Source organism: Chelonoidis abingdonii, chromosome 1 (assembly GCF_003597395.2).
Source record: "Chelonoidis abingdonii isolate Lonesome George chromosome 1, CheloAbing_2.0, whole genome shotgun sequence".
Classification (NCBI taxonomy): domain Eukaryota; kingdom Metazoa; phylum Chordata; order Testudines; family Testudinidae; genus Chelonoidis; species Chelonoidis abingdonii.
In genome coordinates this window covers 128,778,466-128,850,554 of record NC_133769.1, presented here as the reverse complement: position 1 = coordinate 128,850,554, position 72,089 = coordinate 128,778,466, and the positions used below count along the sequence as shown (strand labels likewise).

General features: G+C 41.6%; 1 protein-coding gene across 1 annotated transcript; it reads right to left on the bottom strand.

The window, feature by feature from the left end:
• Positions 1 to 31,271: 31,271 nt before the first annotated feature.
• Positions 31,272 to 52,336, bottom strand: SSPN (sarcospan). The gene is made up of 3 exons (XM_032767269.2): positions 51,876 to 52,336; positions 36,116 to 36,202; positions 31,272 to 32,254 (listed from the first exon to the last, which is right to left on the bottom strand). The coding sequence occupies exons 1-3, from the start codon at positions 52,188 to 52,190 to the stop codon at positions 31,889 to 31,891; spliced, it is 768 nt and encodes a 255-aa protein (XP_032623160.1). The 5' UTR covers positions 52,191 to 52,336; the 3' UTR covers positions 31,272 to 31,888.
• Positions 52,337 to 72,089: the final 19,753 nt, after the last annotated feature.

Here is a 72,089-nt window from a genome sequence, read left to right as displayed (position 1 = left end):
CAGGGGCTGATGGAGAATGTGAGCAACTCAATCACGTGAGCTAACAGGGATTCTTCCAGCCTCCAGTCACACTGCCACACCCAGTCTCTTTTAAGTAGGTTTGTTGCCATAAATAAGCAAACAGACAAAAATTAAGAGACAGTCCCTCAGCTCACCCTTAGTCCTAGGGTTTCACAGCCTCCCCTCCCAAGAGTCTCTGGTGATCCCGCTTCCGTCAGCCTCGCAATTCCAGCCAATCCTTATTCAGCCATCTCTGTTACTCTTCTGAAACAGCTTCTCCAGGGCAAACTTCCTAAGCATCTTGTCCCTTGCTCCAGGGACCTGTCACATGTCTTAGTTCCATTCTTCAATGGTCTCAGGCAGAGCCTGTCCCAATAATTCCCTTTCTTCCTGTCCTCTGACAGGCTTTTGCAGTTCCATCACCTTTGATTAGCTTCACTGGCCACAACTGCTCTGACACAGCAGAACTGGACCATCTCTCCTTGCAGGGATTAGCTACCCCAGGGTAGGGACAATATTGCTTCTTGCAAAGGGCTTAATTGATGAATATTTGTCAAACGCTTTGAGAGCTTTAGATGCAAGGTGCTATACAAGTGCAAAATAATGTTAAGAACGAGGAAATACTGCAAGGAGGGAAAGAAGAAATGGACAGTGGGATTCTTATCTTTAGGGCAAAGCCCACCTTCTCCTCCCCACCCCCCGGAGTTGGAAGATGGTGAGATGAGCAACTCAGATAGTGGTTGCGTTGGTGGAGTTTAATACATTTTTATGTAGTGTTATCAGTAGTTGGACTGTTTATGGATGTCTTTCTAGAAAAGAGGGTCTACATCAACCAGAAGCTTGGGCTTTGTGCAAAAGTTACTGGGTGAAGTTCTATGGCCTGCATTATGCAGGAGGTCAAACTAGATGGTTATAATGGTCTCAAAATCTATTAACTGTATTTTTAAGAGTTTATCCAGGATGCCCCTTTGGGATGAGTGCTCTTTTATGTAGTAAAAGCAGCAGGGAATCCTGTGGCACCTTATAGACTAACAGAGGTTTTGGAGCATGAGCTTTCGTGGGTGAATACCCACTTTGTCTGATGCATGTCATGCATCTGACAAAGTGGGTATTCACCCACGAAAGCTCATGCTCCAAAACCTGTTAGTCCATAAGGTGCCACAGGATTCCCTGCTGCTTTTACAGACCCAGACTAACACGGCTACCCCTCTGATACTTCTATGTAGTGACAGCCAGCCAATGTAAATAAGGAAAACTACAAACTGATCTGGAAATTTACTAAGTACAAGCAATCTTGCAAAATTGTCTGTGGTTCCTGGCTCAGAATGGGTTGGAAATATGACAAGACTAGCCTCTCATGTTAATATGATACTTCTGCTTCCAGGCTTAGCTCAAAGCAGGAGGTGAAGGAGTGCATGAGAATGGGAAAAGAGAAACTAAAGCAAAACCTAATCAAACTTGTTTTAAACTTGAAACAAAAATAGATTCAACAAAGACCATTATGATTATTTAGTCTGATCTCCTGTATATCAGAGGTCAAAGAACCTCACCTGGTCATTTCTGCATCAAGCCCATAACTTTTGTTTGAGCTATAGCTTAGGTTTCCAAAGACATCCTGAGTGGATTTAAAGACTGAGTGACAAAGAATCCACCACAGCCCTAGGTAAATTCAGGTTTGGTTCAAACAATTGCAGTTCTAGTCTAGGTGTCGTACCTATTTAAAGCATTATGGTGTGCCAAGCCACAACATATCATAAGGAGATCCCTGGCATTCTGCACATTCTTAGCTGACTGAGAACTCCCTTTCAACTAAAGGTTCAAAACCAGAGCCTCTCAATTCAACAGATCACCTGACAGAGCTCCTGTGTCCTTTCCAATGAGCTTGATTTTGGAGACTTATCTCCAAGTTACATAAATTGTGATGGAGAGGAATAAAATGTCTTCCATATTTCCAATATCTGACCTACACAATCAGATATTGCAGTAATTTGGCTCATAAGGATCTAGATACATAGACATTTCCTTTTTAGGGCAGGGCACAAGTCCCATTCCCTACTCAGCTACTGGCTGCATGACCTTGAGACAGTCACTTCACCTCTTCTCCCCCACCCCAATCTATGGAACAGGAAAAATTATATTGTGCCGCCTTTGTCACTGCATGGAGAATCTCAGATGATGGTGTTATTGCAAGAGGCGGCAACCAGGACTGGATTATAAGTAATGGTGCCACAATGAAAGGAAAAAAAAAAAAGGACTAGTGTGCTTATTCAGAACTTGAAGCAGCTGGCTAGCACAGTTTACAGCTCTTACCTGGAGAGTCTGTTCCTTGAATAAAGATATTATGGTCTTCAAGGAGGCAGAGATTTGTTGCACTCTCCAATGGGATGCACTAAACCAGAGTATCCCAGCTATCAAGGCAGCAGCAGCTGAGTTGCAGCTCGTAACACAGCTATTAATCAAGGTTCAGAGTCTTCTCTCTGGAACACAGGCACAGCTCCCATTGAAGCCAGTGATAGCTGCCTGCGCACACACCCCTCTGAAGGGAGAAATTATCCCCAAAAAATCAGGGTAGCTTTTCAGGATATAGCCTCATACTGCAAACGTGGTGGTGAGGGACGCAAGCATCTTTTGATGATAATTGGATTCTCTGGATCAAAGTATGCCAGCCAGCATGTGTTTAATACAAGAGCCAAGTTTAAGTCCCAGTGAGGAAGCTGCAGCCCCTGCAGTCCTGATGGGGATGAGTGTGCAAGCATCCTAGATTTTACCTAGCTGAGGTAAAATCCATTCAATAGTGTCTGACCACCACCCCCTCGTCCATCTTAATACTCTTGCTTCTAAAAGGTTTATCTCCAAGAACATAAAAGACAGACTGAAACAAAAGGAGAGTCCAAGTGAACATACAGCTACAATTACCTGAGGTCAGGCCTTCTTCAAAGTACGTTTAGCAAAAAGCAGCACTCTGTACCTATACCCTTCTTCCACACATAGCAGCGGTGTTGAGACTTCAGACATGTGATTAATATCTCCTGCCACCCATCCTTATATAATGAAGGCCCCAGGCTTTGTCCATGTCTCAACCTTAACCTACAGGGACTATCTTCAGGGAACAGAGCTACTCTCTCACCCCCAAGCTGAAGCAGGACATGGGTCTCTGCTGAAACTGCCAACAAAGTTGTTAAGTATCAGAGGGGTACCGTGTTAGTCTGGATCTGTAAAGCAGCAAAGAGTCCTGTGGCACCTTATAGACTAACAAACATATTGGAGCATGAGCTTTCGTGGGTGAATACCACTTCGTCAGATGAAATGCATCTGAAAGCTCATGCTCCAACACGTCTGTTAGTCCTGTGGAACCTTATAGACTCTTTGCAACAAAGTTGTTATTTGTGGGGGGCTTTAGCAATGCCTTCTGAGAACTGGACTGAGACCATCAAAATCAGTTCAGGCAGGTCATCAGATAGCAATTAGATGCCAAGAGCTTTCAGATACTATTAACCTGGGCTGGTGACCTGGATGTAAAAGGTGTGTTATATATTTTTCAACATTTCCCTGAATCGTCTGGTCCCTTGTTATTTGTATGTATTAGTGAGTTCCCCCCACCTCCACCCATGAAATGTTCAAAATCTGGAGGTAAGCAAAAAAAGGCCTGCTCTAAAGCCTATGGAAGTCTTTCCATTGACTTTGATGAGCTCTGGAATGGCACCATAATGAGCTAAGCATTTAGCAGCGAGAGTTCTGCAAGATTCCTGCCACGGAACTCGTAAGATGCGACACTCACCCGGGTAACAGCTTCATGCCTCTTTTGTGGATGGTGTTTGCAGATCTAAGAGTTCTGAATGTAATTTACTCTTGACCCAAGGAAGCTCAGTGCAGAATGCAGCCTTTGGACTTTTCACTGAAATCCCAGCTATGTTTTTATCCTGTTTGATAGTGGACTGAATGAGGCACAAGGAGGTCAAGTGATTTGCTTAGGGTCACCTGGTGAGAGTGACTCATCCTGGCTCCCAAGCCTTTTTTCAACATCCAAGGCTGCCTATTGAATAAGTAGAGCCCTTAAGGAAACATGCTGTACTTGCTAGGACTAGATCAAGTACTTTGCACGTTGCATTTGTGAACATCAAATAACGAACTGGGGGAAAGGAATCACTCACAGTGTGGTGAAACTGGCTTCAGAAGCAGCTCCTTCCCTGCCCACATCTTCCCCCTCCCCATCCCTTCCCTCTGTGACTGCCTGATAAGCAGCTCATTGCCAAGTGGTGAGTTGGGATATTAAGGGTAAGTCAACTCTTATTACAATAATAATAGCTTACACTTCAATAGCTCTTCCCTTCTAAAGATCCCCAAAGTCTTTCACAAAAGTATGATCACCATTTTACAGATGGGAAACTGAGGAAGGTACAAGTCAATAAGGCTGACTAGCCCAAGCTCATAAAAGGCCTGATTCTGCTCCCTTATCCGTGTGGAGTAGTACTTGACAACGTATGAGTCCCAGTAGACTCTGCATAAATATGGCAGATCAGATAGGATAGAAATGAGGGCCTCAGCAACCTGTGCCGTGCTCCAACCACTAGACAACATGGCCTCCCAGCTCAATCTGGAGCTGGGATATCACAGCAGACAACTGAATGCTTAAACACTTACAGCATGCTATGTGGAGGGAAGAGCCATAAACACTGTGCTACATAACTATGTTTGGAAGCTGTATTTCAACATCCACATGGGTACCGAGGCAATGTGTCTTCTATTTTAAGCTTCTACAACTCAGTAAAACTGTACATTTGATTCTACCTATAAAGCAAATCTATAGTAGATGTGAGCTCCCTTGAAATGACACCACTCGTGTTCAGACTACATCTCAGGCAGCATGCACTGGTGAAGCCATAATCTTTGGGGGAGATTTAGCAGGACTGTCAACAAAATTTTTGTAGAAGAGCTAGAATTGCTCATTTCTCTTGCACTCTTCCACATGCAACCTATTTGAAAAGTAGCAATATTGTGATTGTTACCATATGATGACTGTTGGGGGGGGGGGGGCAGAAGTGAGTTGAGTGCAATGGTCTAGGTTTATTTCCTAGGCCAGGGCCAGATCATGATGCCCTTACACTGCCTTGTGCCTTATTCCACAAGTAGTCCCACTGACATTTGTGGGACTACTTGCAGAATAAAGTGCTACCTTTCCATTGCAAGTAAGGGTGTAAGAATCTTCCTCATGTGATTTCTACATTAATCAACACCAGCACAGCTGGCACTAATTGTTGCCATTATTAGCAGTACTGGTAGGAAGACAGAGGATTGAACAGGTCATGGAAACTCAACTACCTTCTCATGCCTGGAGAAGATCCCTTCTATTAGAGCTGAAGCACAGACAATGCAATGGGGAGAAGCTACTGCAGCCACCACCAATACTGCATTAATTTCTCTTTAAAAATATAAAACACTACTAGCACAGGCTCTAGTGCAGGAGTCTCAATGTCCCGGCCCACAGGCCATCTGTGGCCCGAGAACCTCCGCAATGCGGCCCACAGAAACTTTTAAAAAAGTTCTTTCATCCAACCCTTATGGCTGCCAGCCGAGGTGGCGGGGCGGGAGGGGAGAAGGCAGGAGAGGCCCATTCAGCCACACTGCTGGCTCTGTCTGCTGCAGGCACCGCCCTCCGCAGCTCTCATTGGCTGAGGGAGAGGGACAGAGATAACATCACTAGTTGCCTGGCAGAGTCATCCATGGAGGCACTAGTTGCGGAGAAGAGTCAGCCAGGGCAGCATGAGTGACATTATTGGCCTGCTGAGAAGATTTGAGGTCTGGCACTAAGGTAAATTGAGTTTGAGACCCCTGCTCTAGTGTCTGCATTTTACTAAAAACCCCACAGAGCACAGTAATTAGTTGTAACCCTTGACCTGGCTCTGATCTGTGAGCTGTATATTTTAAAGAATTTGAGTAAGTTACATTTTCCTGTTATCCTTAAATTAAGGATTTCAGAATTGGCAGAGTCAGGCTGTTATGCTTGTTCTTTTATGACCACCACCATGCAGACTATACTCATGATTCTGCTCTCACTTACTACAGGTTTGATCCTGCACTACTGTCAGTAGCAAGTATCCCATTGACTTCACAGCAAGAGTCAGTGGAATTATAGCCATGTAAAGCCTGTATGAGTGTTTGCAGAATCAGGTCCAACAGCTGCAGTTACAAGCATAAACTGCCATCCATGCCCATTCATTTGAGGTGTCAGGGAGCTCTCAAACTGGATAATGATAAATTCTTCCCCAATAGTATCAATGCTGTTTGGTAAAAAGATATCTCAGACAGCCTGTGAGCAATTTACAGTCAAGTTTCCTTTTCAAACTTTGAGGTGTTTTATTCCTTCTGAGTTTGTGCCCAATCTAGTAGGCAAAGCATCATGGACCACAGATACCATTTGCCTGTGATCAGTGTATAGACACCACTTAGCAGTTTCACTTTGTGCTACAGTCAAACCGTATTGCCAACCCCACGTATTCAGAATCGTGATGCAGGCCACCCAAGACTCTAGATATATTTTTAGAGTCTCAACAATATAAGCCAAATAAATGTGGGGATATTTTTAATTTACCTCCCGGGGTGTTGGAGTCAGAGTTCATGTTTTCAGTCATTACTTTGCAAGCAGGAGGGCTAGAAGTTGCCTTAAAAGGAAAAGAAAGCTGAGGATCTCAGGGTAATAGCTGATCCTACCCGCTGGCTGAAACTCGAAGAAAACATACCAAAAGCTGCAGCAGTTGGCAAAACTGGCAAATACAGATAAACTAGAGGCAAGCTCTTCATGGAAGGGAGCATCTCTTTTGGTGTGTTCAGACAGTACCTGGCGCAGTAGGGTCCTCATCTTAGTTGAGGCCTCTAGGTGCTACTGTAAAAAGTATATTTTTTCCCTTGTGGTAGTGCTCAAAGGCCCCAGTCAAGACCAAGACCCTATTGTGCTGGGCACTGGCCACGCACAGGAAGCTTGTAAGCTCTTTTGGGCAGGACTAGGTATTTTTCTCCTCTGCCATCATTTTGGATGGGAAGTGAGCACACGGGTGCCCACTCCCATCAAGACCCTCCCCAGATCCTTTGGAGGGTATAGGTGCTCCCCCTCATCATAGCACTCGTCAGGCAACAGCCCTTTGCTATAGCAGCAACCTTTTCTATCTAGATAGCCACTGCTGCTGGCCCTGCCCCAGTGAATGAACCTCCTTGAACAGAAGGTGAGACTTTCAACTATGAAGGTAAGAATGGCCATACTGGATCAGATCAATGGTCTATCTAGCCCAGTATCCAGTGCTAGATGCTTCACAGAGAATGAACGGAACAGGACAGTTATCGAGTGATCCAGCTTCTGGCAGCTGGAGACTAGGAATGCTCGAAGCATAGGTTTGCATCCTTGACCATGTGGGCTAATAGCCTTGATGCACCTATCCTCCATGAATGTCTTTTTTTTTTTCTTCTTTTTTCCGAACCCAGTTGTATTTTTGGCATTCAGAACATCTAATGGCAATGAGTTAAATGGGTTGACTGTTTTAAACCTAATGCCTGTTAATTTTATTGGGTGGCCCTTAGGTCTTGTGTTAGGTGAAGGGGTATATTACGACACTTCCTTATTCACTTTTTCCACATCAGTAATAATTTTATAAGCCTCTATCATAACCCCCTTTGTCATCTCTTTTCTAATATTACCAGCCCCAGTCTTACTACTCTCTCCTCATACAGAAGCTGTTCCATACCCCTAATCGTTTTTTGTTTCCCTTCTCTACCTTTTCCAACTCTGATAAAACTTTTTTTTTGCCACTACATAAATCCATGGTACACTCACCTGTCGGATACTATGTGCAGTTCTGGTTGCCACCTCTTTTTTGAGAGGCGGCAACCAGAACTGCACATAGTATTCGACAGGTGAGTGTACCATGGATTTATGTAGTGGCAAAAAAAAAGTTTATCCCTTTCCTAAGAGTTCTTAACATTGTTAGCTTTTTTGACTAGTGCTGCATATTAAGCAGGTATTTTCCTCAAACAAACAAACAAAACAAATCTGTCCACAATGATTTCAAGATCTTTCTTGAGTGGGCAGCTAATTTAGACCGCATCATTTTATATGTCTAGTTGGATTATTTCTTCCAATATACATTATTTTGCACTTAACACTGAATTTTATCTGCGATTTTCGTGCCCAGTCACCTACTTTAGTGACTCTTTGTAAGTCTTCACTGTCAGCTTTGGATTTACTCATCTTAATTAAAAGGAAGTGGGTCAATTAGGGACTCTTTAAATGGTCCAAAATTAATGTTAAAAATAAATGCAAGCAAGAGACCAAGATTGGTCATTTACTCACCTTGGCCCTAACTTCTTAAAATCTTCCACTTAAGTGGGACTTGGGAGTGGCCTGCAACTATCTAGGTATTTAAACACCATTCATCCCTATTTGTGGCACTGATTTCACATAGGCCACTGAGCATCTGGGAAGCCAGTCACTCCTGGAGTTGTGCACATTAAAAACAAACAAAACACAAAAATCTGTAAAAATTCATGTGAAAATTGTTGTTCTTTGCTTTGCACAGTCTCAGCTTTCGCATTGAACACATCTACATAATGAGCTGGACAAACCACCCCCTATCCAAACAGCCCCGGAGTTTGGAAGAGTTTGAACCTGGACCCAAAGGTGGTGGTTCAGGCCCACCCTTATTCACTACTAGTTTGCTTTGGTTACTTCCAATTTCCCATAATCAGATGCTTGCCTGAGGTTAGGGTCAGCAACATCAGAACTGACTTTTTTTAAAAAAATCTGTATCTAACCATTTTTGGTATCCACTTCATTATAGGTAGATATGAAGATGGAAATATATTTTTCTAATACTTGGGTCTGGAATTCGGGTTCAGCTCGTTTATTTCAATGGATCCACAAATTAATGAAAGAGTTTCCTATGTGGATCATTAAAGTCTGATACAATAGCTGCTTCCAGATTGCATTCGTGTAAAGTCAAATTTTTGTTTTCTCCTACCCTTCCCTTTTTTGTGTACCAAACTGACTTTAATTAAATTCATGCACTGCTGTCTACATGTGAAGCCTTTTCCCAGATTGCTAAAAATGTAGCCTGTTTGAGAGTAATTGTTATGAGAACACCCACTGATTTCCTTCCTATGTTCAAATATTTTAAGCTCTATACATGCAAAGCTTTCTTGGCAAATAAATAAAGAGAAAGAAACAAGCCTGATGCACAAAAGCAGGGATGGAGGTTGTCCCATTAAGGGGATTTATAAGAACTCTTAACAGAGCTTTAGAAACTGTGTGTTTATTTAGATGATGGATGTCTGTTGAATAGTAATCTTTTCCTGTGGTATATTTTAGGTTTACAAAAACTTAAGTTATTCTAAAGCATTTGCATGCAGAGGAGATATCCCCTGTAAAGTTGCAAGGGATTTTTGAGTCTTAATATCAAGGTTAGTACAATGCCAGGTTTAACTTCCTAATACATAATTGGCCATTTCTTGCTAAGGGAAATAATTCAGCTGCTCATTATAATACGCATCATTATGAAACAATTTTTATCCTTTGTTTTTATATACAATAGAGAGTCTAAACCCTTGTGAAATGCCATTAAACCTACACTTTGTCATATTGTTCTTGCTTACAAGTATTACAGTAGCACCTGCACCCCAGGCTAGACCAGGGCCCCCTTGTGCTAAGCACTGTTTACACCCTTAATGAGACAAAGCAAACAAGGGTGGGAGAAAGAAATATTTCTATCTCCATGTTAGAAATGGGGAGCTGAGGCCCAGAGAGATTATGGAACAGATCCTTAAAGATAAGCAGCTGCCTAACTCCCACTGAAATCAATAGGAGTTAGGCACCTGAATACTTTTGAGGTTCTGGACTTAAGTGACTTGCTCAAGGTCCATGGCAGAGCCAAGAATTAATCCCATAGTCCCGAGTCACAGGGCCTTGCCATAAACACAAGACCATCCTTTACCATATAAATTTTCTTGTGCCCTTGTGGGGGTCCGATCTTGCAAGATGCTGAGCAACTTCCTCTCCCATTAAAAATCACTGGCAGTTGAGAAGATCAGCCTCTCACAGGAGGCACTCAGCACTGTGCAGACCCGGTCTTTGTTCATACTTATGCAAAACTCCCATTCATTTCAATCAGTGCTTCACCAGAGTGAAGATTTAGGGCTTCATACTGCTTTCATTGATGTCAATGAGAGTTTACTCTTTGTCATCAATGGGAGTGGGACTGGGCCGCATGCTCTGTTTCACTTAGGATATTAATTTCTAATGATGTTTTTAGTTTAATTCAGATTAACTCTTTTCCACTTCAGCACCTCACACAGGTTGGCATAGGAAGTGCCGTACTGAATGGCAACATACGTCCATCTAATCCAGGGGTAGGCAACCTATTGCGTGGGTGTCGAAGGCAGCACGCGAGCTGATTTTCAGTGGCACTCACACTGCCTGGGTCCTGGCCACAGGTCTGGGGGGCTCTGCATTTTAATTTAATTTTAAATGGAGCTTTTTAAACATTTTGAAAGCTTATTTACTTTACATACAACAATAGTGGAGTTATATATTATAGACTTACAGAAAGAGACCTTCAAAACACGTTAAAATGTATTACTGGCAGGCAAAACCTCAAATTAGAGTGAGTAAATGAAGACTCAGCACACCACTTCTGAAAGGTTGCCGACCCCTGATCTAATCCGGTACCATGCCTTTGCTAGTGGCCAGCATACGCTGCTTCAGAAAAAGGTGTAGGAAGCCAGCAGCAGGCAGATGTGCGTTAATCTACTCACAGGGTAAACCTCCTAACCTCCATTAGCTAGAGCGTGGCTGGTGCCCTGAAGCATGGAGTTTAAATATTCCTTCCAAATACTTTTTGTTATAGCGAGAATTACAACAACTTTGGATGCAATAGCAATATTTGTAGGAGGCATGTGATAGTCACCAAAGGACTATCAATCGCTTCTAGGTGCTGGCACTCATCTATATATGCAAGAGACCCAGCACTTTATGAACTGCTGTGCTAGCACAGTATATGCCAAAGGCAAAACTAAAATACATCCATGTAAAGCAAAGAACCAGCGCAGGTTTAATCACATAGTTGTAAGCTTCTCTCTCACACAAACTAGTTAGTTAAAGCAAATTTATTGAATCCACCTTGTCTGTAAAGTCTCTGGTGAAACACTATGCAATGGAGAAAGCCTGGTATATTTTCCCCCCCCAAACCAGCAGCACAGTGATATTTAAACATGGAACCAAAAATCCTGGTGTAAAGGAATACTTAATTTCATCTTCAAAGCACACTGCAACTATCAATTAATCCTCAGGAACCTCTGAGAGATACTTAAGGGCCTGATTTAGGTGTCTACCGAAAATGAATGGAAGGCTTTCCACTGACTTTAACGAGTCACTCTTTGTTGCACAGATAGGGAAACTGAGGCAGGGGTTAACCCATTTGCCAAAAGCCACAGAAGAGGTTGTTTTCAGAGCTAGGATTATTGATGAAGGCTTCCTTTACTAGGTTCTGGACTCCCACTATCACTGGAATCATGTATTTTTAAATAATTTTCTCTTAAATTCTATCATGGGAAGATCACGTCTATGTTTATGCAGCATCTGCTGAATTTTAATGTGTTTGATAGAGTTTAACATGCAGGGCTTCATCCAAGTGAAGGAATAATTGATTTCTTTGGACCTTCAGATGATCTTTCAGTTTTTCCTAGCTAATTTCACCAAAAAGCCCAATCCATATGATTTTAGAGCCTAGCTCCAAACCCACGTCAATGAAACCTGTCTGTTACTTTTTAGGAATGATGGTATATTCTGAAGTATTCAGGTGGAGCTAGCTCATGCATAGAGACAGTCAAGTTATATTTTGAAATTGATTTGATTGTTATATTTGTGGCATAAATTATAAGTTAAGCATTTTCTGATTATTTGCCCAATTTATGAGGCTGGGTGGTTATTTCAAGTATATGAGCCCATTGACTGTTGAAGTCAATGGAAATCTTTTCCCTGACTCACATAAGCTTTGGATCCTGCCCCATGCACATATTTGTCATATGGTTCAAATAAACTGCTGGCAAATGATTCCATTTCATTATTTGCCCTCAGCTCTATTCATTAACTACATTTAAAACAAGTGTGTGACTAGACAAGCATGCCAGAGACAGAGTGCACCTCAAACAGCAAGCATTGCTCAAAGCTATTTCTACTTTGGAGAGGATGAGAGAGAGAGAGAGAGAACAAGCCACATGTGACAGATGTTAGTCAATCGCTTAATGAATTACTAGAAGGCACTCTGATACTATGGTGATGAGCACAGCATAAGAACCCATATTGAGTAGAACAGAAAGGGTGGCATTAGACTCTAAGAGGAAGGGGGTGGGAATAGGGAAACAGGTGAGCACTTGTAGTATTATTTTAAAGGATGTAGCAGAAATTGTTGTGACCCTTGCTACCCAGATACTCTCAGAAACACTGCACCAAGATTTCCCCATTGAGTGGGAAAGACTTTCCTCCTCACCCACAGTGCCAAGTGGTGGGCAAAGAGCCACAGTTTAGCCCATGAAATTATCCCAAATATTTCAGTCACTCATTCAAACAAATACAGGTTAGAGCCTCAGCTGCTATAAGTAAGCAGAGCTCCTTTGAAGCCAATGGAGTTATGCCAGTTGGCACCAGCTGAGAATCTGGCTTGTCTTGTCCTCCTTGAATTGCATCTGGATGTGTTTGGAAATTTGTCTCTGATGCATTTGCACAGAGAGGATAGAAACAGAAGAGGTGGAGGTTTGCAAATTGCCCTCTGCTGAAGAAGCCAAAGCACAACAGAAAATTGATGGTTTAGGTCTCATTTAGGCATTTACTTTTCCCTCCTGGATTCTGAAGGTGTTAGATTCACAGTGATGTCTGATCACAGGGTTCTTTGTTGGGTGCATGTGTGCAGTGGTTTGTTTCTAAATCCAGTCCAACTGGACACTGCCAGATGGTACAAAAGCTTACTGGAATTTCATTTTCAAATAAACCACAAACTTGGATGAGCTAATGTTGTTCCACATAAAAGCCACAAAAAACATGACAAAGTGATGGTGTTTCAAGTAGAGAACATGGAGAGAAAGAAAACCAACCACTCATCTGAAAGAGCTCTCATACAGAAGCTATACATGCCTGCCCATTGTTTTGGAAAATGCTTGCTTATAAGGGAAAACTGCACTGTAGCAAGGCTATAGTTTAAAAACAAAATTCCTCCCAAGCTGGTGTCTGCACAGCAGAACACTGGCAGGATGACACAGAAACCACATCTGGTCATAAAAACTTTGTTTTATTTTTAATGCTCATGAAAAACAGATCCCCAGAGGCAGTCAGAGTGCTCTTTAGTCCCAGAACAGCTACAGCACAGGCTGGGGGAAGAGCATGCATCCCACCATTACATTGCCACCATATGCAGTGAGGGGGGGTGGGGTGGAGGATGAGAGGATCTCTGTTCCCCTCCAGTCCTTGGCATCTTTAAGACTTCCTAGTAGGAGCTAATGATAGTAGTTTCTCTGCCAAGATGGACATCTACCCACTGGGAACAGAATTGAGACCCCGGCTCATTTCACATACCAACAGCAGTAACAAGTTTCAGATTCTGTTGCCTTAATTGGATTTAAACTAGCAGGTTAAAGGCAAAAGGGCTTTATATCCTTTGCCCAATTCCCTAAGCCACCCACTAAAATATTTTACTGCATAGTTACTATCCCCCAGAAGCACCACAGCCACCCACATGCATGTGAGAAGGGGGCTTTTCTCATGGCTGTGTTCCTGCTTGTGTGGGACAAATGAAGCCGCCAAGGAGAAAGGCAGGGGCCTCCAGGGTCTTTACCAAGGGCCTCAAAATGGATGGCTGTGTTCCTTTGGCAAATCACTGTGGAGGTTGGAGCCTCTGTTCCTTCCCTGGGAAAGGGAATGTGGTGCCTGAATTGCTGGTCTCCTGGGATGAACTGCTAGTTTGGCAGTTTCCTGTGGGACCACCTATGTCACAGCTACTGCAAGAAATTCCACTAGCCACATGTAAAACAATAAGAACATTGTTTCCATTTTAAGGAGCATCTTACTAGTGAGCGGCTGCTCTGACCTGGCCCTGAAGATACTGCCATCTGTCCGCTTTTCATACCCACATTCAGTTCTCTCCAAATGCTACACTTTATTTCAGCTTAGGCCAGCTCCAAAGGGACAGTCTTTTAAAACTAAAACCAGGAATCTCTTCCCATAAATCTGTTAAAAAAAAAAAAAAAAAAAAAAAAAAAAAAAAATCAGGTCCACCCTTAAAGAGGATCATGTCCATGACTCTTTTCTACTAAACACTGTTAATTTTACCATTATTTCAATCCCCCAAGCCAGCCCCATCCAGTTTGGGGGTTTTGTCCACCTGTTGCAATGTAGATTATAGAGGACTCTCATTTTGTATTCTATGTCTGTACAGCACCAAGCACAAATGAGGCCTGGATAAAGAACAAGCAGCAGAAAGCGTTATTAACTGAGGAAGGCAACTGTAAGGAGAACTTTGATGAGAGATTAGCATGACATTTGACAGATTCCTCCAGGAACATTTAGAAAATAATGGTGGAAGCTAAATCAACAAATACTCTTTTTAAAAGAAGATCACAACATTAAAGCCACTACCTTTATGTTGGAGATATAATACAAGCTATGGCACCAGTTCTGCAAACGCTTAACTTTACACACACAAGTAACCCCATGGAAGCCAACGAGACTACTCACATCACGCAAGTGTAGTGGTCAGAGCAGGAGCCAGGAAGCCAGTTACCAGAGCCAAGGGGTTGGAGCCAGAGCCGGAGCCAGAGCTAAGGGATCAGAGCCAGAGTCAGGAACCCAATCTAGTAGGGAAGCAGGACTAGAGCTGGAACCATTACAACTTCAGGTATAAATCTTGAGCAGCCAGCCCTCAGTTGTTGCTGTTGGGCTTCAGAACAGGCTTGCTGTGGCTCAGGTGTGCTCATAAGCTGCCTGGCGACTGGGCAGGCACAGCTGCAAGTCCTCAATCCTGACAACTCACATGAGGTACTAGCCTGAAACATGGTCTGGCCAATTGCACAGAGAATGAGATCTATCCTGGAGTACACACACTAAATGTTTTCCCTCTAGTGCAGTTTCTAAAATATGGGCAGCCAGGAGCTTAACCGGGGGCGGGGGTGTTGTAAGGGATGAGTCTGCAGGAGTAGAGACTGTAAGAACCACTGATTCTTGGACCATTTCAGCCTCTCGAATATGAGACCTTTAAAACATCTATCTTTCCAGCCCTTAAGGCAGCTGCCTGTTATCAGCAAGCATGATGATGTTGCTATTTTTTCTTTACACTTTCAAGATTTGGAGATGGATTTCAATTTCATCTTTATAAATAACTTTCTATTTCACACTTAACTGTTCATGCTCTGCCCTAGTTAGAATCAATATTGCAGATAATTATCTGTCAGAGCACTTATACATCACATGGAGGTGATTAACAAGAAAGAGTCTTTTGCTTTATTTAAAAAAAAATGTTTTCAGTGAATTAAATGACAATGAGAGGTAGTAGATTGATGGTGGCCAGAAACCAAAGAGCTATCTATCCACAGCCTGATGTCTCCACACTGCCCCACAAGTCCTGGCCTTCAGTGACCACCTTCCATAGTGATTATTTTCTTTTCCTGCTGCTCTGGTAATATATAGAGAAACACCTATCTCATAGAACTGGAAGGGACCTTGAAAGGTCATTGAGTCCAGTCCTATCCCCTACCTTCACTAGCAGGACCAAGTACTGATTTTGCTCCAGATTCCTAAATAGCCCCCTTGAGGATTGAGCTCACAATGCTGGGTTTAGCAGGCCAATGCTCAAACCACCGAGCTATCCCTCCCCTCCTGTCATCCATGCTCAAAGGTCTTCACTGGCTCACTTTAAATGTCAGCATTGAGTGCAGACTCCACGTCAGAGCTGCCACACCTTCGTCTTTGTTTCTACCTGCATCCCAGACTTTGCCAGCTCTTCTCACTTTGATGCTTCCTTTCTCTCCTAACATTTGCTCCCTTGTGTCTTCTCTTCATGCTGTCTGGAGCCCCCTCTGTCCCACAAAGCATCCTCCTTAAAATCCATTTCTGCCTGCTGGTTTGCCACACCTGACCTCTCCGTGATGTTTCCAGCCCTACAGAGATCTCTCTCTTTCTCAGCCCACATTAGCAGCCCTGGCTTTTCTCCTACACAACACTAGATCAATACTTCGTATAAGAAATGTGCTCATTTTACTGGTAACCTGTCCTATCTCCCTTCCATCTGTTCCATCCACCTGTGGCATTCTGCCATAACACTACACTTTGAGCTCTGCTTTGTTCAGGGACCACCATTTCTCACCCATTTGTACAGCATCCAGAGCAATGGGGCCAACATCCTGAACTGGGATCCCACACCTCTAATGTCACACAAGTAGTTAATAATAAAGTAGCTGAGAGGATAGTTCAGTTCACAGGGTTAATCAGGCCAATGTCTTTTGACTGAGGCCCCCCCCCCACACACAAAAAAAAAGTCAGTTTTAACAGCAGTTTTGGTAATGTAACTGCATGAACACTAGGAACAGGGCTGAGAGCAGCAATTTGTTTCAAGGGAGTCACTAAATAGCAATAGTTAATGGTTGGGAATCCCACCCTAGTTCAGTGAGTTTTTGGCAGACCCTCCTGAACAAGTCCCACTGAAGCTCTTAATGCAATGTGGAAGTAATCTGGAGGGTATTGTACCCACCCTCTGAAGAAGGATGGATTCCTTCCAGAATACGCAAGGTAAACACTGAGAAATGCACCTTGCTTGGGAGCATTCACTTCACCGGCATGGGATTCGACAAGCGTAGGGGTAATCTATTTGTGTGAAAATAACCCTCTGGAATATAGGAGAGATTTTTTTCTTTCTTTTAAAGGGAAATGCACATCTGTGTAAGGCCCTGCATATAATTTCAACCATAAATATAGGGCCTGACTGGGACTTCACTGGTGCAAAGGGACTTGTGCAGGCCTTCTGTATAGATATGAATTCCATTCTTAATGTTTCTTTTAAGCTTTCTGTTTGTCTGCAGTTACAGTATAAGCCATCATAACTGTTTTTTTCTTATCAGAGGAGTAGCCGTGTTAGTCTGGATCTGTAAAAGCAGCAAAGAATCCTGTGGCACCTTATAGACTAACAGATGTTTTGGAGCATGAGTTTTTGTGGGTGAATACTCACTTCGTCGGATGTCTCCCCATCCAACCCAGTGTAACCACTGTTTTCCTGTGGTCCCAAGCCTCCAACTGGGTTGGTATCAGTGGAACCCTCCACCCATATGGAGCCTCACTGGGGGTCTGTCTGAATAGCTCCACCTGCAGGACTGGGGTCTTTCTTTGCAGTATGTCTGATATTTCATGTGTCTGAAAGGGGATAGGCAGTTACACCAAATGAACCACAAATCATGCTCCTTTTCTTCTTGTATGTTAAACTTAAATATTGGCTAAGATGGGTAGAGCAGTTGCTCAATAGCTCTTTCCTGTGTTTTGCATGTTAGCTAACAGCTAATCATTCATAGCAACTGTATGAATAAAGTATGCGCCCTGCTTCCCTCTTTGCCAAGTTGCTTGGGGTGCTATACAACATAACTTTTTTTTTTTCAAACCCAGGTCAAATCCTCAGCTGGCATAAATCAGCAAAGCTCTTTTGAGTGGAGCTATGCCGATTTACACCAGTTGAGTTTCTGGCCCATTAAATAGATTAAAAAATACACTCTTGTTGTTGAACCAGACCAGAATATTTAGTTGTTACTATTATTTATTATTTGAATTAAAATAGTGTTCTAAAGGCCCCAGTCAGGGCTGGGGACCCATTGCACTGTGCAAACACAAAAGAGTCCCTGCTCCAAAGAGTTTACTGTCTAATTAGATAACTGATGGGAGGAGAAACAGAAGCACTCGAAGGTGAAGAACCTTGGCCAAGGCCAGCAGGTCAGAGCTGGGAACAGAGCCCTACACTGCAACAACAACAACAACAAAACTGGCATCAAGTCTCAGAGCCCAGATCAACTGATTCGAGCTTGCGTGGCTCACACTACCGGGCTAAAAACAGTAGCATAGATATTTCCACAACAGGTGGGTTTCAGAGGCTGGTCTCTTGCCTCACCAGGAATGGCCACACTGCTCTTTTTTAGCCCCATAGTGTGTGCCCCACAAGATTAAGTCAAGTGACCGAGGCTTGGAAACTTTCTGCTGTGGTTTTTTTTTTTTTTTTTTTTGCAGTGCAGATATACCCCAGGTCTACGCACTCGCAGATCACTGGTGCCTGAGATCCATGGGACCGCCCAGTCACACTTATGTGACATCAATTTTGAAAAGGCTTCACAAGCGTGATGAACCTGAGACATGAAATTCAGATCAAGAGCTGGATCCAAATCTGGGGCATTGTTTGGAGCTGAGTATTTGGTTCAGGTGTATTGCTCCTTTAGGTATGTGCAAGTAGCTATGATTCTGTTTCCTGGGCACTGAACTTTTAAATACAAGAAGGCTGTGTGTCTGTGAAGGCGTAGGGCTATCAGGCATTTCAAGGTGGAATGAGAAGTACATTACTTTGTCTCACTCATGGAGAGTTTTGTATTTGTTCTATGAGGTTTTTTTTTTGTTCCTCTAAACTAAAAGTCATCTAGGTTGAATATGCATGACATGCTCCTTGTATAGAGAAACAAAAACATTAGAAGCTGAATCTATCCATCTGTCCCTAATCCCTACCAACCTAGTTAGGCAGCTTTCATTGTTGTAGTTGATGGAGACTGTACATAGATTCATAGACTTTAAGGCCAGAAGGGACCATATTAGACCATCAGGTCTATAGAACTTCATAAAGAAGAATGGAATGTTTGCAATTGTTCCTAGGTTGGTCGGTTTCTTATATGAAACACAGTTCAGAGAAAGGTCTCAGTACTAACCTGCTGTAGTGCCAACCAGGGACTAGGGTGACCAGATGTCCTGATTTTATAGGGACAGTCCCGATTTTGGGGTCTTTTTCTTATACAGGCTCCTATCGCCCCTCCACCCCTATTCCGATTTTTCACATTTGCTGTCTGGTCACCTTACCAGCGACAACTAGAGGGAAGAGGTGTCAATTTCAATTTGGCATGTTTAGAAAAAAGATAAAGGCTAAATCATTGCACACATATAGCACAGCACTAATAAACACCCCTTTTTTCAGAAATGGGCCTGCAGTGCAAATTTGAATTTGGATTTCAAATGCCCCAAAGTTCAGGAGTGTTAGGATCCATGGGTTTCATTCAGGCCATTGCAGAAACAGAAGCTATGAAATTCAGGTCCAGGTCAAGGTCTGGATTTCAAACAATAAGGTGCTTAGATCTGGGGTTTTGTTTCTCAGGCCCTGTCTACATCAGTGAAACTTGCACTGGTGAAAACTGGAGATGTGTTGCACTATGCAAAGTAGGGCTTACACAGTTTAACTGACGCTTGCAAGTCTTGCAATATTTGGTGTTTTCTTAAAGCCCAAGCTCCTGGAGCCATGGGATTGCAGGACACTCTCACTTTCCTTGAAAATAATAATAATAAAAAGGAGCTAGCTTTCACGGTTATACAGAAAAGCTTGAAAACATGAACCCTAGCGATTAAAAAAAAAAATAACAGAAGGCAAATCCCCCAAATAATAAGTATTTTTTAAAATCTTATGATTTTGAAGCCAATTTTATGGTTTTTTGGGGAGGGCTGAGTCATGATTTTTTGAATGCTTAGGGTAGCCAATACTTCTTACCTCGGTGCAAATGTTTGTAGACAGGGCCTATTTTTGGGTATGTCTACACAGCATTTTAGAGCGAGCGGGAGAGATCCTCCCAGCCCCACTCGATAGACTTGGGCTAGTGGGGCTCACACTAGCTCTCTCAAAAAAAAAAATTGCCGTATAGACAGTGCTTTGAAGCTGGAGCTCAGGCTCTGAGGCCTAGGGAGCTGGGTGGGCTTCAGAGCCCTGGCTCTGGCCCAATCCTGAATATTTACACAGTTATGTTTAGAGGGCTAGCAGACACCTGCCAACCCCAGCTGGGAGGCTTGCTCCCAAATGCTGTGTAGACAGCCCCTTTATTTCTGCTTTCACTCACAGGGCTTCTCCAGTGAGAATCTTTGCAGGGATGAACTTGCTATTTCAATGGGCCAAGTCTGGCAATGACTAATTATTCAGCTCACCATCCAAAGGACACCACACCCCAGCGTGGGCTGCAAACCTCAGCATTACATAAGGAGGAGCTCTGCAGCTGCTGCTTCAAAAGGAGACTGAAACCTTCCCAAGTGGAATCCCCTGCTGCCAGGAATGAAGGTACTCCTCCCCCACTCCCAGCTACAAGCCCTATCAATGGGGAACAGGCACACTAGGAACTTACTAAGAGGGTGCGGTCTCTGAGGGAATCACTGCCCAGCTGGTGCTACTGAACAGCTCATTCTTCACCTCCTTGCCAGGCTCTGCTAGTAATAATAAACTCCCACATGCCTGTGATGTTATCTCTTGCTCAGCTGTGCTAGGTGGGAGCTGCTAGCTAGATGTGCCAGTTCAAGTGAAGTGTCAGCCTCCCAGCACCAAGCTGCCTGTCCAAGTAAAACCATGTAACAGTTCCAGTTGGGGGATTACAAAGAGAATGGGCCAGTCAGGGGCAGTTTTCTCATGCTGTTATATAATAGCTATGAGGAAAACCAGAGCAGCAGAATGTTAATGTCTCAGAGACCTTGTTTTCTATGTTATGCTAGTCACTTGACTGTGCTTTGATTTTAACTGGCTGATCATTCCTGTTGATTTTATTTCATTTCTTTTGTAAAATGGTTGTTCTCACAAGAGTTCCTCTGCAACCACACCAGGGCTCTGAGCCTGCAAACACTTACACATGTACACGACTTTTCTCATGTGAGTAATCCTGTTGACTCCAATGAGGCTACTCATATGAGTAAAGCAGTAAGTGATGCTGCAAGCATGCAACTGTAGGAGACAGATCTTTATTAAATGTGCCGAGAGGCCAGTGTTACATACTGAGGATCCATTGTTTGTCTAGGAGCAGCCAGTCCCACACTTGAATTTCAAGCCTTTGGTCCCTGGCCAGTCTAGGTTGCTCTTGAAACCTAATTCTCCTTCACCGGCTCTATCCGTCAGACAGTAGGATTGAGGTGCAGAGGTAGGATCTTTTGGTTTTCAATCTGAACTGGAACTAAAATGATAAGGGCTTGACTACACTTGCGAGTTACCGCTCAATAAAGGAGCCCCGGGCGCCCTAGCTCATTCCCCGTCCACACTGGCAAGGCAGGTAGAGCGCTCTGTCTCTGCAGCTACAGCACTGCTGGTAATCCACCTTGGCAAGTGGAATAACGTTTGCTGCACCCCCACTGGAGTGCCACGGTGCTAGTGTGAACGAGATGTTGGGTTACTGGGCTCTGATTGGCCTCCAGAAACATCCCATAATCCCCTTAGGTCAAGTGGCCACTCTTCTCATCATTGTGAAATCGGATGCAGGAATGTGGAAATGCCCTGTCAAAGCTCCATTTCGGAGAAGCTGGCTGCTTATCAGCTCAGAGGAAAAAGCAAATATTTACTGTTTGTTTTGAGTGAGTGGGAGAGAGGCAGGGGGTGAGGGTGGGTCTGAACTTACAAGACAGTATGCTGACACACTCTCAGACCTCCAAAACCCCACTCTATCTCCCCCCCCATACACACAACACACTCCCTGTCACACTCCACTTCCTCCCCCCATTTGAAAAGCACGTTGCAGTCACTTGCATGCTAGGATAGCTGCCCATAATGCACTGCTCCCAATGCCGCTACAAGTGCTGCCATGTGGCCATGCCAGTGTGCAAGCAGCTGTCAGTGTGGACAGACTGCAGCACTTTCCCTACTGCACTCTCCAAAGGTGGGTTTAACTCACAGCGCTCTACATCTGCAAGTGTAGCCATGCCCTAATTAGTCTATGCTTACGCTTGGAGCTGTGGGTGTAATTCCCAGCTGGCTTAGACATACTCACACTAGCTCTCTTTAAGGTAGCACACTAAAAATAGTAGCATAAGTGGGGTAGCACTGGCAGCAGCAAGTGGTGGCATGGGCTAGTCATGTGAAGTACAAACCCACCTAAGCCCCATGGGTATATACGTGAAGCGACTAGCCCCTCTCCCTGCTACACTATTATTTTTAGCATACTAGCTCAATGAGAGTTGGGAATCACACTCTTAGCTCCACGTGTAGACATGCCCTTCAATTGTTATTAATAAATGATTAAAACTAAGAATTACCACTCTGTAGTGTTATCACTTTTGAGACCCAGAAGTGAGAGGCCATAAACAAAGAGCCATGCCTTAAGCAGTATCTAGAACCACCTTGAGCAAGAAATCCCTCTTTTTATTAAACTCTCTTTACAACACATCCTGGTCCTGTCCAGTAACTGTGGAGGACCAGGAACTTTCTAACTACTCCACAAGCTCAAACTTGCATTCCCCCATCACTGATGTTTCTTACTTCTTGGGCACTGGAAATGAGCTGGCTGCCTGAACTCTCTGAGGAAGCTCTCAACTGGTTTGGAATAGTATGAGTCCATTGCTGTCAAAGGAGCTCTGCCAGTTTGCACCAGCTAAGCAGCTGGCCCTGTGTTTCTAGTCACGATGGGGTTCCTACGCAATAGGAAATATTTAAATTTCACTTTCCTCCTCCTCCTCCTCCAGGAAACCCCCTCCCCATCCTATTTCATTTATTTGCTTTTTGGAGTATGAAAACTTTTCTATACATATTCTGGCTGCTCTAATGTAAGCTGTGGCCCAGACCAGTGCCCAGAGAACTCAAGTATGGGGAGAGGAGAAGGCAGCACAAACATGGCTTAAAACCAACCTTCCCCATTACATCGCACCCCCCACCTCCTGACTTGCACTAAGTGCTTCTTGCCTAGTCCTCAAGCCACACACCATTTTCATTAACATGTTTGAAGCCTATTAAAAATGAGGCTTCTGGTTCTTGACGTCATCCCCTTCATTCCTCTTGAAATCGTTCCCTAACGTGTATTCTCTAAAACTGGCAGAGGTTAAGTAAGTTCATTTGGAACCTGCACAGCTTCCTCCTGACCAGTAGATTTTCCTTGAGCCTATTTATTTTTATTTTAAATCATGCTTATTCGCTGCAACCAAGATAGTTTATACTCAGCCCAACATGTGTTTGCTGCTGCTAATGTCATTCCTCAGAACAGTTCATTTTCCTAAAACAAATACCAGTCAGAGCAGTGTATTTAACTGAAATGTCTCTCTTGTTTAACTCATGCCATTTCCAGCGGGCCCTCACCAAAACTCCATTGAAATCACTGCAAGTCTTTCAAGTGATTTCAATTGGCTTTGGATCAGCCCCAGGCTTCTGATTCAGTTAACACATATTGATGCCAACAGGTTAGTCTGTGTTATTTAAGAATATGCGCTAGGAATCTGCTAGTTTCTAATTCCCAGTGGAGCCAAACTTCAGTGTGTGATCCTGTGCATGACACTTGCCACCGCATTTGTAATTTTTGGGGCAAGGGGTGGAACAGTAGGAGCTCAGTGAAAACTACTAATGGTACTAATGCTGAGGTATGCTGAGGGTAAATCTTTAAAAAAATAATAAGGAACTGCTTGTTATCACCTCACTAAGTCAACTTTTGGACGATTTCAGCATCAATAGTTTGGGTTTTTTTCCATTCTTATTTGCCGACACATCTTCATCATATTGCTAACATGACCAGAGAGCAAAGCAAGTATCTGTGGTTACTTTGTGTATAATGAATGCAGAAGCCATGAGGTCTTGCAGAACTTAGTCAGCCTTGATGCCATAATGATTGGTCACCAGTAACACTCATGGGACCTGGCAGTGGTGGGAGTGTGCATTTCGCATGAATTCTTATTTCCTGAACTCACTGTAACATACTTACCTAACATGGTGCCTCATGACCTTTGCCAAAGGAGTTCAATAACACCATCACTTCTGCGGCAACACCCCCTAAATATTTTAGGCTGAGGTCCACATTCCTTCTTACCCCAGGTAAAAGTTCCACTGACTTTAATGGGAGGGTTGCCTGAGTCAGGATTGCAGTTCAGGTCCTTCTTGCTCTTAAATGTGTACACACACACACACACACACACACACCCCTTCACATTCTGCTTCATTGACAATTCACTATAAACAATAGTGTAATCATGAATATAAGCAGATTCTTAGGATAGGGGATTCTCTTGGGAGATTTTACCATCCTGTACCTCATCTCTTCCAGCTATAAGTGTAGCTGCCCATACAAAGTCAATAGTCTCCTAATTTTCTTTTAAATGGATTGCAGAATTTGTTGAAATAGACCACAGGGTGTTATGCAGAAGAAAAGTCCAGTTGCCTTTGGAAACAGATAAAGAAAAAAAATGCAGAAGCCAAATTGGAGCAAATGAAAAGATTTTATTAGAAATGCAGTAAAGATAAAAGTCTTTTTAAATCAGAGGCATAGATTTTTACTATCAGAAGTCATAATTTATTTTTTTTTGCACACAAGAACCTAAATCTGGAAACAGCTATCTTAACAAATAGGATACATATGAATGTGACACAAACAACCAAAATTAGATTATAAAGCTTAATTTCAGTTAAAATATCAGAGGACATTGCTTAATAAAGTGGATCGGCCAGCTTCTCGGCTGGTGTAGCTTTATTGATGCGGCACAGAGTTACAGCAGCTCAGAATCTGGCCTGGTGGAAGTTTGTTAAAATTCCTGACCTCCTGCTATTAGTAACACTTTAGGTAAATGAAATTGAATGAGTTAGTTTAAAAACAAATTCTTTTTTTTTTACCATGTATGTTGCTTTTTAAAAAAAAAAAACAAAAACAACCAACAACTAGACTTGGATAGTGAAAGTAGACCGGACAGTTTCACTCTCCAGTCTGTTTCAGTTGCTGGTTCTTTTTTGCTGGCCCAGTGCTCCTGCGTTTGGATTCACATCACTGAGGCGGGGGCACAGAATGTTTAAATTATTTTAAAATTATTTTCATTGCAGCGTTTTTTGAAACATTTCATTCGGGCCAGATCCTCAGCTAGAGCACATTGATGTTGCTCTATTGAAGTCAATGGAGCTAGACTAAGTCACATCAGCTGAGGATCTGGCCCTTACACTATCATTGGGCCATATACCCAAGAGGTGTTAAGCATATGCAACGCTCATTGAAAGGCTCATCGAGTTTTGTAACTCTTGCCCCCATTCAACCTCCCCCACCCCCAATTGTTTAACACAGTCTAAATCTGGGGCAAAAAGTACTTGGCAATGTCCTTTTAATATTGCCTTCTGTTGATTTTAACATAACGTGCCCGAAAACACCTGGAAACCCTTTCTATACCTATGTGTAACTCCAATTTAAGTCCATACGAGTTACATACACATCTTTATGGGCTGACGCTGGCCCTGTGTCAGAATCATGGCTATTTTTCAATGAGGATTTGCAGCACAGTGCAGAGCATCATCACTTACATGACTAGGAAGGAAGAGATGGAAACTCTCTTCCCCTCAAAGCTCCCAGTGAAATCTGTGGGAGCCATGCATATACATGCCAGGCAAAACTGGATCTCAGACTGACAGGGAGAGCTTACTACTGAGCCCATTCTAGTTGTATCCACCAGAAGCAGCTGGGTATAGGGAAAATATCCAGTATAGATTTCTTTTAGGTACAGTTTTGGCAAAGGAAAAATCCCATTTTATATCCCTACTCTATTAACTTTGGAACTTTTCAGAGAAGATTCTCTTTGCACAACTGAATGAAGCTCGATTGAAAACTGGCTTGCTAAAATATTCCATTTCTAATATAACCAGGGCCCTCAATGCCGCTGAGCTTTCGCTTAATCCATGTCATTCTCCATACATCCAGTAACTTGAGGTCAGCACGGTGCCTGTCATTCATAATAGATCTGACTGAAGGATGTGTGTGTTCAAGTCATCTTCTGCAGATTATTCCCCCAGCTCACTTTCTGTTCCCATTTGTCTGCACATTAGCAACCCAACCTTCTAACATTTATGCAATGTGCTAACCCGGAGACAGTGGCAGGAATATCGGAGAGCAAATGAGCATTAACTCCTGTCAGCTAAGAATCCGGTTTTTGAAGTAGACGCTAATTTGTGAGTTTTGATGTATCTCAGCTCATGCTCTATCTGCAGTCAGTCACTTTAAGCACACTTTAATAGCTGTGCTCAAATGTAGACAGCTTCATGGAATATGGAAGCATTATGTTAACACATGAAATATGCATTATACATATCTCCTTTTTAAAAAAAAAACCCAAAATACTTTAAATGAACCTTTTAACTGTTTCTTCAGACAAAGGCATAATATTACACACACCAATACCACCCCCCCATCAATACAAACCTTTGTTTATATTTGTATAGACTGAACTTTCAAACTACAGATTTGAATTGTACAAGTGGATAAACATTAGTGATCACTGGGAATTGTAGGGGGGAAAATTGTTATGGTAATAACTATAGACTTGACATAAGAAAGCGTCACAATTAATAATTCCAGATAACTATAGCACCTGTACCAAGCTAAGTTAAGCACATATTAGTAACAGATACAGCTTTATAAAAATCTCAGCAAAAGTTAGCTAAATATATAACCTGTTATAACCAGTCAGAGATCTTTGATTAGCACATGAGTTCTCTCATGATTTATGATACAGGAAGATGCCGGGCTAGATTCTTGAGTTCACCAGAGTTATGCTGATTTACCCTAATTGATGATGTGGTCCACTCATTCTATTTCTCTCTCTCTCTCTCTCTCTCTCTAGTATAATTATTATAGAAAGCCACAATGTACATACTGGTAATAGTGTTCTGTCTCCTTAAGGAGGTTTTTAAACTTCATGCTTAAATAGCACTTTACTGTTGTTCCTCAGTGTCTCCCTTGAATACCCCCCTACCCACACACTTTACTAATATCTAAAAACATTTTCCAGACATAAGCATGTGTGGGTGTGTGGAGGGAGTGTATGAAAATTTCAAGGGGACCTGACAACCCAGGCTTAAATATAGAATATATGCATAGCGGCTTCTAACACACAAACATAACGGTTTCTGATTTTAGAAGCCCCAAGGCAACATTATACAATTTAGCAGACACAGTAGGTGAAAAAGTTAGTCCTAGTACTTAGCTACAGTTTCCAGAGCTCTTGTGTAGCTCTCTGTTTTAGGCAAAGATCCAAGAAGCTGCCCTCACAGAGCTAGATGGAGCTGGCAAGGTTCAGATGGTGATCACATGAAGGCACAGTCGGAGAGTGGGCTTGTTTACAATGTCTATATGTTTTGGCTGCTGTGTTCCTCATCTGTCACGTAAAGCCAAATCATGGCAGTTCCCCTTCCTCTAAAGTCTAGTTTCATTTTAGTACTAGTGGAGGAGGATTGTGCAAATCTCAGCGTTTTATGACTTATAAGAAACAGTCACTGCCTGGGTTCATGGTCAGTTTTAGAATGTGACATTTTGCTAAGTATTATGCTACGTATCTCAGTTCCTTTTTTGTTATCCTTATTATAACTCCAATATTTGCATAATACAACATCAAAATACCTCAAACCCAGAGCAAAGCTGATGATTTTTTATATGTTGTGCATGCAACATCCCTGCTTACATGTGTTCCGGGGACTGCTTGCATGAGTAAGGGATTAAAGAACCAGGCGCCAGCCTTTGGGAAAAGTCCAACTGAATTTCATAGAGAATGAAGATCTTAAGCTTGGCAATAGAATGCAATGGAGAATTATACCCCACCACTATAGTTCTGTAAAATGGTCTGAAACAGAATATAGAAAGATCTGATTCTCCATGAATTTTCATGTAGGATAAGGGCCCATTAGCAGTATAAAGGGGCCATAAAGTGAGCACAGATGTAATTTATGCTCTCTTTAAGGCTCGTTTATACTACCAGAACAATGGAAAGTGGAGACAGTGTAAATGAGAATCAGGTCTAAGATTTGAGGGTAGACCATATAAACCTTTCTCAATTCCTGTGCAACCATATTGGTTTAATCACTATCCAGTTTTAGTCGGCTTTTCCCGAGGATTCATTTCCAGGACTGATTTTTTTCCCTTCACGCCTCTTTAATAGTTTGCAAGAGCTTTAGGTCCCAATCCTCCTCCCATTAAAGTCCAGCTGAATTTTTGCTTTCTATTTGCTTTCACTGGAGCAGGATCTGCCACTGGCTGAAGACGCTAGATAAAGAACTTTTTAGTTTTGCTCTATCAAAGTTCTCAGGATTTCATGTTTGGAACAAAATGCGTATTGTAAAACCAGGGCCAGGAGACAGCTGATTCAAAATAGCTCCTGTGGCTGTTTCCTGGTATGACCTCTATGTTCTGGATGTATGATTGATAGTTATAATTTGCTAGTTCAAAATACCTATTAAGCAGTAAATACTTTAATTATATACATGATCAATATGGTTTTTTTTCCCCTTTTAGAGCAAAGGGTTAAGCTGCAATGTACTGTTTAATATACTGAATTCTACCATGTAGTTTAAAAATATAGGTAGGCTGCTATTAGAATACACAGAGTTCTAGGGAACAGGCATTTTTTCCAATACATTCATTGTATTTTCTGTAGCCACCCTCAGATCTTTCACAGCAAACATGTGTTGGCCCTCCTCATTCTGATGGATTCATTGATGCTGAAGGGTGCCAACCTATTTAAATCATTGGATTGTGGCTGAAGCCCTCTGTGCAGCAGATCGCCTCCCGCCCCCTCACATGAGCGAGGAGGCACAGGGTACAGGACCTAACAGATTGCAGTCAAGAGAAAATGAAAACAAGGGATTGAGATGAAGGTCAAAGGATAAAAACTGACAGATCTGGAGAATGACCATTTAGTTATATTGGAAATATGGCACAGGCAGCAGATGATCAAACTTCTCGTCCTGCCCTTCCACTCAGCCTCGTATGGAGTGAGAGGGTTGGTCAATCGCCATGTCTATTCAGTCCTTGAGTGCTACAGATACAGAAGGGTGCTGGCTTTAGTGGTAGCAACCCTCACTCTTTGAGCTATCCCCTTTAACAGTTTAACAAAACCCTTTTCACAAAACTAAAATAATTCAGTTATTCTCACCCCTACTTCTTCTTCCCTGGCCAATAAAATCCCCTGGACGTTTGGTAAGACACCAGCCTGGATAAAGGCATTCTTTGAACAATGTGAGTAAAATGTTTGTATTTCCCACCAAAAATTGTAGGTAGCATTTTCAAAAGTGTCCAAATGAACAAGACTGAGATTCCTGAGTGCCTAAGTCCCTTTTGAAAATGGGGCTTCTTAGACACTTTGAAAAATGTTACCTCACAGCTAAAACAGAGCAGCCTTGAGAGTGAGCTGTCAGGACTGCTGTGGGGCCCCATCCTCTGGATCTCCAGGGGTCCCCCATTTCGAGGGGTGAACCCTGCCCTCTTTTCTGTCTCTGGACTGTACTGGAAAGGAGGAAAAGTTACTTCCCATATGTGTCTCCTTTTGGATGCTAAATATTCCATGGGGTCACATGCAATGGCTATTCAGATGTTAGGATCAAGCAACTCCCACTGACATCAATAAGATACTTTCCACTAACATCAAAGAGAGGTGGATCAGTCCCCAAATGGTGGTGGTAGGCCCCAAATCAATCCTTTTGATTGAATTCCACTGTACCTGGCTTCTTCCCAAGGTTGGCATTACCTCAGCTTTATTTGAAGACCATTTTGGAGTCAGATTTGCTGCTTAGAGTGCACCAGTTTACCTGCGCAGTTAATACTGATGCAAAATTGTCCCCACAAGTACTTGTGCCTGCAGGCTTGTGGGCACAAAAAGGGAGGCCAAATTGAGGCTGGTCTCAAAAAAATTACACTTTGGGGGTTAACCACGTATGAAAAATGTTAAGACCCAGATGATCAAAGGCATTTAGGCACTTAATTCCCACTGACTTCAATGGGAGGTAAGTGTCCAAATACCTTTGCAGGTCTCAGCCTATGTGACTTAGGAGTCTTAGTCACATTTTCAAAAGTGACAAGCACCTAGGAAGCTGAAGTGTCATTGCAAGTCAAGGGGACTTATGCTCCTAAGTGCCTAAATCACTTTTGAAATTGGGACTGAAGCACATAAGTTATGTAGTCACTTTTGAAAATGCTACCTCTTAAGTTATTTTCCCTCCCCTTCCTACAGAAGCTGTTGCACAGTTTTGGTGATACACGATGATGGTTTTATTGCACCTAAATGGTGGAGTCACTTCAGGTGGGATGCGGGATCTCTAGACATACAGGGCAAGATACTCCACTGCCTTGGCCCTTGCCCTTTGTGCATCTGTGCAAATGAATATGTGCAAAGTACTACCAAATCAGACATTTTGTTCACTCACAGAAGTTTTGTATCTACTTTACAGAGGCACAAATGACTATACAAGGAGCAAATCAGTAGAGAATCAGGCCCGTAAGCTGTAAAGCACTTTTGGATCCTAATCGTTGGGATACAAACCACTATTCAAATGCAGTTTGCAATGAATGATTGATTATCTTCATCACCACTCATTAGGAAATCATTGTGCTCTTGTACTCATAGATTATGTTCTTAGGACATTGGCAATACCTTCTCAGGGGGGGCTTTTTATTTATGCAGTGATATATCTTTCAGAGTTTTGGGGCCAAATCCATCCCTGGTGCAACTCTATTGTCTTCACAGGAAGTACGTCACGAAGGCATTTGGCTTGCTGCACTTGGAGGAAAGTAGAACTGGGGTAATTGGGTAAACATCCTTTTTGTATGCAGAGCTATTACAATCATGTTGATGCAGGCTTTCCAAAAGCCACTAGCTATTTGGGAGTTTCAGTTTTAGGTGTCCAGCTTGAGGGACCTTACATAGGTCTGATTTTCAGAAAGTGCTGAGCACCGCCCCTGGAAAATCAGGCCCCTTTAAGGGATCTTATTAGGCCCTTTTGAAAAGCTTGACTAGAGTTTATACTGTTACTAGCAATAGAATCTCATGTATTGCTGGTCTTAGTTTGCATTTGGAAGGGTCTCAACCTTTCCTTGCTGCTCACCAGTAGCGGCGCCAGGGTTTTTGGCACCCTAGGCGGGGGTCCTTCCGCGGCCCCAATCGTTGGCGGCAATTCTGCAGCGGTGGAGTCCTTCCGCACTCCCAGTCTTCGGGGCACTTCAGCAGTGGATCCCGGAGTGAGTGAAGGACCCGCCGCAGAATTGCCACTGAAGACCCGGAGCACGGAAGGACTCCCCGCCGCCGAATTGCCGCCGAGGATGGCAAAATGCCGCCCCCCCAAATCCTGGCACCCTAGGCGACTGCCTAGGTCACCTAAATGGAAGCGCCGGCCCTGCTGCTCACACATATACAAGTTAATCCCAGTAATGACAATGTGAGATATCCAAGAGCACAACTCCGTAAGCATGACTGGAATAATTTCACTTAAACAGTCTGGACCAGATCCTCAGCATAGCTCCACTGAAATCAATGGAACAGACAGATTGACACCAACCAAGAATCTGGCCCATTGTTTGTTATCATATATAGCTCCAGCAGAGGAATCCCAGTAATTATCAAAACTGCTTTTGTCTATGGCTGTTAAAGATGCTCTTTGGAGACTATTTGTATAGCCACATCTTTAGAATTTTTGTGATACATCCAGCGTTTCCCACAAGGGCCCTTGGCAATAGTGGCCATAAAAATTGCTCTTCAAATGACTGAGAAATATAAATATATTCATTTAAAATGTGTGAATGGTTGTCTGTCAAAAATCTTTAAACACTCATCTATTTGCGGTTTCGACGGTGGTAACAGCCTGACATTTGTTATTCACTCTCTACAAAACAAACCAAAACCGCCCTCCTATACTTTCTGTTGCTGGATTTCAGTACCAGTTAATGAGTGTAACCGAACGCCCACAAAAAAGACCTGATATCTGTGTTTCCACATCACAAAGCATGCCAACAAACACACAATGGCTGTGATCAGATTAAGAACCATCTGCAGTAGCAGATACAGACTGAAAGTGCCAGTGACACTGGTACAGTCAGATACATCCTGGTAAACGAAGGTCCTACTGAGGGGATCTGAAGTTTCCAGTTTGCACTGGCAAGAGTCAAGGACAGCATCACAGGTAAACTGCATAATCTTTGAATAATGATGTGCAACAAAAGCCACTGCCAGAACACAGGTGATCAGACTCAGGGTGCTCAGTAGAAAGTACACCAGCTGAAATAAAGCAAAAAAGAAAAACATTCTTTTCCAGCTACATAGAGAACGGGGCATATAACCAACACGTGCACCGATTTTTCTAGTGAAAGCGTGCATTTGAGGGACAGTTTATACATTTCATGCTGATGAGCTGCAATAAATATGTTATTCTGGGTTGATGCAGAAGCAAAAGTACTTGCAAAGCAGTTGCAAGTACATCAGCGCTCCAAAGGCATATTTTACTTACTTTATACAACGGTTGAATATAATTTTCAGAACAGACCTGTTAAAAATAATATCAAGGAGTCTAACTTTTTACAAAGCTGCATGTTTAATGGAGCAGAGTGCGCTTTTATGGTACTGTTCATGCCACTTTGACTAGAGTTGCAACAGCCACATATTCAGGTAAGGTAACTTGGGTTGGCTCTGTTGAAGTCAATGGAGCCCCAGCGATTTACACCAGCTGAGGTGCTAGCCTCAAATATTTAATTGCAAGCGGTGGTGCTTACAAAAAGTGCTGTAATTATGCCACTGATATAAAGGGTCTCTTAAAATTACAGGAACAACTTTGTGCATACATCTACTCATGGCTATGTTTTGCACACAGAAAAGAATCAGACTCATGCAGGCATATTGGACAGCTAGGTATCTAATAACCTGAGTGGGGACTGCAAAGGCACTTTGCTTGAACTCATTTGAGGTTCCATGTGAAAAATGATGATTACTACAAAACAAGCACACAAACTTATAAGAGTAAATTTGTGCCTCACACAGAGGCCCTTTCGAAATCTGGCCCTGGAAGGTAAAAGAAGATTTCAAAGGCACAGAAGGAAGTTAAGTTCCCATTACTCTCTAAGGCTGCCACTTGCATGGCATAAAAAGGATAGAGTCCTGTTTTAGTCCCAGAGGGAAATGTAATTATTTGGGCCTGGTCCTGAAATCTGCTCCATGTGGATAGAATTCTGATATCACTGAGAGATTATTCAGAGCCCCAGTCACTTGTTGGGGGATGTTGCAGGAGAGGAACTTTGATTATTATACAGTATGGAATTTCCTGACATTTGAGTTCTGGATCCGGCAATTTTTGTATTGCACTCACACTTTTTGGGAATATATATATATATTCAAATATAACCATGCATGGTGCCAATATCATTTCTGGTTCTGCTGAGCAGGATGGAGACATTTATTTCTCTTGGCTTCTTACCTATCTGTCAGCAACATGGCATGATTGGGAATTCGTTATTTTAAATAAAGAGGCTTTATTATTACTTTTTTAACCTCTGCACCATAAGCAAACTATCAATACATAAGCATTTTTTATGACCGTGAAGCTTTAAGGATGTATGTTTTGATAAAATCCACTCTCTAGGTATATTTGTCTTTGATTGACACTGTAGATCTATCTTCCCCTACATGTGTCAGTTTGGGGGAGGGGGGGAAATAATAGGGCTATAGGAGATATCAAAGCAATATGTCCCTTCTGTCCTCAAAATAACCCAATTCAAGATATCCAGATCTTCATTTACAAGCCATGGCTTCTATTAAGTTTAATGACTCTCCCTGCAGCCTTAAACTTAGGGCAATTACTAAATGAAGGTAGCTTTTATTAAATGTAATTACATTTCCCCTGAAGCTTTCATGGTAAAAGGCCCACAGTAAAAGTGAATTTACAAAATGAGGGCAGCTCCTATTAAAAACTGCATGGTAAAGGGGACAGCTACTAATTGAGGGAAGCCTCTACACAAAGATATATGGTAATTTATGAGCATGTGATAGTATTTCAGAAGATGACAAACATTTTTAAAGGGAAAAGCATGCTGGCAACAGATAATTGCATTAATGATGATATTCATGAGGGAACCAATTTTGATCAGTTATCCTGATGTAAATCTGTGGCAACTCCACTGAATGGAATGGAGAGTAGAATATGACTCCACTACATGATCTTTTAAGCTTGTATGTACCGTGATTCTGATTCTACATTGTTTTGCACTGCATGCAGATATCAACACCTACAGAAAGTGAATGTAAAATGACATCAAATCAATAAATAATCTAGACAGTACTGCTAGTAATGGTCAAATGTATTTGCATGTTATGCACCAAAATAAATACATTGATTAAAATGATGCCATACATGAAGGAAATCTGAGGTTTCCTTTCAAATGCAAAAATCTCCAGGCAGCCCCTGTAGCTATCAGCGGAGACGCACAAAGTCATATGGGGGGATTAGGCAATTCACAAATAGCTATTATCCTCACGTGGTGTTTGCAGAGGAATTTCCTTTGCAAACAGATGAAAATGAACACATTTCTAAATATCAAAGGTGAGTCCAAAGAACTGGGAAGGAGCACAAGGCAGCGAGTGCACAGATCCCATCAACAGGCTAATCACATGACAGACCCAGAGGCAACTCCAAAACAGCAAATACAACTGCTAAGGGAGTTCTGCCAAGGAGCTGGAATTTGTCCCCGGACAAATGTTTTTCACCGCTTGAGAGATATATAGGCCCTGTGATTGCTATCTAAATAGAAGGAGAAAGGAAGGAATGAGGGAAGTGATATACCATGATTTGGTACAGTGAATGGCAGGTCACATACATTTTCCTGCATGATGAACCCAAAGGAGAAAAGGTTTTAAAATATTTACTGATAAGAAAATGGTATTTTTGTTACATGTCAGGGAAACAAACAACAACTCAGTTAAGATCCATTGTGTCCTGCATGGGAAAGTCCTGTACTATTAAGGATTAAACCAGTTAGATTCCATAGAAAGTACTCCAAAAACCTGCAGAAGTTACTAGAGAGCAGCTTGGATTATAAGCCCATGAAGAAGGGCTAAAGGATGTCAGAGCTGCCCTTTATACCAGTGTAAGTGCTATTTGGTGCTGGTGGATGGAGGTAGTTCTGCCTCCTGTGTCTTTTCAAATCTTCCCCTTGACTTTTATTCATTTTCCTTTTCCATTTAATTCTTTCCACTTATTATTCCACACCAGCACAATAACAAGAGTCTTAGAAATAAAAGTAAACTGGAGAAAAGCTGACAACACTCCCACTGGAAAAAAAATTTGGTGCGCCTCAGAATGAAATTCATCTTAATGCAGAGGGTCAATATAAGGTCAATGAACACCATAAATACCATGCAAGTGCTGTTTTGAGAAATGAAATGGGACATCAGTGGTGTGTAGTCCTTGTGTTGCTCCTGTGCACAGGGGTGGGTTTCATCCTTGGAACGCTGACTAAATGTCTGTGATACATGACACAATATGAAGCAAGGCTACATAGTTTAGATGGGTTTACTATATATCTTTGGTATGTGGGTGGGTGGGCAAGTAGTGGTCTTCCCCCAAGCCTTTTAACTTGCACATGCACATGCCGTCAGTATCTAATTTTCTGGTAAGGGGGAAACTGCATATTAGGCAGGACTTGAAATCAATCATAAAATGTGAGAAATAGGTACAGTAAAGCCCCTATTTATCTGAATCCCTTTAATATGAAATTCTTGCTTATCCTAACTGTGATGTCTCCCCTTACCCAGTAACCTCCTCAGTTTTTGAACCCTTGAGCCTATTTATCCAAATGTCTTTGATAGTCCCCAAAATGTTGCAGATAAAATGGGCTCTTACCTGAAAACAAAGTATTTATCAGCACATCCTGACCTAGAATTCCTCTTTTATACAGACTGCAGATATTCAGAGTATAGTATAACTCCTCCTAAGCATTTGTTTGATTGTTGGCATTTTCTAGACTCCCAATCTAAGGGTTACATTTTTGCAAATTTCAAGCACAATCTGGCTTTCTTTTATATGGGGAAATTATCCAGTACAGCAGCTTGTGATTTTATATATATGGCAAGATTAAAAAAATTATACTGTACCTTTATGGCAAACTGGAAACATGTCTTCTCCTCAGGCTGATATGAAACACAAAGCATCACCATTCCCACTAAGGCCACCACAGAGACCTGCACAGGAGGAGATTTAAAGAGACAATGTCAAGATAAAGATCTTATTTTTCCAAACAAAAATGTCCTATCTGTATTAGCAGCACCTTAAAATAAAATAAGTTTTAAAATGTAATAACTTAGCAGTGGTACTTATATGGCCCCATAGGACCTGAGCGCCTCACAATCCTACAACACCCCTCTGAGGAATGTGTATCCTCACTACACCCCAGTGAGGTAGGGCAGTGCTGTTATGTCCGTTTTACATATGGGAACTGAAGCACAGAGAGGATAAGTGACTTACTTAAGGTCACAGAGGAAGTCTGTGAATGAGCAGATCTTACAAGTCCAAGGCTAGAACTCTAACTACTGGGACATGCATCTTCTTCAAATTTAGCTGAAAGTTTTCAAATTTGAAATCTTAAAGTTAGTCTCCCTCAATTCATATTAAGGTATTTAAATTAATGGCCTGGTTGTCAGAGGTGTTGGGCACTCACCACTCCAACTGGAGCCAATGGGAGCTGCTTGGCTCACCATTTTTGAAAATCAGGATTCTTATTTAGCGGGCTAAATATTTAAGGCCTAACTTTAAGCATTCAAATTTGGAAACCATGGCCTTAGTTTATATCAGGGGTTCTCAGACTTTTGTACTGGGGACCCCTTTCACATAGCAAGCCTGAGTGCAATCCCCCTTATACATTAAAAACACTTTTTTATATATTTAACACCATTATAAATGCTGGAGGCACAACGGGGTTTGTGGTGGAGCCTGACAGCTCGCGACCCCCCATGTAATAACCTCACAACCCCCTGAGGGATCCCGACCCCCATTTTGAGAACCCCTGGTTTATATGGCTCCATTCATGCTTGTTGTTTACAGTTTGGACTTCATTCAGCTAATATAGTAAACTAGACAGTTTATTTGTAAAAATTTAACTCAACACAACAGTTATAACTCAAAAAGGGAGAAATGCCAGCGATTCCATCAAGCCTACCACGGGCTTGGCTATTGGTTTTACATGGAAAGTGCTCAGATACTAGAGAGAGGGATCCTAACTTTTGGGATGGAATTCTGGATAGCCTTGTGTAGGTAGAGAAGAGAACACACAGGATCCAGCTAGTGTGTCCAATGACATTCCACAGATATATCTGGGGTAGACAGGAGAGTTGGGGCATAGCCAACTTACCATTCTCCTTGAACATCTGCTACTAGCAGGTGCAGATGAGCAGAAACGGCTCGTTTTTGAAGCATCAGTTGCTTAGTGTGCTCCCTGATGTCCCATGGGCCACTATGCCTTATTTGCCCTTCACAGGCAGAAAGGTTCAAAAAAACCTTTAGCTAGTTGCTATGCCCCACTCCCTTTTCCAGCACTCTTCCCAGGAGACATACCAGAATGTAGTCTTTTGTTTAGGGGCTTGTCTATGCACAGAAGTTTCACCAGTTTCCATTTTTAAAACCAAATTTGGTTAAACCAAAACAAAACCTTGTTTGGATTCACTTATTTTTAGTTTAAAAGAAGCTTATTTTGGCTTATCTTAAAATCTGTCCCAATCAATGTAAACGTAGTTTGATATAAGCCCAGTGCAGATGGATTTAAGATCCTACACACAACTTTTTGCAAAAGTTAAAACTCTTCTTCTTCTTCACCTTGTGCCATCAATTGGGGAATCACCTTGTCCCATCAAGTCTTCGTCTCCAAGTGTATTTTCCAAACTGAAACCAGCCTTCTTCATGACATCCTTCAGTGTCTCAGACTACCCTTCTCTAGGTTCTCCTTGTGATCTTTGTCTTGGGACTACATCGCATGTACTCTCTGGCCAACATATCTCACATCGTGTAGTCTCACATGACCCAGCCATCTCAGCTGATACTCTCTCAGCTTTTCAGCAATAGGGGCTACGTGCATCATGGCTAGTACTGTTCAGTTGTATAACCTATCAGTTCTCATCTTATCCAGATTCCACCGGAGCACTCATTTTGGCAGTGTGAAGTAATTGTTCTTCTCTCTTCTTCATGGGCCAATATTCAGACTGTATATTATGGCTGGCTTAATCACGATCTTATACACTTTGGTCTTTAGTTTACCTGGCGTATTCTTATCACAGAGAATTCCCTCCATTTATACCAAAATGCACTTCATATGGCTTCTAACATCCACAGTCAAATTCCCATCATGACAACACTGAACTGAGGTATTTAAATTATTGCACAGACTTAAAGCTAGATGATATAGAGTTGATTGGCTTCTTGTTGTTCTCCTTAGTGAAATGTATGTATTCAGTCTTTTGTCATCTGATTCATAAGCCATTGTCTTCTAATGCAGCCCTCCATAGTTTAAGGCCCCTTTTCAGTTTGTATTTATCTTGATGGCATAAAACTATCATTGGCAAAAAGCATGGTTCATGGAATCTCTCCCCTAGTCTTCTGCATCAAGGGGTCCATTACAATCACAAATATGAATGGGCTAAAGGTTGTTCCTTGATGTAGACCTATCCTTACAATGAAAGACTTACTGTAGACACTGCTGCTTCTCACTACTGTTGTGCTACCCTCGTACGTGTCCATGATAGTCTGAACATATGTCTCTGGCAGATTTCTTGACAGAAGGTACCACCATAACAATTGCCTAGGAACTCTGTCATTAACCTTCAAATCCACACCACTCAATTCCTTGAGTTTCTCCTGGCATATTCAGGCTACAAACCTCGCATACATTGTTGACCTTCCTGACATAAACCTGAATTGGTTGTTGATTACTTGATGCTCCAGCTCCTCCTGATGTCTTTTCTCAATGATTCTCTCCAGCTATTTCATCATGTGACTCATTAACTTGAGTCAGTAATTACTTACTACATTCTGGCATATCTCCTTTATGCTTGAAGATAGGGACCAATGTGCTCTTCCTCCATTCATCAGGCATTTTTCCAAGATGAAAAATTAAGCAGAAAAAGTTCACCATCACTCCCTCGTGGCCCAATGTTTTAAATGCTTCAATTGGTACACTGGCTGATCCCACTGTCTTCCCCTCTTTCATCATCATTAACACATGTGAGTCTCCACCATGGGGATGGATCTTACGAGGTTGTTGCTTGAGCATACTTCCCTCGAGGGTTTCTATATGTTGTGGTACTGATCTTCCACCAGCACTCTTTCATTTTAATCTCTGACAGACTTCACAGCTCCCAAATCCTCTGCTCTTCTTTGCCTGAACTTGGCTAATTATATATATATTCCTTTTTTCCCCTTCATTAGTAGTCCTGCATATAACGCTTTAAATGCCTGACCTTTAGCTTCTCCAACTTCTGTTTTTGGCATTTTCTTTACCAGTTTGTATTTCTCAGAACCTTTCACCATTCTTATTTTCTGCCATCGCTTAAATCTTTCCTTCCTCTTCTTTACCGCCTCCTGCACATTGTTGGACCACCACCACAGCTCCTTGCCAAGAAGTTTCCCTTTTTTCATCTGGCCATGGGCAGCTTGTGAACTTTCTGTGATGAGGTTTGGGGGAAAATGTCCAAACCTCATCAGTTTGGACATGTCCAATCTCTCTAGAACTTCATCCTTACATCTCTAACTTCCCTATCTGTGAGCCTCCACCACTTTATTCTTTCTTCCACAATTCATCTTTTGTCCCCCACTAACCTTTTCACTCAGTAGTCCATTAGAAGCAAATCTAGATTACTCCCCAATCTGCTGTCCTGGGATTACTTTACAGCCTCTCGTGTGTTTGAGATCTCTTCCTCTTGTCAGGAAGAAATTGATCTGAGACCTATTGGAACAGCTCTCGTACATAATTAAGTGCTTCTCCTTCTTTACAAAGCATGTATTGGCAACAATCAGGCCATGGGCTCTGGCTAACTCTAAGATTTTCTTCCAACTTCATTTCTGGTTCCAAAGCCTTGTCCTCTGTGACAATCAGCTTAGCCCGCACTGTGTTCTCCCACATGTCTGTTGAGATCTGCTCTGATAATCAAGTTCAGCTTGTGGTAATTTATTTGTCACTTGGTCCAGCGCTATCTGGAATTCCTCCTTTTCCTCAGTTGTATGACTTGCATACGTATCTGCATGTAACATGAAATATTTGTTTTCTGTTCAATGCTATTCTAACTTTTATTAGCCGGTCACTCTTTTTTTGCACTGTCTTATCCTGTAATATTTCTGCTTTGATTATTCCTACGCTATTCCTATTTCCTATTGAGCCATGATACTGAGCCAAATGTTATGGCTCAATATCAAGTCAATATCAAGTTACATGTTGTAACCCTCCTGATTTTCATGGATTCCAACCCTTTCCATTTGGTCTCTTGTATACAGACAATACGCACTCTTCCTTTTCACGATCTCAGCAACTTCTCTAGATTTTCCAGTCATTGTTCCCACATTCAGGAGAACCACACATAGTTCTTTAGTTCATTTCTTTAGCCACATGCACCCTGAACATGGTCATCTTTTCCCATTTTCCACAGCTGTCGAGCAGAGCAGTCTCATATCACTTCTGGGAGATGCTCTAGCATTGTACCGATATACTCCCTGAAGATGAAGACCAAAGAGCATGTGTGCATGGCACAACTTTTACAAACTGGCTGGCCAGGCCCAATGTTCTTACTTTGAAACTGGACTCCCTTCTCATAGGTGGAATGCTTACTACAGCTAGTGAGCTCCATCTGTTTGGAGCAACCTAGTTATAAGGCACCTGACACCAGCCTTTCAACCCACATCTTCAATTAAGAACATCTCCACCATGAGAAGTCAAGTATACTACACTGGCCACATGAGGCATTTCCTAGGGAGTGAGAGCTCATCCTCAAAACCACCCTGAACATGACAATTCTTTAGTTTGCACCTTTTTAACTAACTTTAGTTGAGTCAGTGTTGCTTTGCATGCAAATAACCTCTAAGCTTCCCCTCCAATTTGTGATCACATTTTATTTTCTGTTTCTCCTGCATGAGTCGTTGTGTTGTGTTTGGGTTTCTAACAATACAGGAGAAAACTAATTTTACTCATTTTAAGTAACTTGGACAATATTTGCAGGCCAGATCCTGAGATGTGTTGACCACCTGCAATTCCAACTGATTTCAGTGGGATTTTGATCAGGTCCCAAGTGAGGATAGAATTTGATCAGTGATCTCCAGGGTGAGCTTCTATTTATATCATAAGTAACCACTGTCGTCTCTCAAAAAGGATGGTTTAGGCTTATACGGATAGGATCCTGAATCTAAATACCACCTATCCTCTATATTACAAGATGTCAGCTGTTTGTTTTTTTTAAATGTCATTAGCAAAGGCTGCAGAGTTGAACAGTAGTTGGCAACACTTCCTGTATGTCTGAATAGCATGGATTAGAGCAGAGGCTTTCAAACTTTTCATACTGTGGACTACATCTTAAACAGAACATCTCTCTATCTGTCTGTGATTGCATTTCAGCCCTGTGGCAATGACAGTAATTGCTTATGCAGAACAGTAATAGGAAAGTATTTATGTACTGTCATGGTCTTTATTAGCAGTATTATTTAGTTGCAGTAGCACTTACTACATGCTAGGTACTTTTCAGTCATTTACAAAGGACAGTTCCTGTTCTGAACTCAGAATCTAGTGCAACAAGTATTCTTTTTTTAAAAAAACAGAATTAATTTCACTGTCTGCTTTTGCTCTTCAGGGTGGGCTCAGCCCTACGAGTTATTCAGCATTCCTGTGAGGTGATTAAAATCCTCAACTTTGGCGTGACTTCAGTGAGAGAACTTAGCACCTCACCAGAAAGCTCACCCAACCCTAATCCTGCAGGATCTAAAGCTAGAACCATGTGACCAGCTCTCCCTGGACCTCCAGCTTGTGCTCTGTAGAACCTATAGCAGTGGCTCTCAGACTTTCCAGACTACTGTGCCCCTTTCAAGAGTTTGATTTGTCTTGCGTACCCCCAAGTTACACTTCACCTAAAAACCACTTGCTTATTAAAAAAAAAAAAATCAGACATATAAATACAAAGTGTCCCAGCACACTATTACTGCAAATTGCTGACTTTCTCATTTTTAGCATATAATTATAAAATAAATCAATTGGAATATAAATATTGTACTTACATTTCAGCGCATAGTATATAGAGCAGTATAAACAAGTCATAGGAAATTTTAGATTGTACTGACTTCGCTAGTGCTTTATATCGCCTGTTGTAGAACTAGGCAAATATCTAAATGAGCTGATGTATCACCTGGAAGACCTCTGAGAACTCCTAGGGATACACGTACCCCTGGTTGAGAACCACAATACTCACACTTTCATCATATCAGTAAATGAAAGCAGAGGAAAAGATAAGACATTTTTAAAAGCTTTAGTGCTGCCTAGCAGGCTAAATACACCTTGAAAAATGCACTCCCAATGCTGTCCCGTGTTCTTGGTACATGCTTATTGGAGTTTTGATGTCACAACGTTAACCCTTTTACCTCTGGTGTTCATTGCAGCCTCTGTGCTCAGGAAGAATACAATGGCATTCTTTGGCATGCCAACATTCAAATCCCACAATTTTGTGCCTCAGCACAGAGGACGGAGTGGTCACCAGTAACCGTGGGATTCAAATGTTTGTTTGTTAAATTAAAAACAAAAAAAAGTCCTCCAAAAGTTGTGTCTGCAGCATCTCACACACTCTCTATGATCTCAGATTGTAGTAACTCACTTTTTAGTTCTAGAGAACCTACATCTTCTGTAATTATATTTTTAAGAGCTGACCCAAGGTCTATTGAACTAAATGGGATTCTTTCCACTGACTTCCATGCTGGATCAGGTCCCAACAGATTGAATGATTTCAACTGGTCAAGTTTTTCTCCTAACTTCTAAATAAATGTTTAAAATAATGTGATTCTGAAACCTTTGAATGGAAGTGTTCTATGTTTGTTTATGAAATTCCCATGTCTTAGGTTAGCCCTTGTCAGATGTGAATCTGTGATCCCATCTTGTAACTTCCTTTAATCTTCTCATTCAAAGTCTCATTTGGTTTGGTGGGGCCTACTGCAAGTTCTTTATGTATCCTTGTTTTTGTTTGTTGTGCTGAAGAATGATATTGGGAGGCGGGAGAGAAGAGAAGCCAAGCTCACTGGTGAGCAAGCAGTGGGACAGCCAGAGTCCCTTGGATGATAGTACATCCAATCTGTATGCCCGTAGGATGGATGGTATACAAGACCAGGACCATTACTCCTCCCCACACTAAAATCAATGGGAAAATCTGCACTGACTATAATGTGAACATGATTTGGTTCTAAGGTACTTGTTTCTCTTTAATCCTATGTGTTTATTTTGGGGGGAATTCTCTCTGCTTTCCCAGTGAAACTAGACTGGTAGGTTTTGCTTATTCTGGATCCTCAGCTCATGTAAACTGGCATCACTCCAGGAAAGTCAATGGAACTGCATTTGCCTACACCAGCTGTGGAGCCGGCCTTCCGTTAGTAGTTTCACAACCTGATTTTCCATACACTATCACAATGCTATTTAGTTTGGGTTCCTAGCACTGCAGGGGGTCATCTGAATTGGAACAAAAAATACAAATCCAAAAATGTGTAAAATGGTATTGAATGAAAACATTCCTGTTTGTGCTTTAATGGGAAAACAAATACTACCAACTGTTCTTCCATGAGTTTCCCTTTAGAAGGACAGTATTTCTGAACACACAGCGGTGTCCCTCCAGAATGTCTATGAAGTAGCAGACTTACCTGTAAAGTTGCATTTCATGTCATTTCTGTAAGACATGGTTAAGTAGTATTGCCTGAGAACATTTGTAAAGAAAACATCAGTGTTATTTACTCCTTTCCATGTCATGCGTATTTATGTTCTGGTCCTATGACTTGCACACAGTCTCCAATTTGTTTTCTTTTTATTGTTGACTGCAATAATTGACAGCGTTGGGCAGCAGAGGAGGGGAGATGGACCTGTTTTGGCACAATGGTCCTGATCTGCGCTTACTAATGGGAGTGTAAATTTGGCTCAGCTTAGTACAAGCCAATAGCATTACATCAGTTTGAAACTAATGCAACTGAGAGCAGAACAAGGCTCTGGTTCTATTTAACATGATATCTAATGATAACTTAGGATTCTTTTACAGTAAATCAAGTCCTAAAGAAATAGGAGCTCATCCAAATCCCATTAGGTCAGTGGCAAAACAGCTACTGACTTGAACAGCAGCAGGATCTGGCCCATCTTCAGAAATCTTTCAATACGAAGAAGTATCATTCAAAAGAATTTCCATCCTGCATACACTTTGTAGGATTCCTCTGGGATCTAAATAATATACTAAAAAGACGATAGTTGAAGAGCAGAGTTAATGGGCATTTATAAAGGATTACATCACGTCAGGATTCAGGCAAGGTTTGAACAGGATATTTTAGAAGGCTTAAGTAAAGTATTATTATTATAATTTTTAACAATAATAGCATATTATTTCTGTTAACCAAAGATATGAAGAAGAGGGAGCTTGCAAGGACCTGATGTTGATTGGTAAACAGAATAACTCCTGCCCAAATGTTAGATTATTGGGGATTACTACAAATACCTAGTTTACATTTAAGTTTTGAAATGGTAGACTGTCTCTTTGAAGCAACCTTGAGTACAGAACAGTTAGAGAGAAAACAGTTTACATGTTTCTCCTTGTGTGTTATTAAAAGATCAGTTTTGAATTATGCCCATGAAGTGCCACAGAACATCATCTTTTGGTAAATATTCTTAAAGTCTCCTTAAGTGACTATGTTCTAGCAGGGGTGTGTTATGGATACTGCCAATGTTGATTATAAAATAGCATAAGGAAATCTGACGTTCTAAGGTTCAATAGCCATTGCAATATCCCAGCATGAAACAGACTTCCCAGGCCTTATTGACTAAATATATAATGTAAGATGCACTAGCCTTAGCACTGGGTAATCATCAGTCAATATGCATTTGTTACACAAATAAAACCAGATTCCGTAAGAATTACAGAATAGTAGTTAGGAGTTATAAGAGCTGATCTAATTATCTGACTAACTAGGAATAGGCACTTCAACCCTGTGCAAATATCAGTCCAAGTTTATTTCAAATTCCTATTTCAGAATTTTCCTTGTGAGCTAACACACCCCTCGTTGAACAGATAGCTGCATGAAAGGAATCCACAGAAGGAGTTTAAATTTTGAAAAGTACTGCCTAGAAAAATACCTGGATGCAATTCTGATGTACTTACAAAGTTACAGGTTTAATTTTCATTACTACATCCTCTGACATATCAAAACATTTCACACATCACTGAAAACAAATATTTACTAGAGCTGGTCGAAAAATTAAAAAAAAAAATATTTGTGGAAAATGTTAACATTCTTTTCATCTAGCAGGTTTCTAAATGGATCCATTTTAATTGTTTTTAATCAAAGTTTTTAAACAAAACTACTATTAGAATGGTTATTGAAATTGTCTTTTTACCGAAAACAGGGATAGATCCTGTCGCCATTCAAGTGAACAGCTTAATTCTTGTTGATTTCAGTGGGAACAGAACCAGCCCCTATACTGGGACCTAAATACAATTACTTAGGATTAGACTCGCAATGATTCCTTCCTAGGATAGCCCATAGCTTGTAAGATATTTAGGACAGAAACTGTCTTTTCATTGTGCCTAGCACTGGAGAACTTGTCCCTGACTGGGAACTCAAGGCGATACCACAAAACAAATATTAAGTAGTGATAATAATACTATGGTGACTGACAAACTACGAATATCCACTTTAGTACACAGAGTAGATTCCATCAAAGTATGCAAGATGCCACTCTTTACGTAGCTTAGCCATCTAAAAAGTGGAATGAAAGCAGTGAAAAAGTAGTCTTTCCTCCAACCTGCCACAGCAGAAATTCAGCAACACCAACTTCATTTCTCACTGCCAAAATAAAGGCACATTCTGAACATCCACATCTGTCTTCAAAGGACAAAGGTTGATTGTTTTCCAAAAAGCATAGCCAGACTGGCAGCAGCAGAAGCCCAAACATCCTCCTGCTTTACATGACTAATACATGACATCCCTCAGACCTATTATACTCATTGAACTAATCATGGCAACAAAGGGTAAGAAAAATATGGTCTGCAAAAGCACAAAAAAAAAAAGAGCACAATCCACTTATTCCTTATGGCCAAATCCAGAGGATTTTATTTTGACCGAATTCCCATGGACCTCCTAAGTAAGGCCCACTAGATTTTCCGTCCCTATCCAGTCACCCTTATTTTAAGTTGCTTGTAACTTTCTCATACTTTAATCACACAAGGTCTCAACACAAAGATGGAGGCTAGATAGCAGAATACAGTCTGGTAATGATTAAGATGTTGATGTAATATACCTAACTGGGGGAATATGAACATGTCAGAAATAAATTGCAGTTGTGGTTTCCATTAGTTATTGTCGCACTCTGATATATTAACATGGTTTGCTTTATTCCTACACCTGTCCAAACCATGGATTGTGCTAATCTGCTTTTTGTTCTGCCTAATACATTATGAGGATTTTTTTGTTGCTGCTGCTGCTGCAATTTCAGCCAAAATATGGCCCTAACAACAGGTAGGCCTCTCAGTCAAATGATGTATATTTGCCTTCCAAGAATTTCCTACAGATTTTGGAAAACATATGGTGCTAATTTGGGAGAGGCAGAAGAGCTGAAAATGTCTGCAAAGAGATTGAGAAAGAGGAAAATCTGGATCAAATGAGCATCTTGGGCCTTAACCCAAGACATATCTGGAAACTCTTATGCAGGTGACTAATTTTACTCATCTGCTTTATTATATGGTCTGGTTAGCAGGAATTTTAGAAAATAACCCTTATAATCAAAAGAGTAAGCAGAGTGAAAAGCAACACATTTGTAACCCATGGAACTCATTGACACATGATATCACTGAGGCCAAGAGGATTACACATTTTTATGGATAATGAGAATATCCAGAGTTATATTAAATAGAATGCACCTTTTTGAAGAGGAATAAAAACTCTCATGCTTCAGAGAATAAGCCAACCACTCATAGATGAAGTTAGGAAGAAACTTTCCTCATGAGCAAGTTATTCCATAATTACCCACTCAAGTCACCTCTCACTGTCTTAGAAAGGGCATCTTTCTTTGAAGCATCTGTTACTTGCCACCATCAGAGAGGGGATACTTAGCTTCATGCCATGGCAGTATCAGATGACAACCGAATGTCTGTTGTTTGATTTAAGAACACTTTCACTGCAGACTTGGCAAAATGCAAAGACGGTACCAGTGTGAGATTTCTAAAGATAGCTACAGCACTGGACCCAAGGTTTAAGAATCTGAAGTGCCTTTCAAAGTCTGAGAGGGAGGAGGTGTGTAACATGCTGTCAGAAGTCTTAGAAGAGCAAACACTCTGCCCATGAACATTTCCTTTGGTTTCTAAAAGCATCCATTGTATTTCAAATGAAACTCAGCTGAAACTGCTAAGTTTCACCTGGTTTCATGTTGAAATAGTTTTAGTGTGATGCAGCCAAGTGTATCACTTCCCTCTTTAGCAGTTAGTCCACACAGAAGGTAAGAACCTACTACTGCTACTAATCCATAATGTTACTTGTTTGGCTCAGCAGTAGAAGCCTGTGCTCTTGGTGCTATGGGTCCCAGATTCCATCCATACTGATTGCCTAGGGTGGGTGGAGGGAGTGTCACAGTAACCACAGAACCAAAACACAGCCCAACAGCTTCAGATTTCTGGAGTCTTATCACAACAAACCAAGGTTATGTTTTGAATTTGTAATGAAACCTGAATCCACACTAGTTTTGCCTGGTTTGGTTTTCACTGGGAACATTTTGCTCTAGTTGCTTCACTAGACAAGTTCCCTTTCATTCATGCTAATGGACTAAAGCACTTTGTCATACTGTTCATAACTGAAAATACTTTTGCCACTAATAAAGCAAAAAATCAGCCAGGATCTATTTAACACATTAGCAGTTTTCCTTCATTTTTCTGTCATACTTCAACAACAGCTAGGGGGTTAAATTCATTCTGGGTGTAATTCTGATGGAGTTACACTGGGGGTGAATGTAGCCAACTGTCTTTAACTTCATTAAAAAGGTCTTGATCAGGGTTTCTCAAACATGGGTCACCGCTTGCGTAGGGAAAGCCCCTGGTGGGCTGGGCCGGTGTGTTTACCTGACCTGTTCTCAGGTCCAGCCGATCGTGGCTCCCACTGACCGTGGATTGCTGCTCTGGGCCAATGGGAGCTGCTCGAAGCGGCACGGGCCAAGGGACATACTGGCCGCCGCTTCCAGCAGCTCCCATTGGCCCAGAGCAGCGATCGGCCAGACCTGCGGACAGGGCAGGTAAACACACTGGCCTGGCCCGCCAGGGACTTTCCCTACACAAGCGATGACCCCTGTTTGAGAAACCCTGGTATTGATAATATGTTTTACAGTTCTTAAACAGTTGGTGAATCTGAACGCTAATCAAATCCTTTGAAAAGAGCATTTGAGTGGGATGTTACTAAAACAAGCACACATTGATATTTTACACCACCACTTTCTGTTGTGCTGCACTGCCAAGAAAGGCAATGTTGCTCATTTCTGCATTAATAAAGGAATTCCAGAAAGATGCACTTTCTGCTACAGAATAGGAGCATATTTGTTTTATGAGCAAGACACACCCCATCCCATGCCCATATACCTGATCTCCAGTCTCTACACTGGCCTAATACCAATCAAAAAGACAGTGAGCAGGATATCTGCATGCAGGGAGTTCTAACACAATGGATCTCCAAATGCTCCAACGTATAGTTCTCAGAATATTCTGTCCTACAGACCACCTGCAAAGACCGTGGCAGCTACACTGACAAACTTCGCTCTGGCTCACGGGTTCTCAACTTTTCCCAGCCAGTGTCCCAACAAGCAACGTTCATATCTGTCACAGTGCAACCATATATAAACAAATAATGGCACAACTTCTCAGATACCTCTTTATTTTTTAAGCTCTCATGAGCCAATATCTTGTAATCCTTTGCATTGACTCCCACACCACTCATGACATCACTTGAGCTCCACTTAAACATCGTCTCTCCTGACTGCTGGGAGTTACAGATCCAATTTCTCAATCTCACCTCTCTCTTCCAGTACCATTCCCCACCCCACTCCACCTGAGCCTGGCTGCTGGGAGTGGAAAACCTGTGTATCTTTCCTCCCCCACATTTGGTGTGTGTGTTTTCTCATTAACTCTCAGACACTTGTCTCTCCACTCCTCACTCTCCCTGAAACACATGTATCAGAAAGAACGTTCTCATGGTCACCATACCATTCAACTCCAAGACCAGGCAGTGTGAGCAGAAATCCAATCAGTGGCACATGTAATTGTGCTGGTAAGGAATGTGCTTATACAAAAACCTGCTTGTAACCCAACATGGTGGAACAACCCACAGACTGAGAGATGCAAGTCTAACCAACACATTATTATTTATTACTTGAGCTAGATTTTTAAATTGGCATCTCTTTCTTTAGTATCTTTAGGTGTTCTATATAGCTAGAAAGGTGAAATGATTGTAAAGCTGAACACAAAGCGATCCTAAGAATTATGTATCCAAAATCTTCTGTTCCCAGGGTCTGTGGGAGCTCTGCCATCCATCACAAGGTCATACAGGCTGATGTGTGCAAAACCCAACAGTGTTAGTTCAGACTTGAGTTTTGCTTTGAAATTTTAGGTTAACTCAAAGTGTAAACATACCAATTTTTGCCTGGCTTCAGGTTGAAGCCATGCAAAACAACTGAGCTTTGCATTATTTATACCCAGCCCACGCCCATCCAAATGTCAGTCCAAATTCCTGCAAACAGTTCATAAATCATGGCAAATATTACCTGAGTTACAGGTTGGTCACAAAACCTCAGGGACCATTGGTCTGGCTGGGGACTCCACCTGGAAGGGTAGCACAGTTTTATGTGCTGATTCTTGGGTCTACACTTTTTTTTTTTAACGTTGGCTGCATACAGGAAAATCAAGGAGCATGCTCAGCAGCTGTAAACTTGCATGCCCTTGCTGACTTCAATGGAGCAATGCCAATGTACTCCAGCTGGAGATCAAGCCCTGAATCTTTGTGGTGGTTTATCTGTCCTTCTAATGAAGAGATTATTCAAAATCTGGGAGATCCACAGTGTGGATCTGAAAAGAGAATTTGACCATCAGTGTTTGCAGAAACTTTAGGACACGTTAACTTAAAAAAATCAAGTGGAAATATTGCATGCCCTAGTTTATTGTTCCCCTTCCACCCTCCCCTTGTAATGGAGCAAGTCCTATTGGAAATTTATCTTCTGTAAGTGAGGGTAGTATTGCACCCTGCAAGACATAACTGAACTTTTAGATCTATATTTTGAAAGAAGAGAAAGAAGGGGGAAAGGGCTAATTAAAATAATCCATTATCTGTTTAGAAACTCAGGTCCTGATCATTCCAACTTTTTCAGGATTGGGCCTTTGACTTTTACATCTCAGCAATCCTTATCAAATTATCTCTAACACAAAGATGTAATTATTATGTGGATTAATACTATAAACCATAACAATTCAGGTCAAATAAGCCTCAAATAATAAGGATTTATGTTTACGTGGTACACGATACACTGGTCTACTCCATCAAGAATCTTTTCTTTGTTAAAGTGCCTAAATATGTATTTACTTGGCGGAAGATTTTATGTTCTATTGGTTTAATAATGCTCAGAATTAGTACAAATGCATAAGAATACATCTACTTGAAATATGGTCCTTTGGGGAAAAATAATAGACATAGCAAAACATACATAATACACACCCCAACACAGGAACGTTACTATAGCCACAGGTATTGTCTCTCTAAAAGTTATTAAATAAAACAAGGCCAAATCCTGAGAGCTGCTGGGTGCCTCCAGCTCCTAGTGACTTCTACAGGAGCACTCTGTGCTCAGGATTTAGGCTTTTTTTCTTAGCTGATTGCGTGTGTGTGTGCATGATTATAATAGACTTATCAGGGACCCCACCCTTTACTCCTGCCACTGTGTTTTTTTGTGCCATAACTGCATTAGACAAGACTGGCCTGTCACTTGCAACTTTGAATTTCCTCGCTAGCTGGCTTGTGTCACACCCTTCAGACTTTACAGACTTACTTGTTTTGCATTTCATAGTAACCCTTTAGTCCCAGGAGCCACATGGGGTGTGTTTTATGGAAAAGAATTTGGGATGTGGCTGGGGGTGGAGGGGAAGAATGGGGTTAAGTTACAGTCTTTTTTTAAACTCATCACAGTGTGGAAGCTAAACAACAGCCAGTTCTTTTCTGACACTATTATAAATATATTGAATTAGAGGTTTATAATTATACTTTCACCCTCTTAAACCTGACTGGTCTTTTTTGAGGGGGATAACATAAGTAGTAAACATTTTTTTTCAGCATTACTAACCGTCATTTAATAGCAAACAGGTTAATAGGTAACATAATATACATCTGGTGCACAGCAACCCTGTATTTTATCCAAGGTATTGGGGTGTTTGGGGGAGGAATATGAAGGATTATATTATACTGTAACAGCAGTTTCCTTGGGACAGTAAATTAGACATATAATTGCAGGAATATTTCTAGTTAGTTTAGCTCATATCTGGTGTAGGACATGCAGTTGGTTAGTATTAAGTGTAGCATCATGCAGATTGCATTAATGTTGGCAAATGCACTTTATGTAGAAACAGACTTTATGCTTACAATTATCCCAGCCCAATATGGAGTGTCTCTGACTAGTAAAGAAGAGCTGATGCCTGCCATAATGAAGCCCAGCACTGTTATAGAGATGCCTAACACCAGCTGCAACAAAGCAACCAGCAGCGGGAAACGGCAACCACAACAAGTGTGGGATTCCTCCTCCTGGCCCGTTTTGGGATCCCCCTTGGCTTTCTTCTTCATTGCTGGCTCCTGCTGGTTGGCTGGATCGGTGCTTTTCTCCCCTTCAGGTGCTTTCCCTGCCTGGTTCTGGTTTTTAAGGGACGTGTTGTTCTGAGGTTTCTTCTCCTCTTTTCTCATGTTGATGAACTTTTTTTTTTCTGGTTGATGGGCGTGTTGAGGTGGGGATTTTTTATTTTTTTTTTGCGCCCCTGAAGCTTCGCTTTGTGCTGGCTGAGTTGTTCCTGGTATTTGAATCAAGGAGGCTGAACAAATATGGAAAACATTTGAAGCAGATTGTCAGAGCTTCTAAATGCCACATATAGCCCAGAGAAGAGGGGGAATCAAGGGGGGTAGTGAACTGCCAACATGCAGAAGCAGATTGCCTTGCTCGGGCTGGCCGTGCACATGAGAACTGTGCATATGTAATCATAATCACTGCTTGTGTGAACCTAATTGATATGCAGGAAACCATTGTCTAGGTAGGGCTGCCTGAGCACATGGGGGATTGATTTGATGTGTGAATGTGAAATTAACAGGCACAAGCTGATCACCACACTACAACTATGTTATCAGCACACAGAAGCTAACAGAATAAATCAGTGGGATGCTGTGCACACAGTATGCAAGAGTATGATTTTTGCATGCAGAGGTCTACTACCTGTGCATCTGAGTGTGTGTGTAGATGTGGGGACACTATGTGTAAATAAAAAGAGCGTGTAAGTGACATGAAGAAAATTCAAAGCTGGTTTCCTGGATTTCAAGCAATCCAGAATTTGCCATAACTTTAAAAGGCAAGGGAAGGTACTGAATAGCTGACGAATAGGAACACTAGGGACTCATCTTAAAAACAACATATATTCCTTTTGCATACATTATGGAAAGTAACAAGAACTAGCAACTATGTACAGATATTGATGGAGCATAAAGTATTTATTGGTACCTTAACATTTACTAGGCCTACACTTCATTATTAATTAACCAAGGAAGGAGCATTATATCACCCTATTACCCCATCACACTTTCTTATTTATGCTTATAGGTAGAATATACACAGAAGTGTACATGTGAATGGTATTTTTCACACACACACACACACACACACACACACACACACACACACACACACACACACACACACACACACACACACACACACACACACTATAGGCACGGTCCTGCAATGGAATCTGTGTAGGTGGGCCCCTTGCAGACCCTTACTGGGTTCTCCACATGGGGATGGGAATCCTCCCATCCACAGGGATTTCATAGCAGGATTGGGATATGTAACATTAAAGGGATGCTTGAGGAACTTGTACATCAATACAGGAGTAGAGAGAGCTAGGTAATGAGCATTCTATTAAAAAACAAAATCTATGCTTTTACCACTGAGAACAGAGCACAATATTTCTCATATGGAAAGAAATCCTACATCCATTTAAATTATACATAATTGCTCAAAATACAGATACCAAATTGATATTAGAAGTATCAAACTATAATGTCCTGATCCAGCAAGCAAGCCCTTAAGTAGGAGTTCAGCTAACTTCAGAGGAATTACTCAAGTGCTTACATTAAGCATGTGCTTAAATACTTCACTAGACTGAGGCCTAAGTATGTAAAGAATGACATATTGGCCAAAATTCAGTCATCGCTTGTGTCCTGTGCAACCTGGCCCCGTGCCCGCAAAGCACTTAAATGTGTAGCCAAGCAGTACTTGTGAAACCAGCAAACACAAGGGACCACATTCTGCTTCCAGTACACTGGTGAAAAGCCATTTAAATCACTGTCGTAACTGATCAGATTTTTGGCCCAGCAGTTAGAGAAAACAATGTTTTATTAGAATGAAGGATAAGAACAAATCGGGAATTTAGAGGAAGGGAGTCATCAGAAAGTGTGTGTGTGTGGCGGGGGGAACCAACACAACCATCTTGGAAGGATACCAAGTCATGCTGGAGAGAATAACCAAAATGTTGAAGTATCCAAAGAGGATCTTACACATGCTGAGGTTTCATCAAGGAAGTCTTTCCCTTGATATATTGGCAATATTTTCTGGGAAACTACACTATTTCCAACTCTTTATGGCATTTAACAATGAACTGTGTTTGCTGTATGAATCAATTATGCTGTCACCTTGTTTTATAGGTAAAGCAATATCCTCTTCAGATATTTATATTATAGGTGTACAAAAGAAAACTAGTCATGAAGTGATTTCAGACACCGTACATGCACATAACTCACAAGTGACATGAGTTCTTGTTTCCTAAATGAAGGATTAGGAAATACTCTTAAAACAATAGTAATGAAAGAGAAAATGAGAAAAAAAATTGGGAAAGTTATCCCCAAATATTTGTTGTCTTTCAAACTAAGCTTTTATATCTTCTTAGGCCATGTTTATTATAAAATATTGTCACTATTTCTTTTTAAAAAATCATGAAAATACTTTGCACTTATATCATGCTTTTCACCTTACATCTCAAAGTACTTTACAAAAGAGGGTCACTATATTTATACCATTTTCCAGATGGGAAAACTAAGGCACAGAGGGTTTAAGTAGCATTCTCGGGGTCAGATCTAAAGTCAGGGCAGAGCTGGGAATAGACTTAGATTTCCTGATTCCCGTTTTCTTTCCGAGCTAGTGGGTCAAAAAAAAAAATCAATATACAGTTAAATAATTTATTAAATTGAATTTAACAGACCACTAATCTATAAAGACAAGGAAATATTCTTTTGGAGTCTTCTGAGTTCCAGTTCCTCAACTGTGGGCAATCTGTGCTTGGAGAAGGATTTGAAGAGGCGGGCAAAAGTGGAATAAAGCCATGCTGATCTTGGGGGAGTAAGTTAGAACAGCTCAGAACTGCTCATATTTATGTTGGTTGGTGATGCACGTAAAGGTTTTTTCCAGAGTTGGTCATGGCCAGAGATGACAGAGTTGGCTAAACTAGGAATCCCCAGTTGTTAGGGCAACATTATGTTCTCCTTGCATTGTTGTGTGTTGCGAAAGGAGTGTGTTGGAGGCGGAGGATGTAGATATATTTATAATTTATTTACATATATTCTCCCCTTCCCCTCCAACTCAGATCTGAAGTGAGGTTTCTTTTTCAAAGAAAATGTCAGTAGGATTTTCAGCACCTGGATTCAGGTAAAATAGCTGATTAATGAGAATATTCTTATAAAGGGGCCAAACCCCACCTGCTTTATTCAGGCAGACAGTGCTATTGATTTCAATGAGTTATTCATCTGAGGATTTGCATGACTGACTGTAATGACTGCTTGCTTGTCTACTGAATCAAGAGTCTCTCTCGCTCTCTCATTTTTAAATAGGTGCCTAAATATATATATTTATCCAGTAAGTATCTTAAAAATCAGGCTCTTCTCTCCCAGCTTTGGACAGTACTTCAACAAATGCAGATTGTGCAAAGAGAATTTTTGTGGGGATTTTCAAAGGGGCTTTTGGGAGCTAGGACCCCTTCCATCTCCCACGGAAAGTCAGTTAGGCACCTAACACTATTTGTCGCCTTTGAAAATTCCAGTCTTAGGGCCTACTCCTGTAGTCCAGATGCAGGGAGAACTCCATGGGATGTTTTGTTTGCATGAGGAGTGTAGGGTCAGGACACGTGATTGTGACTGATGACACATGAACAGAATAGGCTATAAAGCTCATCTTGTTACAGGCAGTTTGTTTTGCAGTAAGTACTATTGTAATGTTATTTTTCTAAGGAAACTAAACAAAATAGTTCCCTTCTCAGCCAATCACTTCAGACTGGGTATGTCTACATGGCACTGACTCTCAGAACCCAGGTCAACTGACTTGGACTCACAGGGTTTGGGCTGCAGGGACATAAAATTGCAATATAGATGTTTGGGCTTGGGCTGGAGCCTGGGCTCTAAGACTCTTTCCCATTCTGGGGTCTCAGAGCCCAGGTTCCAGCTCAAGCCCAAAAACCTATACTGCAAGTTTATAGCCCCACAGCCTGAGCCTTATGAGTCCGTCAGCTGCCCCAGGCCTGCCGCAGCTGCGTAGACATGCTCTTAGATTAGGGTATGTCTACATTGCACACTAAGCTTAGGCTCTGACTTGGGTTTGATCCCTAGCCTCCCTTCTGTCCATACAGAAGTCCGTTTGACTCACGTCAGCAAGCACTCAGGTCCCAGGATACTTCTAGGAGGGTGGCTCAGAGCCCAAGTTCCACTGAGACTCAGGTCCAAGCCCTGAAATTTAGCAGTGTGGATGCAGGTCAAGCTATAGGCCTGAGTCAGAAGGACTGCGTAGTGCAGTATGGACATATTAGCAAGGCCTGGGTCCAGCAACTGTAAACCCAGGTTTATAATGCAGTGTGAATGCTCAAGTGTGGGCTTGGAACACCAAGTCCAACAAGCCCAGGTCACACAGACCTGGGTTTACAATCCAGCACACAGACATATCCTAATTTACCTCTCGGTCAGACGCAACATTCTATCCCGATACAGACACTTCTCTCATGGTTATGAGCCTAATTCTGATCCCCCTAGTCATGCTGGATAGCACTTTACCCACAAGTAATCCTGTGAGCTTCAGTGGGTCTATCTATGGAGTAAGATCCTCTTGCTGAATAGTGAGGGGAGCAGAATCTGGCCCAACATGGGAATTATTTAGATACATTCCACTTTGCAGTCCGCAGGTTATATGACAAATGTAACAGTCAGAAAACAGCTGACCTGCTTTCATTGGAAGAGTTTTGCAACTCCTAAGTATATTAATCAGCTGTTAAATAAAGCTAGTAGGTTATCTTGTAATTTAAAAATATACTATATATGGCATATTTAGACAGTCACTATAACTGTAGCAGTACACCAAGGCGTATTTTGTAAACTTTACTCTGTAATAAAATCCTTGAGTGGGAAAGTATATCTAGTAGGGGATTTTTTTAAAAAAAAGAGAATTACACAATGGCTACAAGATGGGGAAACAACAAAACCCTTTCTACTGTTGTACACTCACCACTTCTCACCCAGTCCTGCATTTCTTGCACACCCAAAATATTGAGTTCAATAGAGGCATTGAGCCCAAGCTTGGCCCTTCATTATTTATAAACACTATCATATTTGTTAATTGTTCTTGATACTGTGCGTCTAGTGGAAAATCTGTTGTAGAAACATTCAGAGCATTGTAGAAACATTCAGAGCATTGCATGAGCATGTTAGAAAATAATATAGTTATTTTTAGAAATCTGAAAATTAATAACATAGAACTTTCTAGATTAATTGTAATAAAATCTTCTGTTGTAGAGAAAATGCAAGTGTCATACAGAAGAACAACAGTTACTGATTTATGCACAGAGGCCCTGATTCAGGAAAGCACTTGAGCAAAGGCTTAACTATAGGTGTACATTTAAACATATTCTTAAATTAAGCATGTGCTTGAGTGCCCTTCCAAATAAGATGTTTGTGTGAGTTGAGGCCACAGATACATGCTACCATTTATCTCCAGGCATGGAACTCTAATTTTGGTGTGCTTTACTGTGATGTCCCACAGCTTTTTCATATCCAGATATTGTCCAATGTAAAACATTGTGCATCTTTTATTCTTTACTATGCCAAAGAAAGCATGAAGCCAACAACCACAACAAAGTCAAAATGACCTCCATTTTGCAACTTCTGATTTATTTTTCTCTTGTCCAGAACGTAAGTGTCAAAATACAGGTTACAGCTGGGCTTGCACTGCTATGACACAGTCATTCCTATTTCTCCGCAGAATTACAAGACCACAGATATAGATATATAACTCCAGAAATCACTGATTTTTTTTCTCCACTCAGTATTTTTTGATGGAAATAAATCCACTCACGGATCTCATATGTTAATAAAGAAAGATATTTATACAGATATTTTTAAAAACAATTCTCCAAGAGAGCCAAATTAGTCTCAGAGTTGCAGTCTGGGAATTCCCCATAACAACTAAGGGCTAGATTGAGAGACTTGACTTACAGCCCTGAGGATGGCACGGTGTGTGTAGCTGTGCAGCCCCAGGAGTAATTCCAGAAAGGAATTGTGACTCAGAGGCACCCCCAGCTCCTGTGTACTGTGCTAACTGTGGGTGGAGGAGAGAACTATGTGGCATCTGGCAATGGGCTAGCCTAGCATACTCTCTCTTTCACACCCAGCTAGCTCTACCCTCGCTCACCCAGAAGCCACGGCGCCGCCTATTCTCCACCCCCACCCTTTCCTTCTACTTGCACATGGAGTGGGAGAAGCAGTCCTGCTGAGCCTGAGCCAGGCAAGCCACATGCAGCTGCCCAAGGGAATGGTGGAATTTATACCCTCGTACTTCCCTACATGGTACCTTAGGGCAATATCTTATATGTGGGGCCTTGATTGTTTAACTAACAAATACTATAAGCTTCCAATAATGTTACTTGGTGTGAATCAATTATAACTATTTCCACTCAGAGTATCAAAGGGTAGAGATAGAAGAGACCTATTAGATAAATTAGTCTAGTTCTCCGAGACAGCAGGAACTTTCCCCACATGAAAAACGGAGAGAGAGAGATCAATATACGTATTTGCCCTAAAACCCAAAGATTGTAACTTAGACTTCTGATGACTGTTATCCATTGATGAATGATAATAAATAGTAATTAATGATAAGTAGCTCTCAAAAGTGTCTGAGGAATGGTTAATTATAAAACAATAATATTAAAGATGGGTCAGAAGTACAAAGTTTGAATTTAGTTAGGGATGTTTCAAAATTTTGGGGTTGTCTGGATGTGAGATATTGGTTCAGATTTACCATTCTACTTTTTTTTTTTGGTTAGTTGGTTGGTTGGTTTTTGTTTTTGTTTTTGAATTTGTCATATTCTCTTTTAGGATAACTCAGAATATGGCTGAGCTGTGCAGTGTTTTCTATGGGACAGGACACTGGATGTGAAAAGTTGTGGAAAATGACTTGTCTTATATATAGGACACCACAATCAGAGTTGTATGCCCAAATGATATTTGCCTAAACAGTGTCTCATTTCAACTAATATTTTTCATACACTATTTATTCCATCAGACCAAGTTCAGAGGCAAGTCTAGAAATGTAAAGAAAGTCAGAGGTGATGTAGTGTTGACAGCTGCTGTGTAGACAGCACCCCTTCACATCACTATCTAGATTTAAGGGAGTCTAATGTACAACACCATTTGTATCATATCTGAATTAGGGCCTCATTCTTCGAAGTGTATTTACAGAGGATAATGTGTCAAAGTACATTAACAAGATACCATGGCCATTAGACCTTCTCGCCAGCTGCTAACTATTATTTGGTCAAACAGGCAAATCCTCTTATTCATGTTCTCCTGAGGATAATGGATCTACTATACTGTATGTGTTTACAGAGACTGAATACAAATACATTATAAGATACAAGCTCCCTCAGCATTTTGAAGGGACGGATAACACCCATGAGTGGAAGGGAAACTGCTCTGGCCTAGCAGAAATGGGTATTAAGAGAAGGAATAATAACCACACCCTCACTTTTCATTAATGATAGGGATAAAGTGAAGGAAATTGAGTCTGCAGGAGAAAGAAAAAAATTGCTGAAAACATAAAGCTGATTGGCACAGCTGTCACTGACACCAATATGAATCAGTCTCACTAAGGCACACATTTTAGTCACCTGATGACACACATGTATACCCTTGCTTTGCCATTTAAAGGCACGTCATTCTATTTTTTAAAGGAAATTTAATGTTCATGCTGATATGCTGGATGATACTCCAGGAGACACAAGTCTTTTGTTTATATGCCAAACAGGGAGCAGATATGCAAGTTTACCCACATCTATGAGTGGACTCAGGCAATACAAGGATCTGGGCAAAACCACACAGGGGGCTCCTTGCTTGTGGCCCCAGACTGTTATCAGGGTGGCTGTTTGCTGGAGGGGCAATGCTTCATCTTCTTCCCTTCTCCCCTTAGACATATACCAACCCTACCCCCACACACTCCACCTCTCCAACGATCATTTCTGCCAGACTGAGCACATCAGCAGCCAGGGCATCTCTTTTCCCCTTCCTCTAGTCCAGTGTTTCTCAACCATTTCAGGCTGGCAACCAAACATTTTAATGATTCCTTCATGTTTTACATTTATAGTAAATGTAAAACATTATCAGTGATAATGATGAGTAAGGCCCTACTTGAACTGTAGGGTGATTGTTAAAAAAAAAAAGTCAGCTGAGTTGTGGACAAGCCATGGAAAATTGTTGAAAAATAATAATAGACCTTATTATTTGCCGTAATAAAGTCTATTATCACTTTACTGCCATTTTCCACCACTGGCCACCCAGGGCTCAGAGCGGTCACCCAGGGCTGAGAGTGGGGTCTCCTGCGTCAAAATTGCAGTAGAAGTCTAATATTACAGATATTATAAGCATTCCCAAATCTGGACCTTCGCGTCCAGAAATCTGGGTGCCTGCATGAACCCCTCTAAGCTTAACTACCAGCTCAGATTTGATCTCGCTGCCACCAGCCAAAAATTCCAGGGTTTTGGCTCCCCTCTGGTTCTCCCCAAACCTTTCCTGGGAACCCAAGACCAGAAGCCTGAGTCTTACCACAAAGGGAAATAACCACTTCTCTTCCCCCTCTCTCTCCCACCCAGACTTTTCTCTGGGCTAACCTGAGAGTACTGATGCAATTCTTTACATCACAATACCAAGAAGCATGTCTTCTCTATTCACAAAGAGACAACCCAAATACAAGGAACAGAATGATTCTCTTTCTCTTCCCCTCCCACAAATTCCTGTGCTGCAGAGCTTTGCCTCCGCTAGGTCTAACCAAAGGAATTCCCCTCCCTTCGTCTTAGCCTACCCAGAGAAAAAAACTCCAAACAAGTCTTAAAAAGAAAGCTTTGTATAAAAAGAAAGAAAAACCACATGAACATGATTTCTGCATCAAGTGACAATAAACAGGGCTATTACTTAAAGAAAATATGAATAAACAGCCTTATCAAAAGAGATACAATTTAATAACATTCAGCAAACTACACACATGTAATACAAAAAAACCCAAAACAGCCTATGTTTTCTACCTTTGTACTTACAACTTGAAACTGAAGATTAGAGCTACAGATAGAAAAAGATCCCTCTCATAGCTGAGAGCAGACCAAAGACCCAACATTCCCTCCTGAGCTTTGAAAAATCCGGTTTCCTGATTGGTCCTCTGGTCAGGTGTTTGGTTCCCTTTGTTAACCCTTTACAGGTGAAAGAAACATTAACCCTTAGCTATCTATTTATGACAACAGAATCTGCAATTTCTGCAATATTGCAGGTTAAGTAGGGCCTTAATGATAAGCCCATATAATGTATTTGTGGGTATCTCAAGAGGTTGATAGAGAATACTTGACCTTGAAGGGTAATCATTTACTCCTTCTCCTATAACAACTACTACATTTGACCCCACAAAATTCGAAGGTTTAGCAAGCCCAAAGATATTCTGAAAATGTTATTTCCTTTGCTTTACAAAAATGTATTGCCTGCGGAGCCCCTTGATTGTCTTTTGTGACCCCTCCGGGGGGTCATGATCCATCAGCTGAGAAACACTGTTCTAGCCTGACAAACCTTACAGCACTGAGGCATCCCGGATTTTAGAAGGATCAAGGCTATTGCTGCCTCTTACACTCTATCCAAGATCACCATTACCATGGTGAAAATCCCTCTGCCTGTGTTTGAAATGGTCATCTTTGAATCCTTCATCCATGGTACTGCAGCTACCCAATGTGATGTCTGCTCCCTCATGGAGTAGGGGGGAACGGGACTTTTAAAACTCCTCCAGTTAAAAAAATAGAAATCAAAAGCTGTAGAACATTTACTGAATTAGTTAATTTGTGTTTCTAAAGCACTGCCCCTTACTCTAGCCTAGATACAATGCCCACAGGGAGAACCATGGGGACAAAACTAATTTCAGACACCCTTTTGACCCAACATGTCCAGCCTGCTCCATTGGTTGGCACAGGAGGAGGTAGAGCCAAGGCTCTGCCTAAGCCCCACCCACTTGCTCCCAGGAGGGAGTGTCTTGGGCAGAGTTCCCATATTTCCTCGAAAACTGGGAATAAGATCTTGGAAGCCTGAGTCAGCTATGAAAGGAGGAAGGATCCCCCCCACTCCCCCGTGCAGCTGTTTTAGGGCGTGGCACAATCTATCCCTTAATTTGTTAGTAGTAATTATTTAGACTTTGTGCATTTCTTACAGAATAAACTAGTAAGTTACAGCAGTAACCATTTTTTAAGTTAATACTTTGTACTTACATAGCACCTTTCATCTTTCAAAGAGCTTTACATACATTAATTATTCACTCCTCCCCACACCCCTTTGATCTAGGCAAGTATTATGATGCTCATTTTACAAAAAGGGAAACAAACATAGAAGTGCAAATTCTCACCTGCTGCTAAACTTGTAAAATTCCATTGGCATCAAGGTGGCCTCTCAGGTACAATGGCCGCAGGATGTGGGGTATAAGGGCTATGACATTTGTACACGGTCATAGAGTAAGTCAGTGGCACAGCGGGGAACAGAATCCAGAATACTTACTTTTAGCCCTGAGGAGGAGGGAGAGGCAGAGATTTTGGGCATGTACTGTCTCTGGAATATGCTGTTGATTAGGGCTGTGCATGGGGAGAATGTAATTGATGAAATTGTAAGACAGTGAGAGGTGCCTAGAAAATGATGTGTCCAGTGCTCCAGGTGCAAAGAGAGGAGCAGATCAAGAATCTGGTTTAGTGAAATGTTAAATACTTGTATGATTAGGATGCAAATATTGTGGATGAATCAAATCAGGTGAAGGGGTAAAGATTAAGAGTTGCTGTTGATTTATGTGAACATTTGTCTGCAGAGAAAAACTTATGCCCTCCTTTTTTGGTTACAAAAAATAACTAGTGTATACTGATCATGCTTATATTGAATGTTGGTGTAATTTTTCAGAATGACTGACAAAGTCTGATTTGAAGATGAGTTCGCTACGGCAGTTGTTATTGCTGAATAGCAGAGTAATGTCTCTTGCAAACACACATACTGATGTTATTTGTGTGTTTAGATTACAGTGATTATGTGGGGTTGCTGGAAATGCACTCGGCAAGCTTTTTTTCAAATGGAAATCTCTTTTTTCCCCCTTCTTCCCCTCTTTTGTTTACTTTTTAAATATCCATTTAAAATGGCTTAGAAGTGCAAGGAATATTGTCTGTTAGAGCAGGAGGCTGGGAATCAACATGCTTAGGCTCTGTTTCTACCATTAATCTGGCTTATTCCCCTGGAGAAGTGCAGCAGTCTTTTAGCAGGTGGCACAGAGTGCATGGAGTTCAGAGATTGGGCTTCTATTCTTGACTGCCATTGGCTCATTCTGTGACCAAAGGCAAGTCATTTAGGGCCAGATCATGGCCCAGCCTTGAATGGCCATGGAGGAGCTATAAGAGGGAATAAGACGCCACACAAACTCCTAAATGGCCAACTATACACTCTCACTGGGATTACTTGAGCTGAAGGAACAAGTAACCTAGGAGGGAGAGTATGAGGACTCTTAGGCTAGCTCAAGACCAACTAGAATAGAGGAGCAAAATAGCACTGCTTGGTTGATGATATAGTATATTGGAGGACAAAAGGGAAGAGGGCCTGAATGTGATCCTGAGAGTGGAAGATATTTTTCCTATTACTAAAAGAGTTAATTCTCAGAGACGTAAAGTGACTAAGATTTTCCAATTTTATGGTCATTTTGTTACATTCAATGCTTCCAAGAGAATTGGTGGGAAACGAACTGTGTTCAAAACCCTACAGAATACAGGAATCCCAGTTAAAATTGCACTGCTAAATATCAGCAATTAGTAAAGCTGATTTTAAAATGCATCATTTTAATCAGTTCCAAACTATTCTCACATCAACTCAGTATTACCTGTCACATGGCTATACTTGGAAGATTTCTATACAGATTCCTTACCCATATAAATCTGAGGCATCAATGGGTAACAACCCTGATGTCCTGGCTAATGGGATTGTATATTAAATAAAAGAAAACCATGTTAACAAGACTGAATTTTTAATCCACTAATAAATCCAGTAAATTTAGAGATGTAATTGCCTCAATCTTTGTTCCCACCTGCTAGGCTCTCTGCCTCTCTCACCCTGACTTCCCATGCACTTATTATTACTGAGTTTATTATTATTCATTTTTTATATTACGGAAAGGCTCCCATTCTATTCTATGTAGGCTCTTATAATGTGATCATCACCATAGTATCTGAGTGCCTTCCAGTAGGGCATTAAGTAATATGACTAACAACTCTTGTGTGTTTTCTTTCTCTCATCCTCTCCCCAGGGAGAGAAGTGCGTGCAATGGAGTGTTTTCTTTTGAAATTGTTTTTATATATGTGGGTCTATGTTTATGTTAGAGAAGACAAGGTGAAAGAAGTACACCCTGCTCTTGGAGTATAAGATAGCAAGGTTTGTAATGGTTCCTAGGGATCTTTGTTCCACCACCTCAGACAGACCACCACCAAAGCTTTGTCTCTCTTGCATAAGATTTGGCCTTATGGTAGAAAGCTCCATTGTGCCAGAGGAATGAAGTTGTTGACTACGGTCACTGTCCCAAAGGGATATACTACGCACTGACTATACAGTTACATAGTAAGAGACTGTCCCTGCCCTGAAGAGCTTGCAGTTTAAATAGAGCAGACAGACAGAAGTATTAAATATCTCTATTTTAAGATGGGGAACCAAGGCAGAAAGTAACTGTCTCCAATAGGACTACTCATCTGGGCAGGTCCTAAGCATCAAGCCCTAAGTAGCCAGCCAAGGTCACCCAAGAAGTCTGTAGCAGAGCTAGGACTTAAACCTAGAGCTTAAGTCCCAGGCCAAATCTTAAACCAGAAAACCACCCATTCTCTGATGCAAGCCTTCTTTCTGCCCACAGTATATGTAAGTCGTTATTCTGTAGACTCTTTACTTACATGATCATGACACCGACCAATGTGACATACTATTTGGACACACATTCTTTTACAGACATCAGTAGCTAAAGTGAAGATCTCAAGAAGTTATCAGATAATACAGATATATTGATATATAAGAGGAATACGAGTAGGTTATTAAATCACAAAACCGGACCCTACAAAGTACTAAGTACATTCAGATCTGATTCAGTAGTGGACCCTTTATACAGAAGCTTCTCTGTACACAAAAACTTTAATTAGTGAAGAATAATGATTAAAAAAAACAACAACTGTAAATCTAAATGTTGCTTTTCAAAGACAAGCTGTTATCAGTTCTTCACAAGATTTGCCTCCCTTGTTCATGTAAAAAAATGATACAGTTAAGATTCATGTCAACAAGAATGTGTGAAACCTTGACAAATTTCAACCAGAGACCAATCTCAAACACTTCCTATTAAAATATTTCAGATAAACCAAATGAGCATTACACACAGTATTCAGAGCATAAAAAAACTACCACTCTGTGAAACTTCAGATTGCAATGCCACCTCCCTGTAGAGAAAAAACAGAAGTGTATGCTCCATTTTAAGCCCATTTCAAAAAGCAAACTTGATTATGCACAGGCAACCTTACTTCTGACACTTCCTAATTTTTTAGTGCTTGACTTCCCAACCCAAACTATGTTCTTTTAATATAGTATGTGTGTGTTATTTCCTAGGTTTTTTTAAAAGGCAAACTGAAAAAAAAACAAAAACAAAAACAGGAATTCTATTATGTTGCATCATATTGACACCTACATGGCCATCAGCAGGGTTGGAACCTTTAAATCCAGTACACAGACCTCTGCCACATGAGCTGATGGAATAACTGACAGAAGTAGTAAGTTGTCATCCTTTAAGTGGACTGGCATTAGTGGGGGGATGAGACTGTACTTTGCCAGAGGATTTCATACATATTTGCTGACAGAAGAATGGTGAAACTTAGCAACCTTGGGTTCCATTCCAGGCTCTGGAGGGAAGTATGCTCTAGTGGGCACAGACTTCTTCCTGTTTCCCTCCCTCGACCCCCAGCCTGACCCTTTCTGTCCTGTCCCCTTCATCCTGCCCCTGTCCTAGTCCTGTCTCTTCCCCACCACTGGTATCTTGTCCTAGTCCAGTTTTTGTGTTCCCAGTCTCCATTCCTCCATTCTCATCCCAGTCTCCTTGCCCAGCCAATCCTAGTATTCTGCTCGCTCTGGGCTTACTGAGCAACTCCCTCTCTCCCATCCCTATCTCTTTGGCTGACCAGTCAGAGCTTTCCCTCCACACTCCAGCTTCTTGTCAGATTTGTCTCCCATCCTCCTGCCCCCATTTCTCCTCCCCACTGGATCCTAGCTCCAGTCACTTTGTCCAGCCAGTCTGTCTTCCTCTCTTCCCCCACCTCCAGTCAGCTGTCTCCCCATTTCCATCACTGGCTCCCAGTTCCAGCCTCCCCACCCTACCGATCTCAGTTTCTCTCCCCAATCTCCTACAGTCCCAGTCTCACCAGACTCCTTGTTCTTACTTACTCCTTTCCCTTCCCACCTAGGTCCAGCTTTTGTTCCCTCTATATTCAACCCAGGTGGCTTCCTCCTCCCTGTTGCCTGAATGCCAGCTGGGGAGTCATTGGAGCACAGGAAACACAGACTCTCTGCTCTCAGTTCCAGTGCCTTGGCCTCACCCCAGCCTGGAGCAACCATTACAGGGAAAGCCTGACATCACCATGCAGCCCTGGGCTGGAGCATACTCAGTTGCTCTGTAGAGATGGAGCATGCAAGGTCCAGTCAAACATAGGAGTAGTGAGGAGATGCAGCATGCTCAGCCACCCTGTGGGCATGGGGCACATGCAGGCTGGTCAGTCATAGGAGCAATGAGAGGCTTGAGTATATATGGAATCATTGGAGATTTCAGCAGCTAACATTGAAGAAGTCTCTACGGAGCATGTGGAAACTGCAGTTTTTCAAAGGCTTATAACTTGGTCAAATTTGGGCAGATTTTGAAAAGCCCTATGCTTGGCACAAAGTTCACCTCCCTGCCAAATTTAAAGTCTCTGCTCCAAAGCAAGGGGCAACTGCAGCTGTTCAAAGGGGAAAAAAAAGTCACCAGCATTTTTTAACATGGGCAAAATGTATTTCTCTATAGCCTCAGTTTCAGAAACAGCTTAACTGTTTTAGTTCAAATTTTCCAGAACAATTCAGTCCGAGGCAGACACCCAGCAAGGAAGATTTCTGAAAAATGCTTTGCCAAACTCTAAGTTACAGAAACTAAAAGACAGAGTCTTACAAAGGGAAGTGTGGACCTTAATGATGGGTGACATTGGCAGTCCCACCTACAATACAGTTAACTGCAAAGAGTCTAAAATATGTCAATGTCAAGTCAGCTACACTAAGTCCATTCAGTAATACTACTGATATCATTTTAAGGATGAGTGTGTCTCAGTTGTCTGTCTCATATCTGTTTGGGTCATTGTACATGTCAGGGGAAGTCATGTATTCAGACTTCAACTGCTCAGGGAATATCAAACCTTAAGTTGAAACTGCAGGGCAAAAGAAAACAACCTTTTGTCTCATGAATCAATAAGTAACTTAAATGGGTAACCACAGGTTTAGCAGTGCTCTCTGCAACAGCAGGGCATTTTCCAGCATGCATCTCTCTGGTAGCTTTTAGCAGATTGTAGGGATGATGAAATATATGCTGAGATGGTACAATATAGATGCTGTGTACAGGGGCGGCTCCAGGCCCAAGCACGCCAAGCTTTGGCGGCTTGCCTGCGGAGGGTCCATTGGTCCCACGGCTCCAGTCAACCTCCTACAGGTGTGCCTGCGGAGGGTCTGCTGGTCCTGCAGCTCCATCGAAGCCGCGGGACCAGCGGATCCTCCACAAGTACTCCTGCGGGAGGTCGACCGGAGCTGCGGGATCGGTGACCGGCAGAGCGCCCCCCGTGACGTGTCACCATGTTTGGGGTGGTGAAATGTCTAGAGCCGCCCCTGGCTGTGTACATTTAAATGAGCTTTATTCTATCTCACGCATGCAGCTATTCTCTTAACTGAACATTTATTCGCATTTCTCTTCAAGTCCCACTACACCATTGTACACACTAGACTTTTTTTTAAGTTTTCTTAATCACTTACCTAGTAGGTGACAGCACCCCAGGAAAGCCTAATCTACACTGAATTTTGAAGTTTTAGCCACTAACACTGTTTAGAGCAGTTTGTCATAACACCTTATTCCTGTCTACACAGTGCACTCACTGAGGCTGGTGGCCAAAGCTGCCATATGAATATTACATTTTCTAGTGTAAACAAAATCTTGATATAACTGTATTTGAGCTCCTTGCTTGGACAAGGCAGTGACCCGACCATGTTAAAAGACAGTTTGGGGTTTTGCCTTGTATGGACAGAAGGAAACCTTGTGAAGGAGCAATGCTGTAGCTTCAAGCTTTATGAGAGTTAGAGCACTATTCCTTAACACGCCTGTTTTCTAGATCTGGTTAGAAAATTTTTGACTAACATTTTTTCTTTGAAAACTGTAGATTTGTCAAAATCTAGATTCTTCATGGGAAAGGATGAAATTTGACAAAACTTTCATTGGGAAAGGTTTCTCAGGCCCAGGATGGAGTCTTTGGTCAAAATCTAGAGAGAGGAAAAACCATACCCCAGAATAGCCAGGGCACTCCCATGGAATGTGAAATGCCCAGAATCAAGTCCCTAGTCCAACTCAGGCAGAGGAAGGACTTGAACCTAGGTCTCCCACATCCTAGAAAGTATCCCAAACATTAGGTCTGCCACATCCTATGTGAGTGCTCTGATCCCCAGCTATTGACTGTTCTGGGGAGCTCTCTGCATTCTTTTTATTAAAAATCTTTTAAAGGCCTTGGTTTTGTCCTTATACAAAACTGGAAACTCTCCAAGATCTTCACAATTTTTGTAGGCTGGGAAAACCATTTCCTGCCCAGCTCTACTGTTTTCAAAGAGTTTGGTTCTGATCACACTAGCAAGATCAAACCATAGTGTGAGGTGGTTGGAGCATCCCTGGTTTTCAGAACAGTGGTTAAACACAGTGAAATCTATAGTGCAGATAGTGCCACAGAAAGTGTTTTGTTCAAAGTAAATTCAAACCAGCTTTCCAGTCTCTTTGTGCCACCAGAACAGTGTCAAAGGGATGGAGTAGGTGAGGATCTAGTGCAATGAGGGCTGAAGAGGTGGAGCAATATATCTCAGGAAAGCTGTTCCTGATAACAGGAGAGTATGAGAATCTGCTGCAAAGAATTGCAAAACTGGGAAGGAATTCTAAGGAAGCTGGTGTTGGCTGATTGGATGCTATAGTGAGGAAAGGACAAAGTCCAGGGTCAGTGAGGCTGGCTGAAGAGAATATAGAAAGAGAGAGGGAAGGGAGTTTTTATTAGATTACAGAAATGAACTTTAAATTGCTGGATGTGTTTGGAGTAATGTGGATGCACTATGCAACATATAGTTCAGGGATCAGCAACCTTTGGCACACGGCCTGTCATAAATATAAAGGGAAGGGTAACAACCTTTATGTATGCAGTAACATAAAATCCCTCCTGGCCATAAGTACAAAATCACTCACTTGTAAGAGGTTAATCAGTTCAATTAAACTAGCTGGCACCTGAACAGAAGGACCAATGGGGAAAAGAAGATACTTTCAAAGCGGGGGGTGGGGGGAAAGGTTTTGTTTGTGCTCTCTTTGTTTGTTCCCTCTCGGGACAGAAAGAGAGAGACCGAGACCAAGCAGGTAAACAAGCTACTAAAGAGATACCTGAAATGATACATATAAAATTACAGAAATTGTAAGTAAAGGCAAGGAAATGTGTTATATTATCTTTTGTTTTAGCTTGTGAATTTTCCCTGTGCTAAGAGGTAGTTTTATTCCTTTTTTTTGTAACTGTGAAGTTGAGTCCAGAGGGTAGTCCTCTATGTTTTAAATCTATTATTACCCTGTAAAGTTACCATCCATCCTGATTTTGCAGGGGTGTTTTTTTTTTTTACATTTTTCTTTATTATAAAGGTCTTCTTTTAAGAACCTGGTTGATTTTTAGTGTCCTAAAAACCCAAGGGTTTGGTCTGTGCTCACTTTGTTAACCTATTGATTAGTATATTATTCTCCAGCCTCCCCAGGAAAGGGGGAGAAGGGGCTTGGGGTGATATTTTGGGGAAATAGGGATTCCAAGTGGTCTTTTTCCTGAATCTTTGTTTAAATCACTTGGTGGTGGCAGCAATATCGTCCAAGGACAAGGAAAGGATTTGGTGCCTTGGGGAATTATGTAACTTAAGCTGGTACTTATAAGCTTAAGGGGTGTTTCATGCCAGTCCCCACATCTGTACCCCAGAGTTCAGAGTAGGGAAGAAACCCTGACATGGCCCATCAGAGAAATCTGCAGGAGGGCCAGGACGGTTTGTTTACCTGCAGCTTCTACAGATTTGGCCAATCACACTCCCACTGGCCATGGTTCACCATTCCAGGCCAATGAGGGCTGCGGGAAGCAGCGTGGGCTGAGGGATGTGCTGGTTGCCGCTTCCCACACCCCCATCATCCTGGAATGGCAAACTGCGGCCAGTGGGAGCTGCAATCATCCAAACCTGCGGATACTGCAGGTAAACAAACCATCCCGGCCTGCCAGTGGATTTCTCTGACGGGCCGTATGCCAAAGATTGCCGATCCTTGATATAGTTAAACGTGGAATTCACTGCTACAAGATATTATTGAGACCAAAAGCTTAGCAGGATTTAAAAAAATAAATAGACATTTATATGGGTTATGAGAACATTTACATCAGATAGTATAATAAAGGGAATATAAACTCTTCTCCTTCAAGTACTAAATGCCTGGGGTTAGGAAGAATCTTTCCTATGGGCAGGTTATAATTGTCCATTATGGAGCTGCTTGTAGCTTCCTCTGCAGCATTTGCTGCTGGCCCCTGTTAGAGAGAGGATACAGAAGTAAACAGCCCACTAGTTCAATCCAGTGTGGCTACTCCTATGTCCATGGCACGTGAGAAGGCATGTGAGGAATTGTAATTCCCTGTAACCATGTGAGCCAAACTGTGGAGGGAATTTTCATTCCTGGTTCTAACTTTCACTTCACATCTCTTCCCAATACACAGAAAAGCCTACAAGTGGACTCATTTATACTTGCTGAGAGCACAAGCGAGACAGTATTTTCAGCAAAATTAAGAACAGCATCTACAAGAAGTAAAAAGAAAATATATCAATGTAATGTAAGTGCTTTCCCACAGAAAACAAACTTGCTAAGGGAAAAGTCAACTGTCACTTTAAAATCTGACATTAAGTTTCTCAAATCACATGGAACAAAGAGAATTTATGATGAAAAATCTGGACACTTGAGGGCTACACTCAGCAGGACTAACTGCATGACAGTATGGATGAGAATGATAATTGCATTAGCTTAGCCTGAAACAACTGGCCAGAGCTAGCTTTTTTGGTCAGCTTGATTTTTATAATGTATCATTTACTTTTAAGAAAACACAGAAGGAGAATTACAAATAGACTGGGCCACATCATCTATTCTCTTAATGCTACACGGTATTTCAGAAATACAATGCAATACAAGAGTTGTGCTCTTTGAAATGCACAAGCAGGAATTTCACATGCAAGTTCAATTAAGGGTCCTTTTGTCTTATTTTAACAAGACTACATTGAGAGGGTAGTGCCTACAAATGAATATTAGTGAGCAAAAACACTGATTACTGATACACGGCATTCAGACTCCCTATCTACTGGCAGTCTAATGCTAAGCACCCACTCAGTCATTCTAATTTTAATATCTTGTTTGTTTTTTTATTTATAAAGACTATTTCTTTATAAGATGCACTCATCTTATGCTCTTTAAAAACAACCTAAAAAGATATCTATATATACACACTATATTCTGCATGGGACTCAGTGTACTTAGATGGAAGTACCACATGCAAACTCTGCCCTGTCAGTGAAACCTATTGACCCCATTTCTGGGCTCTTCTATAACCCCTGTATGCTAGAGAAAGCCCATGGCATATGGAGGAACTCCAGTGTTGTAAGGCCAGTATAACAGCTTTATGTCAGTGCCCTTTACTA

Excerpts from the sequence above, each read along its gene's own strand:
- SSPN (XM_032767269.2), bottom strand. The coding sequence starts at position 52,190 with ATGAGAAAAGAGGAGAAGAAACCTCAGAACAACACGTCCCTTAAAAAC. Across the intron at positions 36,203-51,875 it reads CATATTGGGCTGGGATAATT|GTCTCTGTGGTGGCCTTAGT; the intron begins GTAAGCATAAAG and ends CCTCCTGTGCAG. Across the intron at positions 32,255-36,115 it reads GTTTCCAGTTTGCCATAAAG|CTGGTGTACTTTCTACTGAG; the intron begins GTACAGTATAAT and ends GCTTTATTTCAG.